Source organism: Hyla sarda, chromosome 1 (genome assembly GCF_029499605.1).
Source record: "Hyla sarda isolate aHylSar1 chromosome 1, aHylSar1.hap1, whole genome shotgun sequence".
Taxonomy (NCBI): domain Eukaryota; kingdom Metazoa; phylum Chordata; class Amphibia; order Anura; family Hylidae; genus Hyla; species Hyla sarda.
This window is the reverse complement of record NC_079189.1, coordinates 321425483-321497571: the sequence shown is the minus strand read 5'-3', so window position 1 is coordinate 321497571 and position 72089 is coordinate 321425483.

The following is a 72089-nucleotide window of genomic DNA, read 5'->3' as shown; positions in this document are numbered from 1 at the left end:
GCTGACGAACCCGAATTTGTTACGAATTTCATGAAATATTCGATTTGCAGGGAATGGGAATATCGCCGCAATTCTATCGCACGAATCGCTTCAGTAAACTCCATTTACTGCGGTCCAGGCTCCAGGGCATCTAAAATGGCAGATCCACATGTCAGTTCATGGGGCAAGGAACGCTGGGAAGGCAGGAAGGCAAGGAGGGAAGGGAAATAGGCGGGATGACCCTGAATAACATGCAGAATGCAGCATATCAGCAGCCAGTCACAGCCCTATATATTCGGCAGCCATTCTGTGGCTCGTCATATCATTCATTACACTGCATACAGATAGGATAGACATCACTGTGTGTGTGTGTGTGTGTTACACAGAAAAGCTCATTCCAACAGAGTTTTACATCCTAGTCACATCAGCATTCTGGTGGACAGAGAGCAGTGTTTTTTTCACTGAAAAGGATTTTTACTGCAGCCATTAACCTCCCAGTCACTTTCTTCAGCATTGTATTAGAGAGGGGCAGATAGCTGTGTGTTGCCTCATACATTTCAACAAGCTGCCTCAACTTCATAAATCTTAGCAGAGGAGGCAGGAATAATTTTTCAGCACAATTCTGTGTCTTTGTTCCACAACAAATCATCTGCTGGTTATACTAGTCTGTAGACGGTATAATACCCAGCAGTCCATTCCTAATAGTCTTTGACAGAGTGAAATTTTGTGTTTAGTACACAGTTTGTTTGTGCTGCAGCATTGTTGTGTTCTGCTGGTGTTGTGCAAAAATATATTTTTTTAAGCGTACTGTACTGCATTTTTCTGCCCTCATAAGTGCATACCACATACGTACAGCTAAGTAGTGTACTATTTTGTATCTGTTAATCTGGCAAGGGCCTAGATACTATGAAAGTCCAGGCAAAAGTAATCACCAGCTGGTGTTTTAGTAAATATGTTTTTTTAAGCGTACTGTACCGCATTTTTCTGCCCTCATAAGTGCATACCACATACCTATATCTAAGTGGTGTACTATTTTGTGCTTGTTAAAGGGGTATTCCGCCCCTAGACATCTTATCCCCTATCCAAAGGATAGGGGATAAGATGTCAGATCACCGGGGTCCCGCTGCTGGGGACCCCCGGGATCTCCGCTGCGGCACCCCGCCATCATTACTGCGCAGAGCGAGTTCACTCTGCACGTAATGATGGGCGGTACAGGGGCTGGAGCATCGTTACGTCATGGCTCCGCCCCTCGTGATGTCACGGCCCGCCCCTTTCAATACAAGTCTATGGGAGGGGGCTTAGCGGTCGTCACGCCCCCTCCCATAGACTTGCATTAAGGGGACGGGCCGTGATGTCATGAGGGGCGGAGCCATGACGTCACGTTGCTCCGTCCCCCGTATCGCCCGTCATTACGCACAGAGCGAACTCGCTCTGTGCTGTAATGATAGCGTGGTGCCGCAGCGGGGATCCCGGGGGTCCCCTGCAGCGGGACCCCGGTGATCTGACATCTTATCCCCTATCCTTTGGATAGGGGATAAGATGTCTAGGGGCGGAGTACCCCTTTAAGCTGTCAAGGGCCTACATACTGTGAAAGGACAGCCAAAAGTAATCACCGGCTGGTGTTTTACTCAAATAATTTTTGAAGCGTACAGTGGCGCATTTTTCTTCCCTCATAAGTGCATACCACATACCTACATCGAAGTAGTGTACTATTTTGTACCTGTTAATCTGTCAAGGGCCTACATACTGTTAAAGTCCAGGCAAAAGTAATCACCAGCTGGAGTTTTACTAAAATACGTTTTTTTTTTATCATACTGTACTGCCTTTTTCAGCCCTCATAAGTGCATACCATATACCTACATTTAAGTGGTGTACTATTTTGTGCTTGTTAATCTGTCTAGGGCCTACATACTGTGAAAGTCCAGGCAAAAGTACACACCTGCTGCTGTTCTAGACAAATACTGTTTAAAGCATAGTGAAGCGTATTGTACTCCCCTCATATACGCACACAGAGAGTATGGGACAGAGTATGGGACACAGAGAAGTACCAGGATGTGCACAGAGGAGTGGCAGAGGCCTAAATTCATTAGGCAGAGGTTGCAGCAGACTAGGGGCAAGTAGCAGCAAGAGTTGCAGAGAGAGGCCTGAGCTCCCGGTATCAGCTAGCGGTCGTGCCTCGACAGGCAACCCATCTGCCGTCATCAATTGGTTAACACGGTCATCCACTTCATCACAAGAGGACAGTAAGCAGCTACTGCCCAGCCAACAAGTGGAGGATACATCCTCCGCTAGGCAGGCAAGTAGTGATGATGAGAGTGACGTGAGAGACTGTGTTGCCAGGGTTCAGGGTCCTGAAGCAGACACTGTTGAGGAACCTGAAGAGGACATCAGTGACATGCAGACACTTGTTGATGATGATGATGAAGCCGATCACAATTGGGAGCCGGGTGCAGAAGGTGCTTCATCATCATCAGGAGAAGAGAGTTGCAGGCTGGATGTTAGGCAGCAGCTGAGCCAGCAAAGTGGTAGCATGGTTGGCAGTCAGCATGGTGGAAGAAGTGGAAATTCTGGAGCCAAATGTGGGGAGACCACCTGCTTCGCGGCAGCCTACCTTGCCGGGAGGTAGTGGAACAAGGGTTCCTGGAGACAGCGGCAGTAGCAGTCAATTAGTGCTGACTGTTGGTGGGAAAATCAGCTACTCGGCGGTGTGGCAGTTTTTCATCAAGCATCCTGAGGAGGTTCACAATATATGCAAAATATGTCGGTAGAAGGTGAGGCATGGCACCACGGCCCTGCGTCAACATATGCTTCACCACCATAAAGCGGCCTGGGAGAACCTTGGCTCCGATGTAGTGGCCCAGCCTGCTGCATCACCCAGTGGCACGCCGCTCCCTCTTTCAGCCAGCCAAGGCTCCGCCACCTCAGCTGAAGGGAGCTGTGTCATACCATCCTTCTGTCACTCCAGATGCTCCTGCTCCTCCTACTTTTAGTCAGCCATTCCGCCAACAATCTATCAGCGAAGCCGTGTCCAAGAGAAAACAGTATGCGCCCATTCATCCGATAGTGCAGAAGCTGAATGTGCTGGGGCTGCAGTCCCTGCCTTTTCAAGTGGAGGACTCTGCACCTTTCAGAGAACTGATGGCTTGTGCCGAGCCGAGGTGGAGAGTGCCAAGCCATCATTTCTTTGCGAAGAAGGCATTACCAGCCCTGCAGAATTTTGTGGAAGAGAAGGTAGTCCAGTCCTTGAGCCTGTCGGTGTGTACCAAAGTGCACGGCAGCACCGATGTCTGGAGCTGTAACTACGGTCAGGGACAATACATGTCCTTTACGACTCACTGGGTGAATGTGGTTCCTGCACAGCCACAACACCAACTTGGACCGGTCACAACGCTTCCTCCTCCATGCTCTCAGTTCGTTGGTCCTGTGACAGTGTGCGACTCTGCCTTCTCATCCTCCACCGTGTCCTCAGCCTCCACTGCCTAGACAAGTCTAGGTGTAACGCTGTTCTTCACATGGTTTGCCTTGGCGAAAAGAGTCACACAGGGGAGGAACTGCTAAAAGTAATTTGTAAAGAAATCGGAGCATGGCTTACTCCACGAAAACTGGAAATGGGAACCATGGGGACTGACAATGGGAAGAACATCTTGCATGCGCTGCGACTGGGAAGGCTGAGCCAAGAGCCCTGCATGGCACACGTGTTCAATCTGGTTGTGAAGCAGTTCCTGAAGTGTTCCCCCCATTTGCAAGACATCCTAACAATGGGAAGGAAACTTTGCATGCACTTCAGCTACTTGTACCCCGCAAAAGCACACCCTCCTTGAGCTGCAGCATCAGAGTATCCCCCAACATAGTCTGATTTGTGACGTTGCCACACGTTGGAATTTCACGATCCATATGTTGGACTGACTGTACGAACAGAGAAAAGCCATCACCGATTTCTTGATGATCCAAGCAGATAGGGGTACTCCCCTGTGTAACTTCAATGTGAACCATTTGCTCAGGCCCTTTGAGGAAGCCACATTATTAGTAAGTCGCCAGGATTACGGGATGAACAACGTCATTCCATTGCTTCATTTCTTACAACACATGTTGGAAACGATGGTTGGTCAGGGCACTGGAGACGTGGGGCCTACATCTCATGGCCACATGAGCCCTGTGAGGGCTGAACTGGAGGAGGAGGGGCACAGTGGAGCACAGTGTAGGTTTTGCCAAATGGGTGGTTTTTCTAGTAATCTGACAGGAGAGGAGGAGCAGGAGCAACCAGAGGAGCTAGAGGGTTATGAGGAAGGCGAGGCAGAGGACCCAGACACACCGTGGCAGTATGCAGTGGAGATGGAGGCAGGAAGTCCCTCCGAGTCACTTGCACAAACGATGCATGCTCACTTGCTTGCGTAGTGACAGCCGAATTGTCCCCATTCGGCCGCAAGATGATTTCTAGATCTCCACCTTATTGGACCCTCGCTACCGCCACAAAATAGGGGCCTTTTTTACACCCACTGAGAGACAAAGTGACCTACTATAGAGGCATCCTATGTAGTCAGTTGGCCGATGCACATTGGTGCCATTGTCCATCCTTTCGCATGTCTGAATAAGGGGGGCCCTCTGCGCTCACCTTCCACTGCCATGGCTGCTGGGGAGGGGTGGGATGGCAGGAGCAGTATCAGCTCCATCAGCAGCAGCCTGAGTCTACAGTCACTGATGGGTAGCTTTCTTCACCCGCATAGTGAAGCAACTCATCATCAGCAGGCCATAGTCACCCCAAAGAGAACTCATCTGTCCACGAAAAATGTGGAGAGACTGACCTTTTTGAAGATGAATCAGGCATGGATCAGCCAGGATTTCCCACCACCAATGCCTGATGCATGAGAGTAGGTTGACCATGGTGCCACACCAACATTTCACAAATATGGATAGTGCCAAACAGATTTAAGGTGCTGCTCCCCAGTTACAAACATTCCTATGCATCAGACCTTTTTTCACCCACCTTCGTCACCAGGTACTGGCTTTGCCACCCACCGCACCACTCTTTCACTGGGTTACTTTCAGGACTCCTGATGCTGCTGCCACCTCCAGTCTGTGTCATTCAGCAACTACATGGTTTAGTGATGCTGCTGGGCCTAGGACCTATATATGTTTATGGTAGCACACATCTTCAATGAAAATTTCTAAATTCATCTTTTATTATTAGAGATTGTGAGGCCCTATTGTCTCCTCACCTGCCGCCAATTCCAGGCTGTGCCATTCGGATATTATATGGTCTCTTCATGCTGCCACAAACTACAGGCTGTACCATTCAGCCACTATATTGTCTCCTCATGCTTCAGCCACCTCCAGGCTGTGCCATTCAGACACTATATGGTCTCCTCATACTGATGCCACCTCCAGGCTCTGTCACTGTGCTGTCATGTGACATGTGACTCCTTATTAGATTTGGTCCTTTGTACCCATACGCCGGGGCCCGGGACACTAACACTTGGGAGTTAAAATTTCAATTTCAAAATCCTCAATTTCAATTTCAAAATCTTACATTTCTATTTAAAAATCTTACATTTCAATGGTCTCCTCATGCTTCTGCCAACTCCAGGCTGTGCCATTCAGACACTATATCATCTCCTCATGCTTCAGCCAACTCCAGGCTGCGTCATTCAGCCAATATATGGTTTACTGATGCTGCTGGGCCTGGGTCTGGGTTTATGGTAGCACTAGCTACCCTTAATCTTCAATTTAAATGTCAAAATTCATCTTTTAATCTTAGGGATTATAAAGCCCTAGTGTCTACTCATGCAGATGCCAACTCCAAGCTGCGTCATTCATCCACTATATGGTCTCCTCATGCTGCCAACACCTCTACGCTGTGTCATTCAGCCACTATATGGTCTCCTCATGCTTCAGCCACATCCAAGCTGTGTCATTCAGCCACTATATGGTCTCCTCATTCTGCCAACACCACCACGCTGTGTCATTTTGCCACTGTATGGTGTCTTCATGCTGCCAACACCTCCATGCTGTGTCATTCAGCCACTAGATGGTCTCCTCATACTGATGCCACCTCAAGGCTCTGTCATTGTGCTGCTCTGTGGCAGTGATTCTAAAAGCAATGCCTGTAATCTGCATGTCATTCTGAATAACAGTATTATTTCACTTCCCCAACACACTCCATATGCGTGTTAGAACAAGGCAAAGTGTTCTACACCCCTATTGAAGCTCCATGTAGTCCAGAAATAGCCATTTTTAATAAAGACTTGCTGCGAATAAATTCAGTTTGAACCCCATTTTTTTGAAGAATTCGGCGAATCACCCAAATCAAATTTTTCAAAAGTTCGCTCATCTCTATGGGCAACAATAGAAAATAAATCTATACTGACCTATAACTTTTTAATTTTTCCGTATAAGTGGCAGTATGAGGGCTCATTTTTTGCGCCAGGATGTGTAATTTTTTTGATACCACATTTGCATATATAAAACATTTAATACATTATTATTATTAAAACGTTTAATTACATAGATTATAATCCTGACTCTCTTTTCCTGACTCCTGAATGTCAAAGTAAACCCAGTTATGCAGTGGTACACCTCTACTCAGTTATCTCAACTTTTTTAAGTGAATGTGTTCTATTAGAGACTGAAAAATCACCTAGCTGTAAATAAGAAAATAAATCAATATTTAGCACAACTTGACAGAACTCATTACTGACCCATTTATTGTGATAATTTTTTGCTACCCCATTAACTATTTGAACATTATGCTATAGCTGCTATTTCATATGTTATGCATATAAAATCACTTCTGAGTTAACTTGCTTTTCAGCTTGTAAAGCCAATATTGGATAAACTATAAAGTTCTTTATCAATGTCTCCAATTGAAAATGATTAATGTGTTTAATAGAGGTATAATAACCCAGTTAAAAGAACAGTTTTTTCTGCAATAAGTAATTAAGTAGATTGTCCTTCTGTGTTAAATTTTTTATTATATTTCAGTGTGGTTTTTTATTTTCAGGTAACATTATAAATACAAATCTATTTCCCCAAGGGTTTTCCATCAAGTGGTTGATTTCATGATTACCCTATGTATTAACCCCTTCCCGACCTATGACATACCTGTACGTCATGGGTGGCAAGGTGTTCCCGACCCATGACATACAGGTACGTCATGGACATTACTGCCGCTACTCGCGGCATCCCGCAGCGCCCGGAAAGATGGTGGCTATCACTGATAGCCAGCCATCTTACCGTGCGACCACGGGGGGTTTCATCCCCCACCCCCCCCAGCGATCGCTGCTATCAGCTGGTCAAATCTGACCAGCTAATAGCAGCGTTTCGCTATGAAAATACTTAGCAGCGCGGTGTGTGAGTCCCGATCACGGGGATCGGGACACACACCGCTCTGCTAAGTGTCCCTGACCCGTCCCCCGGCGTCACTTACCCGTCCGAGCGGTGTCCCGAGCGGTCCCGGCGGTCCCGGCGTCCTCCATGCGGTCCTGGCTGCGCTGCGTCCCGGAGGTGAGTTTGCAGCAGCAGGGCGGCATCTTCATTGGCAGCAGTGAGATCGCCGTAAAGCGATCTCACTGCTGCCTCTGAGAGTTTCAAAACAGCAACTCCCAGCATGCCCAGACAGCCTTTGGCTTTCTGGGCATGCTGGGAGTTGTAGTTTTGCAACATCTGGAGGTCCACAGTTTGGAGACCACTGTATAATGGTCTCCAATCTGTGCTCTTCCAGATGTTGCAAAACTACAAATCTCAGCATGCTCAGTCTGTCCAGGCATGCTGGGAGTTGTAGTTCTCTAACATCTGAAAGAGCACAGATTGGAGACCATTATACAGTGGTCTCCAAACTGTGGACCTCCAGATGTTGCAAAACTACAACTCCCAGCATGCCCAGACTGCCCAAGCATGCTGGAAGTTGTAGTTCGGCAACATCTGATCCTTCAGATATTGCCGAACTACAACTTCCAGCATGCCTTGGCAGTCTGGGCATGCTGGGAGTTGTAGTTTTGCAACAACTGGAGGCACACTAGTTGGGAAACATTGTCCGTTTCCTACCTCAGTGCCTCCAGCTGTTGCAATTGTTGCAAAACTATAACTCCCAGCATGCACTGACAGACCATGCATGCTGGGAGTTGTAGTTTTGCAACAGCTGGAGGCACACTGGTTTGGAAACACTAAGTTTGGTTGCAAAACACTTGAAAGTTTATTACTTAACTTAGTGTTTCCAAACCAGTGTTCCTCCAGCTGTTGCAAAACTACAACTCCCAGCATGCACGGACAGCCAAAGGGCATGCTCGGAGTTTGCAACAGCTGGATGTTTGCCCCCTCCCCCCAATGTGAATGTACAGGGTACACTCACATGGGCGGAGGTTTACAGTGAGTGCTGCAAGTTTGAGATGGCGCAAATTTTGCGCTGCAGCTCAAACTTCCAGCGGCAAACTTGCTGTGAACCTCTGCCCATGTGACTGTACCCTAAAAACACTACACTACACTAACACTAACCTAAAATAAAAAGTAAAAAACACTACATATGCACATACCCCTACACAGCCCCCCTCCCCCCAAAAAATGAAAAACGTCTGGTACGCTACTGTTTCCAAAGCGGAGCCTCCAGCTGTTGCAAAATAATAACTCCCAGTATTGCCGGACAGCCATTGACTGTCCAGGCATGCTGGGAGTTTTGCAACAGCTGGAGGCACCCTGTTTGGGAATCACTGGCGTAGAATACCCCTATGTCCACCCCTATGCAAATCCCTAATTCAGGCCTCAAATGCGCATGGCGCTCTCTCACTTTGGAGCCCTGTCGTATTTCAGGGCAACAGTTTTGGGACACATATGGGGTATCGCCGTACTCGGGAGAAATTGCCTTACAAATTTTGGGGGGCTTTTTCTTCTTTAACCCCTTATGAAAAGGTGAAGTTGGGGTCTACACCAGCATGTTAGTGTAAAAAAATAAATTTTTTACACTGACATGCTGGTGTTGCCCTATACTTTTCATTTTCACAAGAGGTAAAAGGGAAAAAAGACCCTCTAAATTTGTAACGCAATTTCTCCCGACTACGGAGATACCCCATATGTGGGCGCAAAGTGCTCTGGGGGCGCACAACAAGGCCCAGAAGGGAGAGTGCACCATGTACATTTGAGGCGATTTGCACAGGGGTGGCTGATTGTTACAGCAGTTCTGACAAACGCAAAACAATAAATATCCACATGTGACCCCATTTTGGAAACTACACCCCTCACGGAATGTAATAAGGGGTGCAGTGAGCATTTACACCCCACTGGTGTATGACAGATTTTTGGAACAGTGGTCTGTGAAAATGAAAAATAAAATTTTTGATTTGCACAGTCCACTGTTTCAAATATCTGTCAAACGCCAGTGGGGTGTAAATGCTCACTGCACCCCTTATTAAATTCCATGAGGGGTATAGTTTCCAAAATGGGGTCACATGTGGGGGGGTCCACTGTTCTGGCACCATAGGGGCTTCCTAAATGGGACATGCCCCCCAAAAACCCTTTCAGAAAAACTCACTCTCCAAAATCCCATTGTCGCTCCTTCCCTTCTGAGCCCTCTACTGCGCCCGCCGAACACTTTACATACGCATATGAGGTATTTCCTTACTCAAGAGAAATTGGGTTACAAATTTTAGGGTGATTTCTCTCCTTTTACCCCTTGTAAAAATTCAAAAATTGGGTCTACAAGAAAATGCGAGTGTAAAAAATGAAGATTTAGAATTTTCTCCTTCACTTTGCTGCTATTCCTGTGAAACACCTAAAGGGTTAAAACACTTACTGAATGTCATTTTGAATACTTTGGGGGGTGCAGTTTTTATAATGGGGTCATTTATGGGGGATTTCTAATATGAAGATCCTTAAAATCCACTTCCAACCTGAACTGGGCCCTGAAAAATTACGATTTTGAAAATCTTGAGAAAAATTGGAAAATTGCTGCGGAACTTTGAAGCCCTCTGGTGTCTTCCAAAAGTAAAAACTTGTCAATTTTTTAATGCAAACACAAAGTAGACATATTGTATATGTGAATCAATATGTAATTTATTTGGAATATCCATTTTCCTTTCAAGCAGAGACTTTCAAAGTTAGAAAAATGCTAAATTTTCTAAATTTTCATGAAATTTTTAGATTTTTTACCAAGAAAGGATACAAATATCAGTGAAATTTTACCGATATCATAAAGTAGAATATGTCACGAAAAAACAATCTCGGAATCAGAATGATAAGTAAAAGCATTCCAAAGTTATTAATGTTTAAAGTGACAGTGGTCAGATTTTCAAAAAATGCCCAGGTCATGAAGGTGAAAATGGGCTGGGTCATGAAGGGGTTAACATAGTGGGAAAAATATATTTTACTTGTAATAAATATGAAGAATAGTTTACTTTATTTGAATTAATTGGTTATTTAATTAAAATCATACAATAGCTTATTGTTCTCCAATGTATTCAAATAGAGTCCAAGGCACCAAAAGCAGTCATATAAAATGTTATCCTTTATGCCATTGTAATACAATAAAAAATGACATCCAGAATTGGCAATATTGTTTCCCCCATTTGACCTTTTTCAAGCCGTAAGAATACAAGTAGACCTGGGCCCAGTTTTCAAAATCATGCCACATTAGGGTTTTAGTTTCTCCTCCTGCTGGATTTATTATCTGTCTGTTTACCGTTTAGAGTATTATATTGATTTTCATGTCACTAATGTAAAAACAGACTCATTTAAAGTTGGTCAGAAAAGTGTACACACCATGCACCGGAATCAGTAAGAAAACCTTTAAAAAATGTATCAGAATTGTAGAAAATATCGATACTGCGTCTCTTTTTTTAGGTTTCTAAGCAGAACTGTCTTGGTAGGTGCAAAATTAAGCAAAAACGTACGGTATGTCAGGAAACATATGGATGTGCATGCTTGAAATGCTTAAAAACACAGCAAGGAACTGTCTGTTTTTAGGATAGTATATGGACGACAATGTCTATTATGTCTACTTGTCCTCTGATTGCTTAACCCCTTTAGGACATAGCCCATTTTGGCCTTAAAGAGTACTTGTAGTGATCTTGTTAAATGTTATAATCCTCCCAGTTCACTGCCTTCATCATGATAAACCACCCCCTGCCTATATTTTTATTCTTTTTTAGTTTTCTACCTTGATATTGCTCTGTATTTTCTACTCAGTCTCAGTCAGATTCACAGACTGGGAAGGGGCTTTCCCCAGCAAGCATTACATAATCTGAAGCCATACAGGGGAGAACTTCCTCCCTCACTCTGCTACACACAACCCAGAGCAGTTCAGTGTGTGAGATGAGCTATGATTGGCTAAGGCCACATACCACCCCCCCCCCCCTCCCCTCAGCACTCCAGACTGCATTTCCTGATTTGGACTTCTTCCAGGCCAGCAGGAGTCCAAAGTCTGTGCAAGAGATGGAGGGAAATGTGCTCTGGACTAGTAGGAAGACACCTAGGTGTAGCTTTTTTAAACACAAATAAAACACAGAAAGATTTTTTATTTACCATAAGGAGCGCAATAGCAAAAATTTGATTTAATTAGAGTGCCCATTTAAGGACACAGACAATTTTTATTTTTCATTTTCATTTTTTCCTCCTTGCCTTCTAAAAATCATAACTCTTTTTTGTGGTCAAGTTAATATACGTATGATGGTTATGAAATACCTACTAACCATACCCCTGAGGTATATCATACCCTGAGTTATATCATACTCAATACGCTGAAAAACCTGGTAACTAAAACCTAGAGCCAGAGGTGTGCCCGGATGGCCGATTAAGGTAGCCTATAAAGAAGAGGGCTACCCCAGTGAGTGAAAGATAATGAAGAGAACCTAATTTAGGGGAGGGAGGGTGGGGGAAGCAGCACGGTGCTGAGGCAGACGCCCGTGAGTCAGGGCCTCTGCCTTAAATCACGCTCAGACTCCTCCCACAAATTAGGTCAGCTCTTCCAGCTAACCTTCACTTGTGGTCAAGTTAATATACGTATGATGGTTATGAAATACCTACTAACCATACCCCTGAGGTATATCATACCCTGAGTTATATCATACTCAATACGCTGAAAAACCTGGTAACTAAAACCTAGAGCCAGAGGTGTGCCCGGATGGCCGATTAAGGTAGCCTATAAAGAAGAGGGCAAAATACCAACTGATAGGAGAATAATAAATGTTTATTACAGTACAGGTTATACGTGTGCTAACTGGCTAAAAGCTTTAGCCATCTCTTTTTTAGGATTGGGTATATATCTGTGAAAACACAAAGAACTCCACCTTCCAAGTTTCTTAATGACGTGAGCAGGGATGGAGTGTCTCGAGGCTGAAGAGGCTGCCCCCATCCTGAAAGAATGGCCAGATATTGTAGAAGGATTTAATCCGGCGGTAAGGGCTAAAATGCGTATGTGTCTATTAAAATCTTTGGCAGACAGAGGTAATACAGGGAAAGGCAGTAGCGGGGAATCAGGTGATTTGTCGTGTAGTAGAGTTAGGAGTTGTTGTAGGACCTTTACCGGACACCACGGATTATTGGAGGGGTAGATGTTGATTACCACCTGTTTAGTCTGTTGTGTTTTGGTTCTACCTAAATGTAACTTGAAACCGGATCCGTCGGTTGATAAATGTCTAATCTGTAAGGTGTCAGATTTGTAATTGGTCTTGGTAAATTCACCCGGCCTCAGAAACCCATAGTAAGCCAAATAAACAGCTGCTTTAATAACCAAGCTAGCCGAGACACCGAACGGGTTCCCGTCGAGGATTCTGCTGAAAGCCTGGAAATCGGCGGCAGATACCGGGACTCTAGATGGCGACCTGGGTTTCTCAGACTTTTGGATACCTTTTAATGCTGCTTTAATGGGGTGTGCACTTAAGATGGAAGGAAGGCTAGGGTGAGTTAGTGAGTGGAAATGTTGTATCCCTGCTAAATAACTGCGGATGGTACTGTGCGATAAGTTAAGGGAAGAGTGGCAAAAAGACACAAAAGCTAGGATGTAGTGGATGTCGTGGGGAGAAGAGGTCGGATATTTATGTGTAAATTTGAGAAAAGTATTCCAGGCAACCTTGTAAGCCCTGGCTGTGTTGCCGGCTAATGAGTTATTGATTAACTGAAAAGCCCCTGACAAATGAGTTCTTAGTCCAGAGTCAAAAGGCTGAGAGAAGGTGCTGGTGTGGCTATCTCGTCCGCCTGTGGCATGACCTGTCGGAAAACCTGTAAATTAAAACGTGAAAGAGCATCAGCGGCCGTATTCTTACTACCTTCAATATGCCTGCACTCTATGTGAAACTGTTTCATTAATGCTGTATGGACCAGCCGTCGCAAAAAAGACATAATGGTGAGTGACCTGGACCTGCCTTTTTGGATAATGTCTCGTGTGGCGATGTTATCAGTGAGAAACACTACTGTCACGATGCCGGCTGGCAGGTAGTGGATCCTCTGTGCCAGAGAGGGATGGCGAGGACCGCGCTAGTGGACCGGTTCTAAGCCACTACAGGTTTTCACCAGAGCCCGCCGCAAAGCGGGATGGTCTTGCTGCGGCGGTAGTGACCAGGTCGTATCCACTAGCAACGGCTCACCTCTCTGGCTGCTGAAGATACTGAAGATAGGCGAGGTACAAGGGAGTAGGCAGAAGCAAAGTCGGACGTAGCAGAAGGTCGGGGGCAGGCGGCAAGATTCGTAGTCAGGGGAGATAGCAGGAGATCTGGTACACTGGTTATAAACACACAAAACGCTTTCACTGGCACTAAGGCAACAAGATCCGGCAAGGGAGTGCAGGGGAAGTGAGGTATAAGTAGGGAGTGCACAGGTGGAAACTAATTAAGCTAATTGGGAAGATTGGACCAGGCACCATCATTGGTGCACTGGCCCTTTAAATCGCAGAGACCCGGCGCGCGCGCGCCCTAGGGAGCGGGGCCGCGCGCGCCGGGACAGGACCGAGGGAGAGCGAGTCAGGTACGGGGACCGGGGTGCGCATCGCGAGCGGGCGCTATCCGCATCGCGAATCGCACCCCGGCTGAAGGCGGGACCGCAGCGCACCCGGTCAGTGGATCTGACCGGGGCGCTGCAACAACGAAGATGAGGCGAGCGCTCCGGGGAGGAACGGGGACCCGGAGCGCTCGGCGTAACAGTACCCCCCCCCTTGGGTCTCCCCCTCTTCTTGGGGCCAAAGAACCTGAAGAAAAAAAACTCAATTTTTCCGAGATTAGGTCCAATGCAAATTAGGAGGGGTTCTGTGTGGAAATGTACGAGACAGTCCAATCTTTTATTGAAAAAACAATAGAAGTAGAGGGGTCTGGCGAGACTGGTCACAGGAACGTAGAACCTGTTGATGAGAGAGGCCAAAAAAAATTTTCCTGCAGATCCGGAATCCAAGAAGAGCATAGTAGAAAAGGAGAAGGTAGAGGCAGATATCCGCACAGGCACAGTAAGGCGTGGAGAAGCAGAGTTGACATCAAGAACTGTGTCACCTTTGTGCGGAGTCAGCGTACGTCTTTCCAGGCAGGGAGGACGGATAGGACAATCCTTCAGGAAGTGTTCGGTACCGGCATAGTACAGGCAAAGATTCTCCATGCGGCGTCGTGTCCTCTCTTGAGGTGTCAAGCAAGACCGGTCAACTTGCATAGCCTCCGCGGCGGGAAGCACAGGAACAGATTGCAGAGGACCAGAGGAGAGAGGAGCCGGGGAGAAAAAACGCCTCGTGCGAACAAAGTCCATATCCAGGCGGAGCTCCAGACGCCATCCGGAAGAACGCATGTCAATGCGAGTGGCTAGATGAATGAGTTCATGTAGGTCAGCAGGAGTCTCTCGTGCGGCCAGAACATCTTTAATGTTGCTGGATAGGCCTTTTTTAAAGGTCGCGCAGAGAACCTCACTATTCCAGGACAACTCGTAAGCAAGAGCACGGAACTGAATGGCGTACTCGCCAACGGAAGAAACACCCTGGGCCAGGTTCAGCAGGGCAATCTCGGCTGAAGAAGCTCGGGCAGGTTCCTCAAAGACACTTCGAATTTCCGAGAAGAAGGAGTGTACAGAGGCAGTGACGGGGTCATTGCGGTCCCAGAGCGGTGCGGCCCATGACAGGGCTTTTCCAGACAGAAGGCAGAACACGAAAGCCACCTTAGACCTTTCAGTAGGAAACTGGTCCGACATCATCTCCAAGTGCTGGGAACATTGCGAAAGAAAGCCACGGCAATACTTAGAGTCCCCATCAAATTTGTCCGGCAAGGACAGGCAGAGGCTAGGAGTGGCCACTCGCTGCGGAGGAGGTGCAGGAGCTGGCGGAGGAGATGATTGCTGAAGAAGTTGCGAATGTTGGCGCACCATGGTGGACACTTCCGACAGCTGGTGGGTTAGAAGGGCGACCTGTCGGGCGATATCAGAGGCAACTGGCAGGGGATGTTGGTGCAAAATGGTGGACACTTCCGACAGCTGGTGGGTTAGATGGGCGATCTGTCGGGCGATATCAGAGACAACTGGCAGGGGAACCTCAGCGGGATCCATGGCCGGATCTACTGTCACGATGCCGGCTGGCAGGTAGTGGATCCTCTGTGCCAGAGAGGGATGGCGAGGACCGCGCTAGTGGACCGGTTCTAAGCCACTACAGGTTTTCACCAGAGCCCGCCGCAAAGCGGGATGGTCTTGCTGCGGCGGTAGTGACCAGGTCGTATCCACTAGCAACGGCTCACCTCTCTGGCTGCTGAAGATACTGAAGATAGGCGAGGTACAAGGGAGTAGGCAGAAGCAAAGTCGGACGTAGCAGAAGGTCGGGGGCAGGCGGCAAGATTCGTAGTCAGGGGAGATAGCAGGAGATCTGGTACACTGGTTATAAACACACAAAACGCTTTCACTGGCACTAAGGCAACAAGATCCGGCAAGGGAGTGCAGGGGAAGTGAGGTATAAGTAGGGAGTGCACAGGTGGAAACTAATTAAGCTAATTGGGAAGATTGGACCAGGCACCATCATTGGTGCACTGGCCCTTTAAATCGCAGAGACCCGGCGCGCGCGCGCCCTAGGGAGCGGGGCCGCGCGCGCCGGGACAGGACCGAGGGAGAGCGAGTCAGGTACGGGGACCGGGGTGCGCATCGCGAGCGGGCGCTATCCGCATCGCGAATCGCACCCCGGCTGAAGGCGGGACCGCAGCGCACCCGGTCAGTGGATCTGACCGGGGCGCTGCAACAACGAAGATGAGGCGAGCGCTCCGGGGAGGAACGGGGACCCGGAGCGCTCGGCGTAACAACTACTGTGTGTCCTTGCCACAAGTGCCCCCATATTTGAGTTGCTGCGACTATGGGGACTATTTCAAACAAGGCCGAGGTGGCAGAGAATTCTGGCAGAGCCAGAAGTTCGGGCGGCCAAGCTTCTGAACACCAATGGTTATCATAAATGGCAGCATACCCAGCGGAGGCAGCAGCATCCGTAACAACCACAGGTGACGAAGCGTTAGCTGAAGGTATGAACATAGAAATCCCGTTCCAACCTGTAAGATACTGGTCCCACATTATTAGATCAGCTTTTGCCGCTTGTCCCAGGACTACCGGGGAATCCATCTCTGGGGCCGATGGTAACAAGGACAGTAATCGGGAAATAAAGGCCCTGCCCTGAGGAATGATCCTCATGGCGAAGTTAAGCATTCCTAACAGGCTCAGTAACTGGTGTCTATTTGTGACCGAGGACCGAGCCATACCATGGATAACTGTACGAATGCGTTCTAACTTTTCCTGTGGCAATTTGGCTATCATCCTTACTGTGTCCAATACCACCCCTAGGAAAGTAATTGATGTAGAGGGCCCTTCCACTTTCTTATCAGCTACTGGGATATTCAGGTGGCCAAACACTGATAGGAGCGTCTGTAAGTCCTTGGGTACTTCCTTTGGACTTTCTAACAAAAGGAAGTCATCTAGGTAATGAAGAACGTTGGTGCAGGACCACTGGTTAACCAAAATCCATTCAACAGCTGTGGCAAAGGTATCAAAAAGCCAAGGGCTGCTCTTAGAGCCAAAAGTGAGGCAGGTGGCAAAGTAAAACTGCCCTTCCCACTTGATACCGTGCCACTGCCACAGGTCTGGATGGATGGGCAGTAATTTGAAAGCATCGGTAATGTCCGCTTTGGATAACCAGGTGCCAGTGCCAAGGTCCAAGATCCGCTGGATAGCTGCGTCTACTGACGTGTATTTCATGGCAAATTCTTCCGATGGTATCAAGGAGTTGAGGCTAGGAATGTTACAAGAATGGGGGGCGGACAAATCATAGATCATACGAAATTTATTAGAGAACTTTCCGCAAGCAATTCCAATGGGGCTCACCCTCCACTGGTTATATGGAGCCCTAGGGAAAGGTCCGATAATGAAACCTTTAATCACCTCATTCCTTAAGAGTTCTGTGACGACCTCAGGGTTCGCCGATGCTGATTGTAAATTCCGACATTCGAAAGTTTCCTGAGGAAGACTAATCAGGCCTGTATGAAAACCTAACTCACAACCATTACACAGGAAATCCACAAGATCAGGATCTGGGTGTCCCTGGAGGTATTCTCTAAGGACTAGGGTGTTTACCAGGCCTAGTCATGCCTCTGGTCCTGTCTTCTTGGGGCATTGGCTCTTAGGGTGGGCGCGGTGACAAATGCTGCAGACATGCAACAGGCGGCACTGACTAAACCTGCAAGAGGAGTAGTTGAAATTATTGCATATCTGCGCATTTCCTAGATAGTGAACTGGCCTGCCTAGTTTGTCCAAAGAGGCACCTAACTGAGATTTGGGGGTTGTACCATTATCTGCTGTCGAGGTACTGGCTACTGAACTAGAGCACCAATTTGTGGCGTGTGAGGATGACTGGCATATGGCGCACAAAGGTGCCCTAAGGCCGGCAAAATGCCTGCAAAATAGTTCTGTATCTAGCACAGCCCAATTTGTGATTTGCTGGAATTGGCATAACGTGGCGGCGGCTTTAGCGGCAAAGGAACGATGATAGTCATAAAACGCGAAACCGCCATATTTGTACCCCAGGTCTACCAGTTTGTGTAGGTATTGGTCCAATTCAATGCGTCTATGAGGACTAGCAGCACACACCACATCTCTGTAAAGACCAAATGCCAAAACAAACTCAGGGATATTCAATTTTTTGTTTAGTCTGGGGTCCCTAGCCTTGACAACAACTGAGACCTCTCCGCAGGCGAAGGTTCTATTGTCAAGGACGTCCTGGGAAGCCACCAGGAGAGAAGCAAGGTTGACCTCTTTCCCTTCTAGGATGTCCCTCCTGATGGCTTCAGGTATGAAATGTGCCGGGATAAGGCTGACGGCTGAAGAGGACGTACCTGAAGAATTTAACCCAGACAGGGGATCAAGGACAGGTGAGACCATTCCCGAGCTGGACGGGACCGGTGGTCCTGATGGAAAAACTGGAGTGGCAGCTGCCACAGGTGGCGTGCCAACACCTGAACCTCCAGTGCTCACGGCCACGGAGTTTCCAGCTGTGGGTAAGGGATTGGTGGACTCGGAGGGTGCCGTTGCAGAGATAGCAGTAGGACGGGACTCCAGAGTGGTAAGCCTATCCTGCATCTCGTGCATCGAGGTGGATAATGAGTTAAGAAGCTTATGGATCTGTACTAAGGATACTGGATCACAATCTTCTTGACTGTGGGAGCTATTGTCCTCGTGGGAATGCAAGATCCTAAATAACTCGGCTTTCCTTGCCGTGGCAGGGAAGGGGATACCCCGACGGCGAAGTTTAGCCGTGATTCTAGGGATGGTCCAGGACCTAAGAGTCATTGCATTCCCGCCAGATGAACAACTTGCTGGTGAAAGCGGAGCGGTGGAAGGTGGGGCAGCGGCCCCGTCCATGCTTTCTGACACGTGCGACATCTCCTGAAAGACAAATACCGGAATATCAGGATTGACCTGATATGATGAAAACCCGATGCTCCCGAGAAAACCCCCCGTGAGGCACGTAGATTGATGAGTCAATCCACCTCGAGAGGTGCACTTAGGACAAGACAGGTGAACTATATGTGACACTACGTCAGATTACGAAGCGCGAGGACTGCCGCGGGCAATCAGCCTCTACTGACGATCCAAGACTATTGATAACAGAAAGAGGACCCGAGGATTGACCCGGCAATCCGCCTCGACCTGTACCAAAGTGACAGGATATATCCAAGAATCTTACCCTGCCGTGCCTATTGATGCATAACCACGTATAACTTAAAACACCTATGTGCATTGAACGCCACGGATTTATGCCCCTAACCCATGTGTAACTGCCATGTATCTCGTTCCCCCCCCCCCCCAATTATCATACTCCACAAGACGTGCGCTAGGTTTTGCTAAAAGAGAGAGCGAAAACCAGAATAGCCTAACTGTGCCCAACCGCCGTAACAATCATAACAGTACGCTACCTTAAGTTGGATCGTGACTTTCCTAATTCCGGTGAAGGAAAGAAAAAGCCTAACCTAAATATGGAAAGATTATCGTATTATAACTAGATAAAGTACCTATCCATCACTACTTTTACGACACCATAACATCTACATCCAGTCTAGATACCAATACATACTTAGAAACTTTAGCCCGATTATTTAGCTGTAAGATGTTCAGTCAGACGGGATCTGTAGAAATAACATAACAAGTGCTGCGTCAGCATAACCTGGTCTGAACACATGGAGGACTTCATGACAGGTGTGCAGAGAGAACACAGTAACCTAAACCTTTCAGTGTCTTCACAAAATATACTACTTGCAAAAGGTGCATGTACTTAAATTAATAAATCCGTGTGTAACTGAGAACCCTCCTGACAGACGGACAGTAGGAATAGTTCAGCTACCTAACGTTTGAAACAAAGTGACCTGCAACACCGGCAACCATACCCTGAAACCTGCCTATTTAGGCTCTATACTGGTGAGCCCGGAAACTGTTGCCTGTAGCAACCGCCCCTACCTATTAGCCTCCCTGAGTGTCCCGAACCCCCCCGGCGTGACCTGAGGCCCGGTTTCAAGGAGAAAGACTATGCACAAATGCCGGAGACACCAGAGACAAACGTGCTGACAGAGACCCCGGGAAAAGAAGGCCCAATCATGGACCCCCATCCTGGCTTTTTCAGCCTGCCCCGCGGTGTCCCCGTGACAGCCAGTAAGTACCCGTGGGAGGGTCCTGCTAACCCGGCGTGAAACTGGGCTGCCGGGGGCACCATGGGACGCTGCTGAAAAACCCCCCTGTACCTGCAAACACCAAACCCCCCCTGGACCAAGTATCTCCCTGACCGCAGCGGCGGCTAGTGACAGCGAGCAGCCCGAGCTGCCTGTACGACCGACCTCTGGGCTTCAGTGCGGCGCTCCGATACATGCGCCGCTCTCGGCAGCCCACGTGACTAGCGGGGAACAGCGGTGGCATCACGTGATACCCTACCCCGTGGTAACTGTGCTCGTATGCCTAGAATGAAGGCCGGATGGGTTGGTGACCCGCACCTCCGCAGGCTATGAGGAAACAATAACCAGGCATACCCGAAGGTGCCCTTACCTGACTCCCAGAAGCAAAACGTCAGGACCGGGTAAACCGCGTAGCTCTACCGGAAGCAGCACGGTGCTGAGGCAGACGCCCGTGAGTCAGGGCCTCTGCCTTAAATCACGCTCAGACTCCTCCCACAAATTAGGTCAGCTCTTCCAGCTAACCTTCACATATTTTCATCCACAGAACTTGTTTTTTGGTCCTTTGAAATTACATCAATCATTTTGCCATAAAATGTATGGCGCAACCACAAACATATTATTTGTGTGGGGAAATTGAAAAGAAAACAGCAATTTTGCTAATTTTAGAAGGTTTCATTTTCATGCTATACACTTTGTGGTAATAATTACATGTTTTCTATATTCACTGGGTCAATATGATTAAAATGATGCCCATGGTTACATGGTTTTCCATTTTTGTACTGCTTTTAAGAAATCTCAAACTTTAAAATCACTCTATTTTGACCCTCTTTTACTTTCTCATCTTTCTGTATACAGGGCTTTATGAGGGCTTATTTTTTGTGCCATGGTCTGTACTTGTTATCAGTAATACTTTTGTGTATAGCCACAGTTTTACAGTAATCTCACAACATAGCCATTTAGCCCCAAGACAAGCGCAGATCCTTCCTAAGAATGTCCATTGTTGTCTGCCATGTACGTACTAAAATCACCTCATGTGGATAACACCTTTAAACTTTTATTGGGGGAGGGGCTTTTAAATTTATTTATTTTTTACACGTTTTATGTTCCCACAGGGTACTATTTATAGCAATCAATAGATTGCAGATACTGAACAGTGCTATGCATAGGCATAGCACCGATAATGCTGTCAGATAAGAGGAGAAGACCCCGGGATGATGGGTGGAGCAGGTAAGGGGACCTCCGGCCGCCATGTTGGATGATCGGATCCCCACGGCAGCCAAATGAGACCAAAACATTGCAATTTTTTGCAAGTTTTGGATGTCATTTTTTATCTTATTGCTATGGAATAACATATAATGTTTTCTATTACTATACTTGGACATGCATTTATACATTGGGTGATATGGCAAAAGATCACATCCAACTAAGCACTTAGGCTTCTGATGGTGCTGTGGACTGAAAATAACTTCTTGCCCCAAAGCTAATATTACAGTGACATCAATAAATGTTGGTACACAGCCATGAGTCAGTAATCTTATTAGCATAATATTGTTTCCAATGGGGCTCCTCTAGTATGTCCTACCTTTGATTATTATGTCAAAGCCTTAAAGATAATAAAGTACAACACAAAGACTTACCTCTTATGCCTTTTGGATGAAATCTTGCTTTTCACTGGAAAGAAAAAAACATGAAAAACTGTCTTGTGAATTTGGCCTAGAGCTTCCTTATTGTTCCTAAATTCTCGGAAAATAATTAATAAGGAAATGTTTTGGGAGATGTGAGATTAAGACTGGGCTGAATGTTCAGAGCCCTTGTATGATACTATACCACTGACAAAGCATTTCACAATTTTCACTGTCTGATTTGTATGGGATTTAACAGAAAAAAAAACTCTTTGTATGGCTTCTTATGGATGTACAATATAGGCTTCAGGCACATCATCATAGAAAGATACAGTATAGGCTTCAGGCACATAAATTAGAGCTTATTTTGATTGCATGCTTGGTGGCACTATTGTTAACATCTGCCATCATAGTACTGAAGAAAAAAACTTGGATGTCCAGAACAGATACTCGTGCAAAAAGCTTAAAATTATTGATGCATAAAAACATCAAAGAACAGGTGAAAAAAAGCCGAAAGTAGCGCGTTTCAAGCCCTGTTTTTAAACACGAATAAATTGAAGCTTTTTGTCATGAGTGGCTGTGCTGGCCACCCAGTTTCTTTTCATAAAAAAATGTGAATCAAGTTTAATCAAAATATCTTCAAGCCTTTGAAAGTTATGCTGGAACATGCATACACACACATACATACCCAAAATTCTAGAATAGGCATAAGTATTCTGCTGCTGCCAGTGTAGCCAAAATCTTTTTTTGTGTCTACGAAATTCCTACACTCTCCTGATCAAGCAAAAGGCCTTTTAATATAATAGAGAAAGAGGCAGGTTGCCCATAGCAACCAACCACAACACAGTTTCATTTTTCAAGAGAAAATTTCTAATGGGCAACAAAGACAGATTTTATTTTGGCAGCGTTCATAAATTAGGCTAACTATGTGCTACTCTGAACACTCAAATTCTTGAGTATTTTGCTCACATGGGTTATAAAAATTCAGAATAATTTTTAAATCGACAATATGATTGGCATTTTGTTAATGTTCATTGCCTAGCAACTAGATACAGACATCCAACATCCTCTTCTAGTCTTGCTCAGACCTGCAGTCATGTGACCAGACTTCAGGCCTGACATAAAAAGTTGACTCTTTCCTCTATTGTCTGCTGCTTTTTTCTACAGTTTGTACATACCCAAATCACATGACCTATCGCAAATTGTTATTAATTTTAATTATAAGTGTAACCCCTGTGGAGTTGGCTGCATTATCTGAAATGCCCATTAGATAGCGGATGGAGACCACAAATGAACTAGTATGCTAATAATAAAGACTGGAGCTGTGATCACATGATTAGCAGCCATTTCATGAGAGATAATGCTGATTGGTGGAGATTTCTGTCACATGATTTTGACATCACACAGGTCCTCTGCCCTGAGGATTTGCTCAGACAACCACAAGCTTAGCCAGAGAAAAAGCTGTGAGAGACTGCACCACAGAGACAGCACCTAGCTGAGAGAACTTGCTTCACACAGGACCACACCAGCTGAGAGATAGACTTGCTGGCAGAGACAAGCACTGAGACCAGACATCTGGTGAATACAGTGAGAGGAGACTGCTGCTGGACTGACCTGGTTAATGGTGTTGTGAGGGTAAGCCTAAAGCCTCTTCCCTGTTCCACTATAGGACATCTGTCTCCTTACTCAAACTAAAGACTCTGAGGTCCAGTGGCGGATATTACACAGCTCAGGCTGCTTGAGTGACTCTGCGGAGAAGGACTTATAAGGGCCCCATCTCTCCTATGTGCACCAATGGCCATAAGGGCGAAGATATGGGGGTGGGCCGCATGTGTGTTAGTGGATGGGTGAGGAAAATCCACATGGCATTCCTATCTGTGTTACACTATTTTATTATACTATGTATGTTGTTCATTTGCTACTTACTATATAAAGTTAGTTCACATTAGGCTGTGTCAGTCTCATTGTACCAAGTATGTTCCCAGTGGGACCCCACATCCCTACCCCGGATGCTCCACTGGGTGGAGGCACTGCCACAGACATGCACCCCATCTCCCAGATAGCAGAGGCTCAGGATCTGCCTGTCAGGCATAGTGAGATAGCTAGGGTAAAGGACCCCAGAGACACTAGGGGGCGCTCCCAAAAACCTGCTACATAAGTTGTTATTATTGTTCCCTGTTGGGCCCTGTGTATTCTCACAACTATTAGGTGCCATCTTTACCTGGAGGGTATAAGGTATTGGTTACTGGAGCCAGGTGAATGTTTGGACTCCTACTTCAACATATATTGATCAAAATGGCCCATAGCTGATTAAAAAATACAACAAAAAAAACTGGCACATAGCTGAGGGAACTGTGTATGTATACACCCTCAACTGCCATGCAATCAATGTAAACCTAATAGAATGAGTTACAGTATGTGTTCATTCCTATGTATTTTTTTTTCATCCATTACCAAACTCCCAGCTTAGAGGACTGCATAACAGTTTATTTTACAGATGTATTCCTTTGCAATTCATTTAAAACTTTTGTTCAAAACTCAGTCTCTAGAAACAGCCAGTGGCAAAACTTTGTAGTAGAAAAACATAAAAATCTGTTACCTACATCAAAGCTGTGCCCTATTTTTATTAACCTGTGCTGACATTAAATGCAATTTTAGCAGTACTCAAAACTAATTTCTGATGAAAAGTAACTTGCTTGCTTCGGTAATGTTGCTGCATTTTATAACAAGCCATCATTTTTCAATTGCACATATAAAAATGTAAATGACATTTTAACACCGTAATCCTTACATTTCTACATATGGAAATGAGAGCATAGATTGAATCTGGCACCCAACTGCCGCACACTGTTGTGTAGTCCCCACTAATCATTTTATTTCTATGTACGTTTTCTCATTTTTGTTACCTGCATATTGGTTAATGTTGTTTGGATTTTCAGTTTATTTCCCTTGACACAGTACTGCACAAGCAGCCTTAAATGAATGTCCCTGAAAAGCACAGTTTTAAATTATTTATAAAGATGTGTATGTTCTACATTGTATTTAGAAACTTTTTTTGTATTAAAAATGTTTTTGTATTTAGAATCTTTTTCTTTTATAGATTAGTAGATCATGGTTTGAGAAGATGGTTATCTCAGAACTATTGTTAAGCAAAGTAAAAACAGCAATTGCTTACACTTGTCTGCATGGAATACATGTCAATGGAAGTTTTCATTGCTGTATGTAAAAATAATATTTGTATAATTATCACATTCTGATGTCAGAATTATAAAAATATACTAGAGATATGACATCATTTTTCTAAATAGAATGCATATCAATTAGCATGGTACTGATCACAAAATCCATGGGCCATGACAGTGGTCATTATCAGTCATAGATTTTGTGAATGGGGTATATTCCTTTAACATGTATTGACAGAAGAATGGAGTACAGGTAGACCGTATCAATTACATGGGAACACCACCTTACACTTCTAAGAGAGTTCCTGCAGTAGGTGTAAATTAGTAAGAACAAACAAAATCATTTAGCAAGAACATTAAAATTCACCTGCATTAGGCCTGCAGCCTTGTGCTTTTACATATTCATGCAACTCCTTGGTGGTTTTTGATATCTGCCAGCTAAACTAGCAGTGGGGTGTAGATTATCCTATGTCTGAGTGATATTTAAACTAGTCTGTTAAACCTCTAGTGGCAAATTAAAACTATCATGAGCCTTAAGCATTGTTCAAGCTATGAACCACCACAGATAAGAAACTGGGATGTTTTTTAAATGTTATTTGAATAAATTATTTAAAACTGAAAATCTTAATTAGCTATTAATAATTGCTCTTCATTTTTGGGGAATTTCTTCAAAACATAACTCTATGCTCTATTCAAAAACTGTCCAGCGCTATGTCACATCTTACATCATACCCCCTTTTACAGAAGCCACACTCCTTTTGGTAGCATAGGAAAAGTGCCTAAAAAGTGTCTAAGAAAACACATGTAAGACTGTTATTTTCAGGAAATTATTCCAGAATTATGTTGCATTTGCTCTAGTAAATCTGGGCCATTGATTAAAAAAGAGACATACTTGAAAAAAAAGGGCTATTAAAGGGGTACTCTGGTGGAAAACTTTTTTTTTATCAACTGGTGCCAGAAAGTTAAACAGATTTGTAAATTACTTCTATTAAAAAATCTTAATCCTTTCAGTACTCATTAGCTGCTGAATACTACAGAGGAAATTCTTTTGTTTTTGGAACACAGAGCTCTCTGCTGACATCATGACCACAGTGCTCTCTGCTGACACCTCTGTCCATTTTAAGAACTGTCCAGAGTAGGAGACATTCCTGGTCATGCACAGGACAATCAGGAAGGTACAAACAGGATGAAGCAAAAGAACAACTCCACCCACATGTATTTATAGTCACATAGTTGGTATGGTTGAAAAAAGACATACGTCCATCAAGTTAAACCAATGAATTGAAGGGAACGGGTATGGTTGGACGAAGGGGAAGGGATGTGATTTTATATTTCTGCATAAGCATTAATGTTATTTTGTTCTAGGAATGTTTTGAAGCTTACAACTGTTCCTGTTGTGACCAGTTCCTGAGGTAGACTGTTCCATGAGTTCACAGTTCTTATGGTTAAGAAGGCGTGTCGCCCCTTGAGACTAAACCTTTTGTTCTCCAGACAGGGGGAGTGCCCCCTTGATCTTTGAGGGGGTTTAACCTGGAACAGTTTTTCCCCATATTTTTTGTATGGGCCATCTATATACTTATATAGGTTGATCATATCTCCCTTAAAGGAAAACTGCCACATGTTTTCTCCTGCACTATCCACAGTGCGGGAGATGCTGATTCCAATGAGCCCTACCTTGACCGGATCCGCCCAGCCTTTCGCCCGCAATCGTAGTTTTATTATACAGTATGTGGAAATCTGTTTGTAACTGGCACAGGCGGGGCTTATGCAGCTTAACTGGCACTGACGTCAGTGCCACTTATGAATATTCATCCCCCCTCCCTCCAGCTCTCCCTCTCTTCTCCGCTCCTAACTGGAGGGAGGGGGGATGAATATTCATGAGCAGCGCTGACGTCAGTGCCAGTTAGGCTGAGCTTCCACTTGGTTTTTTTTCTGGCAGTTTTTGGAAATCTGCCACTGCAGTTTTTGAGCCAAAGTCAGAAGTGGATCCATAAGGGAGAAGAAGTATACGTTCTTCCTTTATATGTCCTATTCCTTTTGAATACATTTCTGGCTTTGGCTCAAAAACTGCAGTGGCAGTTTTCCAAAAGCTGCCAAAGAAAAAACCAAGTGGAAACTTAGCCTTAAGCTGCAGAAGCCCGTGCCAGTTACAGACAGATTTCCAGATATAATAAAACTACCATTGCGGGCGAACGGCCGGGCGGATCTGGACAAGCTAGGGCTCATTGAAATCAGCGTCTCCCGCACTAGTACATCAGTACATGTGGATAGTGCGGGAGCAAACATGTCACAGTTTTCCTTTAAACGTCTCTTCTCAAGACTAAACAAACACTAATTATTTTAATCTTTCCTCATAGCTAAGATGTTCAATGCCCCTTATTAGTTTAGTCATGCATCTCTGCACCCTTTCCAGCTCCACAACATCCTTTTTATGAACTTGTGTCCAAAGATGAACAGCATATTCCAGGTGGGGCTGTACCAATGTTTTATAAAGGGGTAGTATTATGTCCCTGTCCCTCGAGTCCATGCCTCTTCTGATACATGACAATATCCTGCTGGTCTTAGAAGCAGCTGCCTGACATTGCATGCTATTCTGTAGTCTATGATCTATAAGAACTCCCAGATCCTTCTCTACCAGTGACTCTCCCCGTTCAACCCAGATGCATACAGTGCATAAAGGAAAGGAAAGATGGAAAAATCTCCAAAAGGCATCAAATTACAGATTAGACATTCTTATAATATGTCAACAAAAGTTAGATTTTATTTCCATCATTTACACTTTCAAAATAACAGAAAACCAAAAAATGGCGTCTGCAAAAGTTTGGGCACCCTGCAGAATGTATAGCATGCACTGCCCCCTTTGCAAAGCTGAGACCTGCCAGTGTCATGGATTGTTCTCAATCATCCTCTGGGAAGACCAGGTGATGTCAATCTCAAAGGAGTTGTCTAGATATCTGAAACTGAAAATAGTTGACGCTCAAAAAGCTGGAGAAGGCTATAAGAAGATAGAAAAATGTTTTCAGATGTCAATATCCTCTGTTTGGAATGTAATTAAGAAATGGCAGTCACCAGAAACAGTGGAAGTTAAAGCAAGATCTGGAAGACCAAGAAAAATATCAGACAGAACAGCTCGCAGGATTGTGAGAAAAACAATACAAAACCCACGTTTGACTGCACAATCCCTCCAGAAAAAAGTTCTGTGGACCAATGAGGTTAAAATTGAACATTTTGGCCAGAATGAGCAAAGGTCGTTTGGAGAAGAAGGGGAACAGAATTTAATGAAAAGAACCTCTATCCAACTGTTAAGCATGGGGGTGGATCAATCATGCTTTAGGGTTGTATTGCAGCCAGTGGCACAGGGAACATCTCACGAGTAGAAGGAAAAATGGATTCAATAAAATGTCAGCAACTTTGGATGCTAACTTGATGCCATCTGTGAAAAAGCTGAAGTTAAAGAGAGGATGGCTTCTACAAATGGATAATTATCCTAAACACACCTCGAAATCCATGGGGGATTACATCCAAAGGCGTAAACTGAAGGTTTTGCCATGGCCTTCACAATCCCCTGACCTCAACATAATTGAAAATCTATGGATAGACCTTAAAAGAGCAGTGCGTGACAGACAGCCCAGAAATCTCAAAGAACTGACATGCAGACACAACTCGATGATGATGAAGCCAATCGCACTTTGGAGCTGGGTGCAGAAGGGGCTTCATCATCATCAGGAGAAGAGGGTTACAGGTTGCCGGGGGTAGACAACCTGTTTCGCGGCAGCCTACCTTCCCTGGTAGTGAAACAGGGGTTCCTGGAGTCGGCGGCAGTAGCAGTCAATCAGTGTGGACTGTTGTTGGGAAAATCAGCTACTCGGCGGTGTGGCAGTTTTTCATTAAGCATCCGGAGGAGGTTAACATGGCCACATGCAAAATATGTCGGCAGTAGGTGAAGTGTGGCCAGGGTCCCAATGTTGGCACCACGGCCCTGCGTCAACAAATGCAGTGTCACCATAAAGCAACTTTGGAGAACCGTGGCTCCGATGTGGTGGTCCAGCCTGCTGCATCACCCAGTGGCACGCCGCTCCCTGTTTCAGTCAGCCAAGGCTCTACCACTTCAGCTGAAGAAGACTGTGTGTCATACCCATCCTCTGTCACTCCAGATGCTCCTACTCCTCCGACCTCAAGCCAGCATTCCTTTGGCGAAGCCATGTCCAAGAAACAACAGTATGCGCCCACTCATTCAATGGCGCAGAAGCTGAATGTGCTCCTGTCCAAGTTGCTGGTGCTGCAGTCCCTCCCTTTTCAAGTGGTGGACTTTGCACCTTTCAGAGAACTGATGGCTTGTGCGGAGCCGAGGTGGAGAGTCCCAAGCCATCATTTCTTTGCGAAGAACACAGTACCAGCCCTGCACAATTTTGTAGGTGTACCAAAGTGCATGGCAGCGCCGACTGTGAAGCTGTCACTATGGTCAGGGACAATACATGTCCTTTATGGCCCACTGGGTGAATGTGGTTCCTGCACAGCCACAACCGCTAATTGAACATGTCACGCCGCTTCCGCCTCCACGTTCTCAGGCCGTTGGTCCTGTGACAATGTGCGACTCCGCCTCATCATCCTCCACTGTGTCCTAAGCCTCCACTCCAGCATACCATGTGTGCAGGGCACGGCGGTGTCATGCTGTTTTTCACATGGTTTGCCATGTGAACAGAGTCACACAGGGGAGAAACTGGTAAAAGTAATTCATCAAGAAATCGAATCATGGCTTACTCCACGAAAAATAGGAACCATGGTGACCAACATTGAGAAGAACATCTTGTCTGCGCTGCGACAAGGAAGCCTGAGACATGCGCCCTGCATGGTCCATGTGTTCAATCTGGTTGTGAAGCGGTTCCTGAATTGTTCCCCCATCTGCAAGACATCCTAACAATGGGAAGGAAACTTTGCATGCACTTCAGCCACTCGTACACGGCAAAGCACACCCTCCTTGAGCTGCAGCGTCAGAACGGCATCCCCCAACATTGTCTGATTTGCGACATTTCCACATGTTGAAATTCCCCCCTCCATATGTTGGACCCACTATATGAACAGAGAAAAGCCATCACCAATTTCTTGATGATGCAAGTGGATAGGGGGACTCCCCTGTGTAACTTCAATGTCAACCAGTGGCAGCTCATACGTGACACCTGCCGTTTGCTCAGGCCGTTTGAGGAGGCCACATTATTAGTCAGTCACCAGGATTATGGGATGAACGATGTCATTCCACTGATTCATCTACTACAACACAAACTATGGCTGGTCAGGGCACTGGAGACATGACGCCTACATTTCATGACCACATGAGCCCTGTGGGGGCTGAACTGGAGGAGGAGGAGGAGGGGCACAGTGGAGCACAGTTAAGGTTTCATGAGATGGGCGGTTTTTTCTAGTCATCTGACAGGAGAGGAGAAGCATGAGCAGCCAGAGGAGCTAGAGGGTTATGAGGAAGGTGAGACAGAGGACCCAGACACACCATGGCAGTATGCAGTGGAGATGGAAGCAAGGAGTCCCTCTGAGTCACTTGCACAAATGGCACGATGCATGCTTACTTGTTTGCATAGTGAGCGCCGAATTGTCACCATTCGGCAACGGGATGACTTCTGGCTCTCCACCTTACCGGACCCTCGCTATCGGCACAAAATGGGGGCCTTTATTACACCCACTGAGAGGAAGTAAAAACTGATCTACTACAGAGACATCCTACATAGTCAGTTGGCCGATGCCTATCTGCGCCATCATCCATCCTCTCGCAGGTCTGACTCAGGGGCCCTCTGTGCTCCCTTCCACTTCCATGGCTGCTGGGGAGGGGTAAGGTGGCAGGAGCAGTACCAGCTCCATCAGCAGCAGCCTGAGTCTACAGTCGTTGATGAGTAGCTTTCTTCACCCACATAGTGAAGCAACTCATCATCAGCAGATAGACCTGGAGAAGGACCTGAACCAGCAGGTGGTGGCATACCTTGACATGCCCATGCCAACACACCTTGAAGATCTGCTGGACTTCTGGGCATCAGTGTGTGCCATCAGAGCAGGGGCCAGTCACCTAACTGAAATCTTTAACCTCTCCCTCTCTTCTGGGGTCTTTCCCTCCTCCTTCAAACACTCTATCATAACCCCACTATTGAAAAAACCATCTCTGGACCCCGTCCTGTGCAGCCAACTATCGACCCGTCTCAAATCTCCCCTTTATCTCCAAACTCCTGGAACGCTTGGTCTACTTCCGCCTTATCAACTATCTCTCCGAGAACTCTCTCCTTGACCCCTTACAGTCTGGTTTCCGCTCCGTTCACTCCACAGAAACGGCCCTAACCAAAGTCACTAACGATCTTCTGATGGCCAAATCAAATGGCAATTTCTCCTTACTCATTCTCTTGGACCTATCTGCGGCTTTTGACACTGTGGATCACCAACTCCTCCTCAGTAGTCTCCGATCCATCGGTCTCAAGGACTCTGCTCTCGCCTGGTTTTCCTCCTATCTCTCTGGCCGCTCCTTTAGCGTCTCGTTTTCTGGCTCTACTTCTTCTCCTCTTCCCCTTGCTGTCGGGGTTCCCCAGGGATCGGTCCTGGGTCCTCTACTCTTTTCACTCTACACATCCCCCATTGGAAAAACAATCAGTAGATTTGGTTTCCAGTACCACCTCTATGCTGATGACACCCAACTCTATACCTCTTCCTCCAACATCACCCCTGCACTCCTACAGAATACCAGTGACTGTCTCTCTGCCGTCTCAGACATCATGTCCTCTTTATATCTGAAACTAAATTTTTCTAAAACAGAACTCCTTGTTTTTTCTCCATCAACTGATACTGTACCAAACCCTGTCATTTCCATCTCGGTATGTGGTACTACCATAACTCCCGGGCAGCAGATCTGTCTTTTACTCCTCATATTCAGTCTCGTTCACGTTCTTGTCTACTGCATCTCAAAAACATTTCCAGAATCCGCCCGTTTCTCACTACTGAAACTGCTAAAACTCTCATTATTGCTTTGATTCACTCCTGTCTCGACTACTGTAACTCTTTACTAATAGGCCTTCCTTTCTCCAAACTCTCTCCTCTCCAGTCCATCCTTAATGCCGCAGCCAGACTCATCTTCCTCTCCAGCCGCTACACCGATGCCTCCTCCCTGTGCCAGTCACTACACTGGTTATCAATTCAGTCCAGAATACAGTACAAAATCCTCAGTCTCACACACAAAGCTCGCCACAATGCTGCACCTCCCTACATCTCCTCTCTCATCTCTGTCTACCATCCTACACGTTCTCTCCGATCGGCTAATGATCTGCACTGGTTCTCTGGAATGCTATCCCTCAATCCCTCAGACTTAATAACATCATCCATAGTTTCAAACGAGGCCTAAAAACACATCTCTTCAGACAGGCCTATAACATTCTCTAATTGGCCTCAACATATCCTCAACATATCCCCACACCTCTTGTTTGAATATTTATTGTGTAATATTATGTCTCATACTTGTCTTTGTTTGTACCCCATAATTGTAAGCGCTGCAGAATCTGTAGGCACTATATAAATAAATTAAATAAATAAATAGTCACCCCAACTCGTCTGTGCACGAAAAATGGGGAGAGACTGACCTTTGTGAAGATGAATCAGGCATGGATCAGCCAGGACTTCCACCCACCAATGCCTGATGCATCAGAGTAGATTGACCATGGTGCCATACCAATACTTCACAAATATGGATAGTGCAAAACATGTTTATGGTGCTGCTCCCCAGTTACAGACATTCCTCCGCATCAGACCACAAGTAAGTATTGAGGATAGGGATGTCCCGATACCATTTTTTTTAAAGACCGAGTACGAGTACCAATACTTTAAATCTAGTACTCGCAGATACCAAGTATGAGTACTTATATTTTAAAGGGAATCTGACACCAGGGTGACACGTTTTCTGGGGTTGCTTACAGTGCTGATATGTGGGTTCCTTGTTGTGTACAATGGAGGCGGCTTTTGTAGTATTAGCCAAGATTCCTCTCTTCTCCATTGGGCAGAACAGGGAATTTGCATTGGTGGTGAGACCAATGTACACATAGTGAGCAGCTGTAGAAACCGGCACCTGCATCTACCTATAAATTCAAGTCAGTGCAGGTGACTCTTCTGTACGATTGCCTTTAATAGTAGGTAATATCCCCTTGCAGACATTAGCAGCCGCCCCCCGGCAGTCATTAGTAGCAGCCCCCCTGTAGACAGTAGCCCCCCATTGCAAACAGCAGCCCCCCTGTAGACTGCAGGCCCCCCCTTGTAGACATTAGTAGCAGCCCCCCTGTAGACCGCAGCCCCCCTTTAGACAGTGGGGCCCCATGTAAACAGCAGCAGCCCCCCCCCTTTAGACAGCAGCATCCCCCCCATTTAGACAGCAGCAGGGCCCCTTGTTTAGACAGCAGCAGGGCCCCCCCTTTTACACAGCAGCAGGGCCCCCCGTTTAGATAGCAGCAGGGCCCCCCGTTTAGACAGCAGCAGCGCCCCCCCCCCCCCGTAGACAGCAGGTCCCCCTCTTTAGACGACAGCAGGCCCCCCTGTAGACATTAGTAGCAGCCCCCTCCTTGTAGACAGCTCACCTGCGGCTGTCCTCTGTCGAGTGCTGCCGCTCCACTGCCCCATTCTCCCGTCCTCCTGTCCGCATCATGGTGTCCTATGGAGGAGCATGAGACATATACGTCACTCTGCTTCCTCCGCAGGATTACGCTGGGCACAGGGGAGGAGGTGGAGTGACGTGTGTGTCACATGCTCCTCCATGGAACACTATGATGCGGACGGGAGGATGGGAGAACGGGGCAGCGGAGCAGCGGAGCGACTGCAGGTATCGGACATGATATCGGGGACATTAAATGAGTCCCTGATACCATGCAAATGGTATTGGCCCCGATACCGATACTAGTCTAGGTATCGGGACATCCCTAATTGAGGATATTCATTACGTAAAGCTTAACTTTTAATAATATTCTTAGGAGAAAATATATGTACCCAATTTTTTTTTTAAATCAAACAAAGGAAAGGTGTGCAAAAAACACCATGTGACACATATACCACCAAGTATTGATGTGATGCAAAGACCAATAAAAGGTGGAAGGGAACAACATATGGTCCATTGTAACCGGTGGGGGTAAAAACTTCCCCTGTAAGGCCTTACTCTTGCATTATTAATTCCCTTTTTGGCAAGTGTTACTCGCCCTAAAAAGTGCGGCCCCACACAGGAACCTCTCCCTATTTACCCCTACAAACACTGCCATTTCCCAGGGTCATGCCCCCTCCCATAGACTTGTATTGAGGGGGGAGGCAGTGACGTCACGAGGGGCGGAGCCGTGACGCCACGATGCTCCGGCCCCTGTATTGCCCGTCATTACGCACAGAGCGAGTTTGCCCTGTACAGTAATGACAGAGGGGTTCTGCAGCCGAGATCCAGGAGGTCCTCAGCGGCGATCAGACATCTTATCCCCTATCCTTTGGATAGGGGATAAGATGTCTAGGGGCGGAGTACCCCTTTAACATAGAAGTCATAAACATATTCCACTGTATGCCTATACAGTGGCACATGACCGAGTGTCCTTTAAGAAGTTTACATGGGATGAATACTCCTGACATATGAAGTGCACAAATACAATTTCAGGGATTATAATTTTATGGGATATCATGAATTGGGATGTTTAATGGAAAAAGATTGGATGCTGGATTCCTAAAAAAAAAAAAAAAAATCCTAGTTTTTCATGGACGACCATAACCAGAACTGTAATAATAATAATAATAATAATAATAATAATAATAATAATAACAACGCATTATTGGTAGTATACTCTAAAAGAGTGTCCTGGCTCATACCACAGAGATTTCTGTATCTTTGAACTATATAGTTAGGCTTTCTATTGACTTTAATTGAGAACCTGGCACCACAGTGTATAGATACAGAAATCCAGCTACTGGTGATATACTTATATAAGAAGATAATCAGTGTCTTTTCATGTTATCTATGGTAAAAGATGCATATGCGCAAAGGTGTATGTCCTCTTTTAAGTAATATTCCAACTTATAGTAATAAACTCCCTATCTACAGCATGGTGGATAAGTGTCTGATCACTTAAAGGGATCAGACCGATGAGATGCACCTCAGATTTGCACTGCCGTTCCATTTATTGTCTATGGAGCTGCTGGAGATAGCCATGTACTGTACTTCGCTAAACAGTGATCACATACAGAAAAGGCAAATTGGGCCTTGAAGACATTGAAGACATTGGAGCCAACCATGGACACTGATAACTGTCACGATGCCGGCTGGCAGGTAGTGGACCCTCTGTGCCAGAGAGGGATTGGCGTGGACCGTGCTAGTGGACCGGTTCTAAGCCACTACTGGTTTTCACCAGAGCCCGCCGCAAAGCGGGATGGTCTTGCTGCGGCGGTAGTGACCAGGTCGTATCCACTAGCAACGGCTCACCTCTCTGGCTGCTGAAGATAGGCGCGGTACAAGGGAGTAGGCAGAAGCAAGGTCGGACGTAGCAGAAGGTCGGGGCAGGCAGCAAGGATCGTAGTCAGGGGCAACGGCAGAAGGTCTGGAAACACTGGCAAGGGACACACAGGGAACGCTTTCACTGGCACTAAGGCAACAAGATCCGGCAAGGGAGTGCAAGGGAAGTGAGGTAATATAGGGAGTGCACAGGTGATAACTCTAATTGGAACCACTGCGCCAATCAGCGGCGCAGTGGCCCTTTAAATCGCAGAGACCCGGCGCGCGCGCGCCCTAGGGAGCGGGGCCGCGCGCGCCGGGACAGAACAGACGGGGAGCGAGTCAGGTAGGAGAGCCGGGGTGCGCATCGCGAGCGGGCGCTACCCGCATCGCGAATCGCATCCCGGCTAGCAGCAGGATCGCAGCGCCCCGGGTCAGAGGACGTGACCGGGGCGCTGCAGCGGAGGAGGTGAAGCGAGCGCTCCGGGGAGGAGCGGGAACCCGGAGCGCTCGGCGTAACAGTACCCCCCCCCTTGGGTCTCCCCCTCTTCTTGGAGCCTGAGAACCTGAGGAGCAGACTTTTGTCAAGGATGTTGTCCTCAGGTTCCCAGGATCTCTCTTCAGGACCACAACCCTCCCAGTCTACTAAAAAAAAATTTTTTCCTCTGACCTTTTTGGCAGCCAAAATCTCCTTGACCGAGAAGACGTCCGAGGAGCCGGAAACAGGAGTGGGAGGAACAGATTTGGGAGAAAAACGGTTGAGGATGAGTGGTTTGAGAAGAGAGACGTGAAAGGCATTAGGGATACGAAGAGAAGGAGGAAGAAGAAGTTTATAAGAGACAGGATTAATTTGACACAGAATTTTGAAAGGACCAAGATAGCGTGGTCCCAACTTGTAGCTAGGGACACGGAAGCGGACATATTTAGCGGAGAGCCATACCTTGTCTCCAGGGGAAAAAACGGGGGGAGCTCTTCTTTTCTTATCCGCGAACCTCTTCATGCGTGAAGAAGCCTGTAAGAGAGAATTTTGGGTCTCTCTCCATATAATGGAAAGGTCACGAGAAATTTCATCCACAGCGGGCAGACCAGAGGGCAAGGGGGTAGGGAGGGGGGGAAGAGGGTGACGGCCGTACACCACGAAAAATGGGGATTTGGAGGAAGATTCAGAGACCCTGAAGTTATACGAGAATTCGGCCCATGGAAGGAGATCTGCCCAGTCATCCTGGCGGGAGGAAACAAAATGTCGCAAATAATCACCCAGGATCTGGTTAATTCTTTCTACTTGTCCATTGGACTGGGGATGATATGCAGAGGAAAAATTTAATTTAATCTTGAGTTGTTTACAGAGAGCTCTCCAGAATTTAGACACGAATTGGACCCCTCTATCCGAGACAATCTGCGTAGGCAACCCGTGAAGACGAAAAATGTGTACAAAAAATTGTTTAGCCAACTGAGGCGCAGAAGGAAGACCAGGAAGAGGAATGAAATGTGCCATTTTGGAGAATCGATCAACGACCACCCAAATAACGGTGTTGCCACGGGAAGGGGGTAAATCAGTAATAAAATCCATACCAATCAGAGACCAAGGCTGTTCGGGGACAGGCAGAGGATGAAGAAAACCAGCGGGCTTCTGGCGAGGAGTCTTATCCCGGGCACAGATAGTGCAGGCTCGCACAAAGTCCCCAACATCCGTCTCCAGAGTTGGCCACCAATAGAAGCGGGAGATGAGTTGCACAGATTTCTTGATGCCCGCATGACCTGCGAGATGGGAGGAGTGACCCCATTTGAGGATTCCGAGGCGTTGGCGTGGAGAAACAAAGGTCTTTCCTGGAGGAGTCTGTCTGATGGAGGCAGGAGAAGTGGAGATCAGGCAGTCAGGTGGAATGATGTGTTGCGGAGGGAGATCAACTTCTGAGGCATCCGAGGAACGAGAGAGAGCATCGGCTCTAATGTTCTTATCGGCAGGACGAAAGTGAATCTCAAAATTAAATCGGGCAAAGAACAGAGACCACCGGGCCTGGCGAGGATTCAGCCGTTGGGCCGACTGGAGGTAGGAGAGGTTCTTGTGGTCGGTGTAGATAATAACAGGAAATCTTGATCCCTCCAGCAGATGCCTCCATTCCTCAAGTGCTAATTTAATGGCTAGAAGTTCTCGATCCCCGATGGAGTAGTTCCTCTCCGCTGGAGAGAAGGTCCTAGAGAAAAAACCACAAGTGACAGCATGCCCGGAAGGATTTTTTTGTAGAAGAACAGCTCCAGCTCCTACTGAGGAGGCATCAACCTCCAATAGGAAGGGTTTGGAAGGGTCAGGTCTGGAGAGCACGGGAGCCGAAGAAAAGGCAGACTTGAGTTGTTTAAAGGAGTCTTCTGCTTGAGGAGGCCAGGACTTGGGATCAGCATTTTTCTTGGTTAAAGCCACGATAGGAGCCACAATGGTAGAAAAATGTGGAATAAATTGCCTGTAATAATTGGCGAACCCCAAAAAGCGTTGGATAGCACGGAGTCCGGAGGGGCGTGGCCAATTTAAGACGGCAGAGAGTTTGTCTGGATCCATCTGTAGTCCCTGGCCAGAGACCAAATATCCTAGAAAAGGAAGAGATTGGCATTCAAACAGACATTTCTCAATTTTGGCATAGAGTTGGTTGTCACGAAGTCTCTGAAGAACCATACGGACATGCCGGCGGTGTTCCTCTAGATTGGCAGAAAAAATTAGGATATCGTCCAGATATACCACAACACAGGAGTATAATAGATCACGAAAAATTTCATTGACAAAGTCTTGGAAGACGGCAGGGGCATTGCACAGTCCAAAGGGCATGACCAGATACTCAAAGTGTCCATCTCTGGTGTTAAATGCCGTTTTCCACTCGTCCCCCTCTCTGATGCGGATGAGGTTATAGGCGCCTCTTAAGTCCAATTTAGTGAAGATGTGGGCACCTTGGAGGCGATCAAAGAGTTCAGAGATGAGGGGTAAGGGGTAGCGGTTCTTAACCGTGATTTTATTAAGACCGCGGTAGTCAATGCAAGGACGTAGGGAGCCATCTTTTTTGGAGACAAAGAAAAATCCGGCTCCGGCAGGAGAGGAGGATTTACGGATAAAGCCCCTTTTTAGATTCTCCTGGACGTATTCGGACATGGCAAGAGTCTCTGGGGCAGAGAGAGGATAAATTCTGCCCCGGGGTGGAGTAGTACCCGGGAGGAGGTCGATAGGGCAATCATAAGGCCTGTGAGGAGGTAGAGTCTCAGCTTGTTTTTTGCAGAAAACATCCGCGAAGTCCATATAGGCCTTGGGGAGACCGGTTACTGGAGGAACCACAGAGTTACGGCAAGGGTTACTGGGAAGCGGTTTTAGACAGTTCTTGGAACAAGAGGACCCCCAACTCTTGATCTCCCCAGTGGACCAATCCAGGGTTGGGGAATGAAGTTGAAGCCAGGGAAGTCCAAGGAGAATCTCCGAGGTGCAATTGGGGAGGACCAAAAGTTCAATCCTCTCATGATGAGATCCGATGCTCATAAGAAGGGGCTCCGTGCGGAAACGTATGGTACAGTCCAATCTTTCATTATTTACACAATTGATGTAGAGGGGTCTGGCGAGACTGGTCACTGGGATGTTGAACTTGTTGACGAGAGAGGCCAAAATAAAATTTCCTGCAGAACCAGAGTCCAAGAAGGCCACTGTAGAGAAGGAGAAGGCAGAAGCAGACATCCGCACAGGCACAGTAAGACGTGGAGAAGCAGAGTAGACATCAAGGACTGTCTCACCTTTGTGCGGAGTCAGCGTACATCTTTCCAGGCGGGGAGGACGGATAGGACAATCCCTCAGGAAGTGTTCGGTACTAGCACAGTACAGGCAGAGGTTCTCCATACGGCGTCGTGTCCTCTCTTGAGGTGTCAGGCGAGACCGGTCGACCTGCATAGCCTCCACGGCGGGAGGCACAGGAACAGATTGCAGGGGACCAGAGGAGAGAGGAGCCGAGGAGACGAAACGCCTCGTGCGAACAGAGTCCATATCTTGGCGGAGTTCCTGACGCCTTTCAGAAAAACGCATGTCAATGCGAGTGGCTAGATGAATAAGTTCATGTAGATTAGCAGGAATTTCTCGTGCGGCCAGAACATCTTTAATGTTGCTGGATAGGCCTTTTTTGAAGGTCGCGCAGAGGGCCTCATTATTCCAGGACAATTCTGAAGCAAGTGTACGGAATTGTACGGCATACTCGCCAACGGAAGAATTACCCTGGACCAGGTTCAACAGGGCAGTCTCAGCAGAAGAGGCTCGGGCAGGTTCCTCAAAGACACTTCGGATTTCCGAGAAGAAGGAGTGTACTGAGGCAGTGACGGGGTCATTGCGGTCCCAGAGCGGTGTGGCCCATGACAGGGCTTTTCCGGACAGAAGACTGACTACGAAAGCCACCTTAGACCTTTCAGTGGGAAACAGGTCCGACATCATCTCCAGATGCAGGGAACATTGGGAAAGGAAGCCACGGCAAAACTTAGAGTCCCCATCAAACTTATCCGGCAAGGATAAGCGTATCCCAGGAGCGGCCACTCGCTGCGGAGGAGGTGCAGGAGCTGGCGGAGGAGATGACTGCTGAAGCTGTGGTAGCAACTGTTGTAGCATAACGGTCAGTTGAGACAGCTGTTGGCCTTGTTGCGCAATCTGTTGTGACTGCTGGGCGACCACCGTGGTGAGGTCAGCGACAACTGGCAGAGGAACTTCAGCGGGATCCATGGCCGGATCTACTGTCACGATGCCGGCTGGCAGGTAGTGGACCCTCTGTGCCAGAGAGGGATTGGCGTGGACCGTGCTAGTGGACCGGTTCTAAGCCACTACTGGTTTTCACCAGAGCCCGCCGCAAAGCGGGATGGTCTTGCTGCGGCGGTAGTGACCAGGTCGTATCCACTAGCAACGGCTCACCTCTCTGGCTGCTGAAGATAGGCGCGGTACAAGGGAGTAGGCAGAAGCAAGGTCGGACGTAGCAGAAGGTCGGGGCAGGCAGCAAGGATCGTAGTCAGGGGCAACGGCAGAAGGTCTGGAAACACTGGCAAGGGACACACAGGGAACGCTTTCACTGGCACTAAGGCAACAAGATCCGGCAAGGGAGTGCAAGGGAAGTGAGGTAATATAGGGAGTGCACAGGTGATAACTCTAATTGGAACCACTGCGCCAATCAGCGGCGCAGTGGCCCTTTAAATCGCAGAGACCCGGCGCGCGCGCGCCCTAGGGAGCGGGGCCGCGCGCGCCGGGACAGAACAGACGGGGAGCGAGTCAGGTAGGAGAGCCGGGGTGCGCATCGCGAGCGGGCGCTACCCGCATCGCGAATCGCATCCCGGCTAGCAGCAGGATCGCAGCGCCCCGGGTCAGAGGACGTGACCGGGGCGCTGCAGCGGAGGAGGTGAAGCGAGCGCTCCGGGGAGGAGCGGGAACCCGGAGCGCTCGGCGTAACAATAACATTGGTGGCTGGTCTAGGAAGAAAAGATTTTGAAAGAAAGGAAAGGATAGGGTTATTTTTTGGAGGGGGAGGAGGGGGATAAAAAAAACTATTTTATTAAAGGCCAAGAATAAAGCTAAAAGACCATGTATAAAATATATAGGTGAATATAGAAATGTTTTCTTCTGAATGCACTTCCATTACTATTTCTGTACTATATTATAAATGGCCATCTTGATGGGCAGCTCAGTATACACCTAATAATTGAATTACTGGTGCTATTCTGTATTTAGCCTAAATATGGTAATCTTTGTACCATCACAGCAGAATTTGTTCACCAACTCAGTCCTACTATGTAGATCTACTGTGCCAGCATCTTCAAATTGATGGTTTGCATTAAAAAAATAGACACCTGGCATAAATTAACCTCTTAAGGACCCAGGACGTACGGGGACGTCCCCGCACCCTGGGCCTTAAGGACCCAGGACGTCCCCGTACGTCCTGGCGTTTTCCGGTCTCTGCTGCTCGCCGGGCAGAGATCGGAACTGGATGCCTGCTGAAATCCTTCAGCAGGCATCCAGGGCAAACGCCGAGGGGGGCCATGTAGGCCCCCCATGTCGGCGATCGCCGCAAATCGCAAGGGAAATCGCCCTTGCGATCTGCGGCGATACCGGGCTGATCTGGTCTCTGGGACCCGACCGCCCGGTAATTTCGCATGATCCCGGCTGTCACAGACAGCCAGGACCATGCTGAAGTATCGGAGCGAGGTGGCAAGCCTGCCACCTCCTCCGATCCCCTGCGATCTGTCGGTTAGTGAACCGACCAATCGCAGGAGGGGGGGCGGTTACTTCCTCCCGTCCTGCCCTGCCCCTGAAAGTCCGGAGAGGACGGGAGGAAGACCGGAGGACGCGGCGGGGGACGGGGGAGTGCTGGGGACCGGCCTCGGTACTTACCTCGTCCCTGAAGACCCGGATCCCGGCGGTGAAGATGGTGGCGGCTGCGACAGGTGAGTAGATCTTCAGCCGCGGTCGGGCCCTTTACAGCAATGAACGTCGCCGTAAAGCGACATGCATTGCTGTAATAGGACCCTGTAAACTACAACTCCCAGCATGCCCAGACAGCCCTTGGCGTCTGGGCATGCTGGGAGTTGCAGTTTTGCAACATCTGGAGGTCCACAGTTTTTGGACCACTGTGCCCTTCCAGATGTTGCAAAACTACACATCCTCAGCATGCCCTTATTGTCCAGGCATGCTGGAAGTTGTAGTTCTGTAACATCTGGCCCTTCAGATGTTGCAGAACTACAACTCCCAGCATGCCTGGACAGTTTTGGCATACTGGGAGTTGTAGTTTTGCAACATCTGGAAGGGCACAGATTGGGAACCACTGTATTAGTGGTCTGCAAACTAGTCCTCCAGATGTTGCAAAACTACAACTCCAAGCATGCTGGGAGTTGTAGTTCGGCAACATCTGGCTCTAAAGATGTTGCCGAACTACTACTCCCAGCATGCCTGAGAATGTTTGGGAGTTGTGGTTTTGCAACAGCTGGAGGCACACTGGTTGGGAAACATTGTTTCCTAACTCAGTGTTTCCCAACCCGTGTGCCTCCAGCTGTTGCAAAACCACAACTCCCAAACATTCTCAGGCATGCTGGGAGTAGTAGTTTTGCAACAGCTGGAGTTCCCCCTCCTGTGAATGTACAGGGTACACTCACATGGGCAGGCGGCTTACAGTGAGTATCGGGCTGCAAGTTTGCAATGCAGCAAATTTTGCGCGGCAGCTCAAACTCGCTGTAACCCCCCCGCCCGTGCGACTGTATCCTAAAAACACTACCCTACACTACCACAAAATAAAATAAAAAGTAAAAAACACTACATATACACATACCCCTACACAGCCCCCCTCCCCAATAAAAATGAAAAACGCCTGGTACGCCACTCTTTCCAAAATGGAGCCTCCAGCTGTTGCAAAACAACAACTCCCAGTATTGCCGGACAGCCGTTGACTGTCCAGGCATGCTGGGAGTTTTGCAACAGCTGGAGGCACCCTGTTTGGGAATCACTGGTGTAGAATACCCCTATGTTCACCCCTATGCAAATCTCTAATTCTGGCCTCAAATGCGCTTGGCACTCTCACTTTGGAGCCCTGTCGTATTTCAAGGCAACAGTTTAGGGTCACATATGGGGTATCGCCGTACTCGGGAGAAATTGACTAACAAATCTTGGGGGGCTTTTTCTCCTTTCACCCCTTATGAAAAGGTGAAGTTGGGGTCTACACCAGCATGTTAGTGTAAAAAAAATAAACTTTTTACACTAACATGCTGGTGTTGCCCTATACTTTTCATTTTGACAAGAGGTAAAGGGGAAAAAAGCCCCCCAAAATTTGTAACGCAATTTCTCCCGAGTACGGAGATACCCCATATGTGGGCACAAACTGCTCTGGGGGCGCACAACAAGGCCCAGAAGGGAGAGTGCGCCATGTACATTTGAGGTGATTTGCACAGGGGTGGCTGATTGTTACAGCGGTTTTGACAAACGCAAAAAAAAAAAAAAAAACACATGTGACCCCATTTCGGAAACTACACCCCTCACGGAATGTAATGAGGGGTGCAGTGAGAATTTACACCCCACTGGTGTCTGACAGATCTTTGGAAGAGTGGGCTGTGCAAATTAAAAATGTTGTACAGCCCACTGTTCCAAAGATATGACAGACACCAGTGGGGGGTAAATGCTCACTTTACGCCTTCTTACGTTCCTCAAGGGGTCTAGTTTCCAAAATGGTATGCCATGTGGGGGTTATTTTGCTGTCCTGGCACCATAGGGGCTTCCTAAATGCGACATGCCCCCCGAGCAAAATTTGCTCTCAAAAAGCCAAATATGACTCCTTCTCTTCTGAGCATTGTAGTTCGCCCGTAGTGCACTTCAGGTCAACTTTTGGGGTACCTCCATACTCAGAAGAGATGTGGTTACAAATTTTGGGGGGTATTTTCTGCTATTAACCCTTGCAAAAATGTGAAATTTGGGGGGGAAACACACCTTTTAGTGATTTTTTTTATTTATTTTTTTACGTATGCAAAAGTCGTGAAACCCCTGTGGGGTATTAAGGCTCACTTTATTTCTTATTACGTTCCCCGAGGGGTCTAGTTTCCAAAATGGTATGCCATGTGTTTTTTTTTTTTGCTGTCCTGGCACCATAGGGGCTTCCTAAATGCGACATGCCCCCGAGCAAAATTTGCTCTCAAAAAGCCAAATATGACTCCTTCTCTTCTGAGCATTGTAGTTCACCCATAGTACACCTCAGGTCAACTTATGGGGTACCTTCATACTCAGAAGAGATGGGGTTACAATGTTTGGGGGGTATTTTCTGCTATTAACCCTTGCAAAAATGTGAAATTTGGGGGGAAACACACATTTTAGTGAAATTTTATTTTTATTTTTTTACATATGCAAAAGTCGTGAAACACCTGTGGGGTATTAAGGCTCCCTTTATTCCTTGTTACGTACCTCAAGGGGTCTAGTTTCCAAAATGGTATGCCATGTGGGGGATTTTTGCTGTTCTGGCACCATAGGGGCTTCCTAAATGCAACATGCCCCCCAAAAACCATTTCAAAAAAACGTACTCTCCAAAATCCCCTTGTCGCTCCTTCGCTTCTGAGCCCTCTACTGCGCCCGCCGAACACTTTACATAGACATATGAGGTATGTGCTTACTCGAGACAAATTGGGCTACAAATATAAGTATACATTTTCTCCTTTTTCCCCTTGTAAAAATTCAAAAATTGGGTCTACAAGAACATGCGAGTGTAAAAAATGGAGATTGTGAATTTTCTCCTTCACTTTGCTGTTATTCCTGTGAAACACCTAAAGGGTTAAAACGCGGACTGAATGTCATTTTCAATACTTTGGGGGGTGCAGTTTTTATAATGGGGTCATTTGTGGGGTATTTCTAAAATGAAGACCCTTCAAATCCATTTCAAACCTGAACTGGTCCATGAAAAATTGTGAGTTTGGAAATTTTGTGAAAAATTGGAAAATTGCTGCTGAACTTTGAAGCCCTCTGGTGTCTTCCAAAAGTAAAAACTCGTCAATTTTATGATGCAAATATAAAGTAGACATATTGTATATGTAAATTTAAAAAAAAATTCTTCGGAATATCCATTTTCCTTACAAGCAGAGAGCTTCAAAGTTAGAAAAATGCTAAATTTTCAAATTTTTCATTAAATTTGGGGATTTTTCACCAAGAAAGGATGCAAGTTACCACAAAATTTTACCACTATGTTAAAGTAGAATATGTCACGAAAAAACAATCTCGGAATCAGAATGATAACTAAAAGCATTCCAGAGTTATTAATGTTTAAAGTGACAGTGGTCAGATGTGCAAAAAAAGGCCGGGTCCTGAGGTGTAAAATGTCTGGGTCCTTAAGGGGTTAAGCAGCAAATACAATCTTCAAAAACAATTCGCTCATAAATTCAGTGGCGTGGTTTCCTCTCCTACCCTTTTCAACTGATTATAGAACTGTCCCCAAAAACTAATGATAAAACGCCTCATTTCACACAAATTGTGAATCAAATTTCAATACATTGTTCATCTTTTTTGTCTACATAGATTTACAAACTATTCATCAAGCAGGTTGGAAAATATGATCTCATTAAGTGAAGGAATTAATCTGAATACATTGTAATGGAAATGTCTATATACGGTATCTTCTCAGATTAAAAGGCGACCTTTCTGACAATTACCATGGGGACAATAGAATACCAATTATAAGCAAGCAGATCTAATAAATAAGATATGAATATGACAATGAAGCATCTTGAAAGACAAAGAAGTCAAGTGGTCAAGATTTAAGGACTAGAACAGACTATGCTAGGACAATGGAATTCTTTTTGTTTAACATTTAGTAGACCAGTTTTTGAACATTACTTGTATCTAAAGAATCAAAATAATAAATCAAGTACCCATACAATACATAAAGGTTGTAGATTTTTATGTAGTCATTGATCACACTGCTCTAATGGTCACTGCTATAAAATAAAAATCAGACTTTAAATTCAGTAACTGGTAACACTTCATTTAGCAATATTGACTAAAACTGAATATACAGTTAATGGAAGGCTATATTAAGCTTCTGGGTAAATTTTTTATTGCCCCATATTTTTTATATTACTACTTCTCATCAAAGTTCCTTTCAAATACCTAGTCTGAGATTTTCATTTAAGGTCAAGATATTATCTGCCAGGTTAAGTTTAAACTTGAACTTGGCAATTTCAAAATGTGAAATATCTTCTGCCTCAGCAATTCTGTTATAGATTTACTTCTTTGTCTAGAATTGCTTTCATGGTACATGAGCAACATTATGTTATGCTTTGCCTTATGGATGGATAGCCTGACATTCTTCTATAACGTTTGCTGGTGAAATGCAATAATAATTCTTCCTCAATTCATATGAGAATTCAAAAAATGTCTGGGACTTGGGACTAGGATGTCTGGGCTTGGAACTGTAACATTGTTTTGTAAGATAATGCATAGAAACTGTTTTTAAAATAGGTTAAACTTGGGTTGCATTTTTAAAATAAACATAACTTAAAACCATTTTATGGAGATTTTCCAAGGGCCCTTTTTAAGAAAACTGTTGGAGAAGCTACATTGCTACTGAGGAAGGGATCATTACTGAACCCTGAAACATGTTTAGCTTAGTGAACCACAACTTCCATTACCTCCATACTTTCTACTCTCTTTCCAAGATCATGCCTGTAATTGCAGTGATTAGAGCAACACTTATGACATCTACGTAACCATCAGGACTCCCTGAGTGAACGCTCCAACTTCTTCACCACGAGCATGCCACTCCTCAACAGACCATCTACAGGCCTCTGCTTCCCCGATTATCCTACACGCTCACATGTTCAGTTGGCCTGCAAAGCAGTGGCTGAGCACATGGCTGGAGTTGGAATGGAGGCAATGTGGACAGATATGATGAGCACAGATTGGTAGATGTTACCAGTTAGTTATACCAATTGGAATTCAACAGCGACCGTTGATGTATTCAAGGTCGCATTACGGACACCTACCATGGCATGCTCATTATATTTTTTTTATACATCTCCTGATCACTCATGAACAAAGTATTGAAATAAAATTATTGTATTGGCTTTTGTGGGTCACTATTTTACTAACTATACTGTCATCAGGATGATCACTCTGCCTAGGTTGAGGTTGTACCTAGGGCATAGTTTAGGGACTGTGTAGGTCCCCTGAACCCGCACCCTCCTGTTGTCCCTTCCTGTGTCTCTCCCTGAATCATAAGGGCTAGGGTCAGTGTGAGCCCAGGTTTATACTTGTGCATCATATATCCTTGCTAAAACAAGAACAAAATATGTCTGGCACTTCTGTAGGAATTACAGATGCTCCACAAGTGATCTCAGCAGCCTGGGATGGGAGTTGGCTATCATCAGCTGGAGATGCAGAACTATCATAGAACGCAGTTCACAAAGGCAGGTAAGTAGGAGATAAAAAAAAGCAGACATTTGCACTCACCACTCTGATATTTTACTTCTTTATTTGGGTAGTTTCAGGTCCAGTCATAACTGATGCAGGGGCGCGTCCAGGGGACGGAACAGTTTCACGTGGGATACACACTTTGTCAAGCCAACGCTCCGGAGTGTTGGCTTGACGAAGCGTGTATCCCACGCGAAACGGTTCTGTCCCCTGGACGCGCCCCTGCATCAGTTAAGACTGTAACTGAAACTACTAGGAATAAAGGAGTAAAAGATCAGAGTGGTGAGTGCAAATGTCTGTTTTTTTTTATCTCCTACTTACCTCATGTATCCTTGCAGTGACAAGTTTTTTGGGTTTATTATGGATTTTATCCTAGGTGGCAGATTTGGTTTGTGGTTAAAGGGGTACTCCGGCCCTAAGACATCTTATCCCCAATTCAAAGGTCCCCCGCAATGTAGCATGCAGCACCCACCTGTGAGCACTGCAGGAAACGCTTGAGGCTCCAAGTATTATGCCTCCTGACCACGGAGTGTCGTGACATCACAACTCCACCCCCGTGTGACTCCCTGCCCCCTCAATGCAAGTCTATGGTAGGTTGCATGACGTTCATTTTTGTTGTTTGTCCTAATCTGGAGTATTTTAACCCCTTAACGACCAAGGACGTATATTTACATCCTTGGCCGGCTCCTGCGATATAACGCGGGGTCACGCGGTGACCCCGCATGATATCGGGTCGGTCCCGGCATGTATCTGATGCCGGGACCCGGGGTTAATAGCGAGCGGCAGAGATCGCGGTGCTGCGCGTTATTAACCCTTTAGACGCGGTGTTCATAGTTGAACGCTGCCCGGCTGCTCAGCGGGGCTGATCGGGACCACTGCAGTGAAAATGCGGTGTCCTGATCAGCTGGGACATGAGCGGAGGTCCTCTTACCTGCCTCTGGCGTGTCCCCTCGGCGATTGATTGCTCCAAGCCTGAAATGCAGGCTTGAGCAATCGACCGCCGATAATGCTGATCACTGCAAAGCTATGGCTTTGCAGTGAACAGTGCTGGCAATCAGTGTGTGCAGTGTTATAGCTTCCTATGGGAGCAATAGCACTGCAAAAAAAAAGTGTCAAAAAAAAAAAAGTTAATAAATGTGATTTAACCCTTTCCTTAATAAAAGTTCAAATCACCCCCCTTTTCCCATAAAAAAACACTATGTAAATAAAAATAAATATAAACATATGTGGTATCACCGCGTGCGTAAATGTCCAAACTATAAAAATATATAATTAATTAAACCGCGCGGTCAATGGTGTACGCGCAAAAAAATTCCAAATTCCAAAATAACGTATTTTTGGTCACTTTTTATATCATGAAAAAATGAATAAAAAGCGATCAAAAAGTCCAATCAATACAAAAATGGTACCGCTAAAAACTTCCGATCACGACGCAAAAAAATGAGCCCTCATACTGTCTCATATGCGGAAAAATAAAAAAGTTATAGGGGTCAGAAGATGACAATTTTAAACGTATACATTTTTCTGCATGTAGTTATGATTTTTTACAGAAGTAAAACAAAATCAAACCTATATAAGTAGGGTATCATTTTAATCGTATGGATCTACAGAATAAAGATCAGGTGTCATTTTTACCGAAAAATGTACTGCGTAAAAACGGAAGCCCCCAAAATTTACAAAATGGTGTTTTTTCTTCAATTTCGTTGCACAATGAATTTTTTTTCCATTTTGCCGTAGATTTTTGGGTAAAATGACTGATGTCACTGCAAAGTAGAATTGGTGGCACAAAAAATAAGCCATCATATGGATTTTTAGGTGCAAAATTGGAAGGGTTATGATTTTTAAAAGGTGAGGAGGAAAAAACGAAAGTGCAAAAACGGAAAAACCCGTGGTCCTTAAGTGGTTAAAGTATATAATAATAAATTATACATTTTAGTCTATATTCAGTGAATAATATTCAGTGAAATATTTTAACTAATATTGAACCAACATAGAAATTGTGAATGATTTTTGAATGATTGATCCCTAATTTTTCTCTATTTAAAGCACAAGTCCACCTTTGTTACAAAATTCTAAATACTGAAGTTCGCAGCTTGGAATTTTACTTAAAGCAGACACTTTCTTACCTGTTTTTGTATGAGCAGAAGTTTGCAGTCAGATTTTAGGTTTTTCAGCCTTTAGTATCTTGCAAATCAAATGTCAAATCTCAGTAAAGTAGGACTTGCAATTTATGAACTATGTTACTATGACTGAAATGTGTGTATTAGTTGTGAAATAAGTATTCACATGCTTACCTACCATAAAAATAAAAATAAAGACAGCTACATTGTTCATTGCTTTTAGCATATACTGTGCTTGTTATTATACATGGCATGTCTGAGATTCTTTACTAAGATCTCTGTAGATGTCATTGTTAATCCGAAGACAGGTACCGTATTTGTTTCGTTCTTTCCTGCCTTCTAGATATTATTTAGCGGCATTACCTTAGGCTGCTGCCACAAAAAAAAATCCCAATACAGCTTTTGGGCACTCCACATAGGATTTTAGATGTGAGTAATGACATCTCCTGTACTTAATGAGTTGTACCCTGGAGGGATGAGAAAATGAATAAGATCTAAAGTTGCCTACAAACATATTAAAAGAAATTGAAAAGTTCACCATAAGCGTGTATGATTTAAAAGTCATGTCTATATAAAGAATGAATAAGGATATTTCATGTAGCCCTGGAATTATCCATATGAAATAAATGCATGTAAAATTCACAACATACATTTCAAAACATATGCGATGACCATTTATAACATGCTATAGATCCAACCAAAGAGTGAGGCTTCATTCACACAGCAGAGAATCTCTATGGAAAAACATATACCGCTATGGTCATTAACCGCTTAAAGATTACCTGTCATCAAACTATATTTTCTAAACTTCTCTCCTGCCCTTAAAAAAATGTCTGAGCTTTAAAAAGCTCTGTATCATACCTTTCCCCTTGCTCACATTGTGTGATCTCTCGGCAGGAGAAAGTGGGCGCTCCCCAGAAGTAGAGATGTCGCGAATTGTTCGCCGGCGAACAGTTCCCTGCAAACTTAGTATGTTCGCATCGCCGGGCGAACATATGTGAAGTTCGATTCGCCCCCTATACTTTAACATTGCGGTAAACTTTGACCCTGTGAGTCAGAGTCAGCAGACACATTACAGCCAATCAGCAGCAGTCCCTCCCTTCCAGACCCTCCTACCTCCTGCACGGACGCCATTTTACCCTCATTCAGCATGCTGCAGGCTTAGAAAGTGGAGGGACAGAGAAGCTGCTCCTGCTGTATAGGGAAAGCGATAGCTAGGTTGCTGCTAGGTGGTGTATTCAGGGTCCACTTTATTCCTAAAGCACTAGTCTAACATCTGCTTTAAGGACATCACCCAAAAAAGCCCTTTTTAGGGCTCAAATATTAGTCCGTGTGTCTTGCAACAGCTGGAGGCACCCGGGTTGGGAGGGAACCGCTGGTTAAAAGGGGTACTCCAGTGTAAAACTTAAATTCCTTCAAACAACTAACTACAGTATTAAAAGGGCTATAAGTTCAGTCCGTGTGTCTTGCAACAGCTGGAGACACCCTGGTTGGGAAGGGACCTCTGGTTAAAAGGGGTACTCGAGTGTAAAACTTAAGTTCCTTCAAGCAACTAACTACAGTATTAAAAGGGCTATAAGTTCAGTCCGTGTGTCTTGCAACTGCTGGAGGCACCCTGGTTGGGGACCTCTGCTTAAAAGGGGAACTCCGCTGGCAACCTTTTTTGCTCATTGTCACACTAGTGCAAATCACATTTGGTGTGATAGTTGTTCAAATAAAAATAAAAAATACCTTTTTTGGCTGTGAAATAAAATCAGTGCTGCCTAAAGGGGGGCTCTAACTATGTGCTGCCTAATATGGGGGAATCTATGTGCTGCCTAAAGGGGGGATCTAAATATGTGCTGCCTACAGGGGGCTCTATGTGCTGCCTAAAGGGAGGCTCTAACTATGTGCTGCCTAATATGGGGGGATCTATGTGCTGCCTAAAGGGGGGCTCTATGTGCTTCCTAAAGGGGGGCTCTAACTATGTGCTGCCTAATATGGGGGAATCTATGTGCTGCCTAAAGGGGGATCTAACTATGTGATGCCTAAAGGGGGATCTAACTATGTGCTGCCTAAAGGGGGGATCTAACTATGTGCTGCCTAATATGGGGGAATCTATGTGCTTCCTAAAGGGGGGCTCTAAATATGTGCTGCCTAATATGGGGGAATCTATGTGCTGCCTAAAGGGGGGATCTAACTATGTGATGCCTAAAGGGGAGCTCTATGTGCTGCCTAAAGGGGGCTAAAGCACGTTATTCCAAAGAATTTAGGAATAATAGGTGATTTATGCCCTTTATGGATTAAAACCAGACTCTGCATCAACTATGTAATTTTCCATGGGAGTTTTGCCATGGATCCCCCTCCGGCACACCACAGTCCAGGTATTAGTCCCCTTGAAACAACTTTTAAATCACTATTGTGGCCAGAAAGAGTCCCTGTGGGTTTTAAAATTCGTCTGCCCATTGAAGTCAATGGTGGTTCGCCCGGTTCGCGAACATTTGCGGAAGTTCGCGTTCGCAAATCGAGAATTTTATGTTCGCACCATGACTACCCAGAAGGCACAATGTCACTGAAGCTTGCGAGAACTGTGCCTCATCATGCCCCGCACACACTTCCTGAGTTTGGTCTCCTGTCAGGCTGGGAGGAGACAAAACTAACTGTTCGGGTTTGCACAGGGAACAAAACAGAGCCACCTAGTGGCCAATTTTTCAATCACATTAAAAATATATAAGGGTTGAAAATTTTAACAGCAAGCAAACAGCAAAATGTCTTATAATTACACAAGGAACAATATATTAAAAGTTTAGTTTGGTGACAGGTACTCTTTAAGTACACAGCTAGAGTTTAGCGAACTTACAGTAAATTGGCTCATAGCAAACCTCGCAGCTCGGCTGTTGATTACTTTAGTCTGCGTTAATTAGTTCAGCTTTCCAAGGGCTCTGGTTGCCTGGAAAAGTCTGGGATGGCAGTCTTAGGTCTTCTTAGTCTGTATCCACCTTTTCCAGGCAACTGGAGCCCTTGGGAAGCTGAACTTTAATTTACGCAGACTAAAGTAATCAACAGCCGAGCTGCAAGGTTTGCTATGAGCCAATTTACTGTAAGTTCACTCAACTCTATACACAGCCCATTTGGGCCTCAAAGATGCAGCCAGATTCATTTTTGAACTTCCGTTTTTTCCATCCTTGCCTTCTGAGAGCCATTTATTTTTCCATCTAAAGACCCATGAGGGCTTGTTTTTTGCGTGACCAATTATAATTTGTAATCATCATAAAATGTATAGCGTAATCAAAAGAATATTATTTTGTGGGGAAATTGAAAAGAAAAACACAATTTTGCAACTTTCGGAGGGGTTTGTATCGATGCAGTGCATTTTAAAGTAAAACTGACATGTTCTCTTTATTCTGTGGGTCAATACAATTATACCCATAGTTACATAATTTTTATATTATTGTACAATTAAAAAAGTTAACTTTTTAAATTGATCTATTCTGACCCTTATAACTTTCTAATTTTCCTGTATATGGGGCTGTATGAGGACTTTTTGCACTGTGATCTGTAGTTCTTATTGGTACCACTTTTGCTTATATGTGATTTTTTTGATTACTTTTTATTTCATTTTTTCTGGGATGTGATTTGACCAAAAAGCAACAATTTTGGATAGCTTTTTAGTCAAATCACATCTGCCATCTTGGCTCTACGGACTCACACGTTTACATGGTGGATGGTCTGATAAGTCTCACTAAGTCCCCTTAATGCTTCAGATGCTGTGATCAGTATTGATCACAGCATCTGAGGGGTTAATTAGCATGATTGTTCATGTCTGCCATTAGTGGCAGGTTCTTGATAGAAGCCAGGACCCGCTGTGCATGTACAGACCACAGCTCCTGTGGTTTGGGCGTAAAAGTATGTTGTGGTGTGTTAAGTCCCAGGGCACCAGGACATACATTTACATGCTTAGTCGTCAATAGGTTAAGGTACCATATGTATGAAGTTACTCTGCCCTGGAAACCATGGTTGGTCATCGGTTTCTGAGAGGGACATTCAGCTGTGATAAATAATCTGAAAATGGCCACCACAACTATGCAGACAATGGAAGAGATTCATTAAAACCTGTGAAGACCCATTGACAAAGGTAGATAATTCTATCTCACCTACATGTTTATTTACACCACAGTCCTTAAAGACACATATTGTAGTGATACCTAAAATTGGAAAGGATTTAACACTATGTGGAAATTATAGGTCGATCGCTTTAATCAATATAGATGTGAAATTTTTTTCTAAACTTATTGCAAATCGAATACACAACATTATCCCAAGGTTGATAGATAAAGAACAAGTTGGATTCATACCAGGTCGTGAAGCCAGGGATGTGATTAGAACAACTGTCCTAGATTCACGGTCTCTCCTCCAGAGGACCCCAACATGACTACTAAGAGTAGGTGCAGAAAAAACCTTCGATAGGGTAAATTGGGGTTTCCTGACACTTGTGGAAATGGGGATGGGGAGGAGAATCAAAAATTGAATTATGGCCCTATATTAGGAGTCAAGTGCTAGGGTTAGAGTAAACTAGTTCTTTCAGTTTTTCCATAAAAAAACGGAACCAGACAAGGTTGTCCCTTGTCCCCATACCTATATATTCTGGTAATGAAATCCTTAGCATATGCTATCAGATTTAATTAGTTAATCCCGGGATTCAAATAGGCCCGCTTAAACATAAATTAATTATATTTGCAGATAATTTATTTATATTTGTTACATCACCTGAGAAAAGTCTTCCTTCTGTTCTGCATGAATTTACAATATTCGGTAAATGAAGCAACTTTAAAGTAAATATACAGAAATCCAAAATATTAAACTTAAATACTCCACAACAAGATAGAGAACAGTTGGAAGGAAATTATGAATTTTAATGGACAGAATCTCATATTAGTTATTTGGGAGTATTAATTCCTTCGGACTTGAACAAACTATATACTTTGAATTATATACCAATGATAAATCGAATAGAGAAAGATCTGGATAAATGGACCCACTTTCCATTATCATAGTTTGGTAGAATAAATGTGATAAAAATGGATGTCTTGCCCCATTTACTATATATTTCTTCCAGGCCACTCTAGTATTGTTACCTCAATCTTTCTTTAAAAAATGTAATAAAATTATCAATAAATTTATACGGAATGGCAAGAAAGCTCTTCTAAAATTTCTCATTCCTTATAAAACCTAAAGATAAAGGGGGCCTGGGAGTCCCTGACATGTATCTATGTTATGGGACATCAATTAGCAAGTGTGTAGTGGAACCACAGGACCACAACCCAGGGAAATTATGGGTAGAAATGCTACATACCCTGCTGCCCACACTTGTTAAAACAAAAATGCCAATAATATTTGAAACTATATACAGTATGAAGCTTGGAGAAGTTTTTGAAAAAATATAAACTTGTTCATATACCAGGTCATAAACAATCTCAAGAACTTAGGATAAAACATGTAATGAGTATTGGGGGTCTGAAATCGTTTAATGAACTGATAATGGATGGAATATTTGTTAGAGGGAGTTGGGTACATTATTTTCAGTTAAGAAGTTGCATTAACTCCTTAAATAAGATACATTCTCACACATAAAATGTCTATATCTGTTAAAATACAAGAATTAAACTATAAGATACACAATGGTATCTAACTCCAGAAAAAGTAAAAAAAATGTTACCCGACTTGTTCGCCAAAATGTTAGTGATTTAGAACAATTAGATAGGGGATATGCTACATATTTGGTGGGGATGCAACGGTGTACATAATTTTTGGCTAGATGTTTTAAACTTATATAACATGGTTACATCCAGCCAGGTCTCGTCAACACCAGCATTGTCCCTAATTTCAATAACTTTAATTCCATATAAAAACGTAAGAGGAGATATATTAAGGTTCCTTATTTTTGCAGTTAGGCAAATTATAGCTAGATTTTGGAAATCAAATACACCACTAACCCTAATCATGTGGTTCGAGGCCGTAGATGACCTCCAGAGAATGGAGGAACTTAGAGCTAGAGATTAGTGTTGAGCGGCATAGGCCATATTCGAATTCGCGAATATTCGCGAATATATGGACGAATATTCGTCATATATTCGCGAATATTCGCATATTCATTATATTCCCGTTTTATTTTCGCGTATGCGAAAATCAACATATGTGGAAATTCGCATATGCGAAAATTAGCATTAGCTAATTTTCGCATATGCGAATTGTCGCACGCCAGTCTCACACAGTAGTATTAGAGCCTTCTTTACACCACACAAGCTGGAAGCAGAGAGGGGTGATCACTGTGATGTGTACTGTGAAGAAAAAAAATAATAAAAAACGAATATTCGTAATTACGAATATATAGCGCTATATTCGCGAAATTCGCGAATTCGCGAATATGCGATATTCGCGAATAATATTCGAATTGCGAATATTCGCGAGCAACACTACTAGAGATAACCTTGACTTAATGGAGGACTTCACTAAAATATGGACCAAGTGGTTTCTATTTAGGAATTCTGGGGCAGTGCTGGATTGGCTAGACCAGGAAAGTATTATATAATTTAACAGCCAGAGGAAAATACCCTTATCCTAGTGTGTCTTTTCTATTGTGAATGTCTTGTCTCCAATTTAGTAGTTTTTTTGTAGGGAATTGTATAGATGTATATTTTTATAATTTTTTTGTGTGTGCAACGATAAATAAAAATAGATTAAACTCTACAATACAGCAATGTGCAGTTCTTATGACTGTTGCTTTCCTGGAATGTAGCTTATCCGCATTCTTTTGGGTGGGCCAAACCAGCAAGTGACACTAAAGGCCTTTTTACATAGGCCGATTGGGCACTTATTTCCAAAATCATCCCGTGTAAAAAGGCCAGTGATCAGCTGACGAACAAGATGATCGGCACTCATTTGCTGCCTCTGGTCGGGCCGTTTAAAAGGGCTCTAACTTTGCTAAGGGGCTTTAAGCCTTTGATCTATAAAGTAACTTAGGAATTTTGTTAGTACTCTTTGAAAGCAACAGTTTCTTGTCATAGCTCCCAGGCACATTTCAATTACTGAGATAAGTGGCCTCTATAAGTGACTCTTACACTTATGTAATTTGACTCTCATCTTGGACAAATGTCTTCTGTTTACTTTGCACATGGAAATGTCATAAGCCAGGTTAGTTTGAATGTACAGTTATAACATTTCAGCTGACTATAGATGTGGCAATGTTAAGATATTTTGCTTTATTTAAAGATAACACAACATTTTCTATACTGCCCATAGAAACAGAAATAATTCTTTACCTGGGCCATTGTTTGACATAACCGTAAAGTGGCTTTCCATGCTACAATAATGTGCATGATTCTACATTGCAATTGCTAATTCCATGATGCCATAGAGTAGCGAAGGTCATATTTGGTACACCTGGACATTTATAGGTGTTTTTTCATGTGCAGCAAATCTATTCCTGGAGTCATCCAGTATAAGAAAAAAACTTGGATAGGGGATAAGTTTCAGATCACAGGGGATAAGTGTCAGATCACAGGGGTCCCAGCAGATCTCCTGCCCGGCTCCTCGACTCTCTGCATGAATGAAGTATGTCCACCACGAAGCTGTGGAAGACACGTCTCTTCCATGCTTCTCTATGGGAATGCCAGTGATACAGCATGCCTGCAGATAGGGGATACGTTTTTTTATACTGGACTACTTTAAAATATTTTAAACTGCTAACTGCACTTTTCAAATAAATGAACCACTAGAATAGGAAAGTTTCTGTGGTGCTCTAAATGAAAAGCTTAAAGAGTACCTCTCATGATCTTGTTAAATTTTATAATCATCCCAGTTCACTGCCCTCATCATGATAAACCACCCCCTGCTTTTATTTTTATTATTTGTTAGTTTTCTTGATATTGCTCTGTGAAAGTCATATTCACAGACTGGGAAGGGGCTGTGACATCATCTGAAGCCATATATAGCGGAGAACTTCCTCCTTTGCTCTGCTACACACAGCTCAGAGCAGTTCAGTGTGTGAGATGAGCTATGATTGGCTAAGGCTGCACACATCCCCTCAACACTCCAGACTGCATTTCCTGATTTTGGACTTCTGCCAGGCCAGCAAGAGTCCAAAGTCTGTGCAAAAGATGGGGGAAAATGTGCACTGAACAAGTAGGGAGACACCTAGTGGCAGCTTTTTGTAAACACAAAATAAAACATAGAAGATTTTTATTTTAAACAAAGTACATTAGAAAGATGATTTATTTACCATAAGGAGTGCTATAGCAAAAATTAGTTTTAATGAGAGTGCCCATTTAATTACGTTGGGGTGAATTTATCAATTGACGTGCATCTGCAAAATTGTGAACAACATGTTTTTATTTTGTGCCAAAATATAATCTAAGTTTGCACTTTTCTGAGCTGGCTTCATCATTGTAATTGTGTGATTCAAGGGAGAGTGGTTAGCAGATGCACTGGTTGGTGTGCTGGATTTATCAATTGCGTGAAAAAAATTTTTTTGCGCAAATGTACTCCAGTGACCAGCTGGTGTAGCAATGTGTGTGGACTTTTCACCCTTTTTGTACTTTCGTAGGCTTCTTGTCATTTGCACAAACTTATGAAGTGCGCAGCAACTGGGAAAACCCACAGACTTACGCGGCAGGTTTCACATTGCACAATAACTATTAATTTCTCCCAATGTGTATATTAGTAATAGTCATAATCTACCTTTATATTAAGGTTAATGCGGGTGACCCTGCTGTCAGTTTCCCTTTAACAGGAATATTTTTCATTAAAATAATGTTATGATAGCGAACTTTATTTGTGTTAAAATTTATTCACTTCATTTTCTTTTTTTATTAATTAAAATATATTTTTCTAGGGGGCTGCCATTAGGATATGATCTGTGTAGCGTATTACCTCACTACACCTACACAGGTGTAATGTGGCACATACAGGGCATATAAGAATATAGATGGCTCCCATTTTATTCACTTATGGTGTTCCGAATAGGCTGTGTACTATGCATGCACAATAAAAAAACTGGATGTCTAGCGCCAAGGTTCGTGCAAAACAGATTCTTTAATGCTTAAAATGCCATAGCAGGGGTCATAAGGTGACACGTTTCAGGTGCGTCAGCACCCTTAATCGTACATAAAATAAAATCACATTTGTCTAGGTATATATAGAGGAAATGACATGGTTCTCCCAGGTGGAAGGATGAGGTGATTGCTCACATGACCAACCTCCTGGAGTCCAGGCATTAACCCCTTACAACCACAAACTAAAATATACATAGTATAAAATACAAAAGTATTAGTTAAGACAAAAGTACACATTTAAGGGCATACATATATTGCAAGGAGTATAGAACTTATTTAATGTAGAAAAATTATTCAATTCCTAAATATGCATTCATATGTAAGCAACCTAAAGTGTGTAAAAACGCACACATGTCATGGAAACCTGTGTGAATGAGTCACAATCACTTCAAAAAGGATTTTGAGGAAAGATATGCATGGTTATATAAATGTATTAAATAGAATTTTTGATAAATTAACAAAATCTATACATAGAAAAAATATTTTTTTATATAATACAAAAATGAACACAGATGCATCTCCCACTGTTATTTAAGCCCGGTTTTTGAACTCCAAAATGCTGCTATATTAGACATAGTATGTCTACAGTGTATATAGAAAAATATTTATTTAAATATTTATTTATTTTCTGATACGGGTTTTGAGACTATTAGTAGTACACCCCACATACTGTACTTTGCACGTCACACACGTCAGGAGATACACCACGTATTTAGTATTACAGTTTATATATTGTCTAATATTATATGTCGCTCCTGTCTCGTATGACGTGATGACAGATGTGGGGGACAAAATGTTACAGCAGATGCAACGGGTATGCCCGCATCTGTAAATACCTACAGTTTTCAACCAGGTAGGTAAGATTGTATTGTGGGAGGAAAAAAGTGATGGTGAAATAGTCTGGCCGAGTGTGGGAGCACGTTTAGCCACACACCGAAAACCTGCATGCATAGTGTCTGATAGCTGAGGGTCAGATGAAATCAATGGGATGTATTTCTTTATGATGTTACAAATCTGTGGAAATTGAAGACTATATTGCGTGGAAAAAACTATTGGTTTAGAGGTGCTATTATCTGTTATTCTGGGGTGTTGGTTTTTGAGAAGACGATCTCGGTTCCTGGATCGGGCAATGTTGTCTGTACGATCCAGTGACCACTGTGGATACCCTCTATGGCTAAGGCGTTCAGATAACGCATTCATTTCAACAGAAAAATCCATATCCCTAGTGCAATTCGGTTTGGTTCGAATTGCTTCTCCAATTGGGAGGTTATGGATGACATGTGGGGGGTGACACGAACGTGCATGTAAGATGGAATTTACAGCAGTATCTTTGTGATAGGTGGTAGATATAATTTTTTGAGAATCAGTGTCACCCCTCATGTTCACATCCAAAAAAGACACGTTAGAAACACAATGATTGACTGTAAAGCGTAAGTTCAGCATATTGGAGTTCAAAAAACCTTTAAAACAGTCTAAATCTTTAGCGTCACCCCTCCATATAAATAGCAAATCATCAATATATCTGCCATACCAATATATATTGGACTTGAACACATTAGTAGATGAATATAAATACATACTTTCCCAGTATGCCATAAATATATTAGCTATGGAGGGGGAAAAACGTGCGCCCATCGGGGCCCCGGTGGTCTGCAGGAAGAACTGATCATCAAACATAAAAAAGTTATGAGTGAGTAAGTAATCCAAACGATGATCATATATTCCTGCAGACCAGCAGGGTATTCAGAATATGTGGTTTAAAACCAACTCATAGCAGTTGCTGCCTGGTTGTGGGGAATTACGGAATAAAGTGAAGTTACATCAGCTGTAATCCACGTTAGTCCCTCAGACCACTCTAAACTTTCTACTGCTGAGAGAAGATGTTTTGTATCTTGGATATATCCGGGCATAGTTGGAACGAGTGGTTGGAGGAGATTATCCAGCCAGGCAGATAGGTTCTCATTAAGGGAACCTATCCCAGCAACTATGGGTCTAACAATTTTTGTGTATCTTAGGGAGTGAGTGGAAGATAGCTGTAACAGGATGTTCAATTTTGATATAATCTGCTTCAGATTTAGATATAAATCCACTCTGCTCCCCAAGATCCACAAGTTCTCTTAGTTGCTCCTTAAAAATGGAACACGGGTTGCTGGATAACGGTCTATAAGTTGTAACATCCGACAGTAATTCTAAATAAAAATTTTTATATAGACCGGCATCCAGCAACACCACTGCTCCCCCCTTGTTAGCTTGCCGTACGACCAGATCGGACATATTAGATATGTCCTTAAGGGCCGCACGCTCCTGAAAAGAAAGATTGGAACCAGTGGTTGTTTTGGACTGAGATAGAACAGTCAGGTCACGCTCTACAGCCTCCTGAAAGAAATCAAGAGACTGTGTGCGCGACATGACTGGATAAAAATGAGGATTTTTAGTTGCAAACTTAGGGATAAATTGTTGCACAGAAAAAGAGGGTTCATGCATATGTTGTAATTCAGATAAGGCACATAATTCTGCAAATGAACAACGTAAAACACATTCGGCACCATTGCGAGAAAGCATAGAATTATCATCATGACCCTCTAATACGTTGCTATCCTGACTATTGCCCAAAAATTCTACCTCACTAGTGTCCATAGGATTGTCCATCTGAAAAAAATGTTTACGTATAGTAATCCCTCTCACGAATTTATTCACATCTAGTAAGGTAGAAAACAAATCAAAAGTCCGAGTAGGAGAAAACGATAATCCTCTTGATAATAAAGTAATATGATGTGTAGACAGTACCTTTGCAGATAGATTGTATACAGGGATCGTTAGTTTCTCTTGCGATTCCGCTGCGATTCTTACATGCACGTTCGTGTCACCCCCCACATGTCATCCATAACCTCCCAATTGGAGAAGCAATTCGAACCAGACGGAATTGCACTAGGGATATGGATTTTTCTGTTGAAATGAATGCGTTATCTGAACGCCTTCGCCATAGAGGTTATCCACAGTGGTCACTGGATCGTGCAGACAACATTGCCCGATCCAGGAACCGAGATCGTCTTCTCAAAAACCAACACCCCAGAATAACAGATAATAGCACCTCTAAACCAATAGTTTTTTCCACGCAATATAGTCTTCAATTTCCACAGATTTGTAACATCATAAAGAAATACATCCCATTGATTTCATCTGACCCTCAGCTATCAGACACTATGCATGCAGGTTTTCGGTGTGTGGCTAAACGTGCTCCCACACTCGGCCAGACTATTTCACCATCACTTTTTTCCTCCCACAATACAATCTTACCTACCTGGTTGAAAACTGTAGGTATTTACAGATGCGGGCATACCCGTTGCATCTGCTGTAACATTTTGTCCCCCACATCTGTCATCACGTCATACGAGACAGGAGCGACATACAATATTAGACAATATATAAACTGTAATACTAAATACGTGGTGTATCTCCTGACGTGTGTGACGTGCAAAGTACAGTATGTGGAGTGTACTACTAATAGTCTCAAAACCCGTATCAGGAAACATTTATCAGATATACCTCACTTTAATTCTAGGAGTGTCTCATCCGTATCACTGCACTGTGCCCAACATCACAATGGAGATTTTTCCTCTATTAGTTTATCTGCCATTGAAAAAGTTTTCTTGCCCAAACGCAGCGGTAACCACAGACAGAAATTGCTGAACCGTGAGGTGTACTGGATCATCAAATTGGGGACCAGGGCGCCTCAGGGTCTAAACAAAAGACAAGATGTTATTCTATATTATTGAATACTATTAAATATCAAATAATTATTAAATATTATATTGGAAATTTTTTGTTGAAAGTTTTTTATAGTTTTTTATAGTTTTCTGTAGTTTTTGCACTTACAATTTTGTAAGTAGCAGATATTATATCTGCATCCATATATCCATATATGGTTTCGTTATTCATCTGTTACTATTTTTGCTATACTTTTTTGCTACAATTAAAAAAATATTTTTCTATATACACTGTAGACATACTATGTCTAATATAGCAGCATTTTGGAGTTCAAAAACCGGGCTTAAATAACAGTGGGAGATGCATCTGTGTTCATTTTTGTATTATATAAAAAAATATTTTTTCTATGTATAGATTTTGTTAATTTATCAAAAATTCTATTTAATACATTTATATAACCATGCATATCTTTCCTCAAAATCCTTTTTGAAGTGATTGTGACTCATTCACACAGGTTTCCATGACATGTGTGCGTTTTTACACACTTTAGGTTGCTTACATATGAATGCATATTTAGGAATTGAATAATTTTTCTACATTAAATAAGTTCTTTACTCCTTGCAATATATGTATGCCCTTAAATGTGTACTTTTGTCTTAACTAATACTTTTGTATTTTATACTATGTATATTTTAGTTTGTGGTTGTAAGGGGTTAATGCCTGGACTCCAGGAGGTTGGTCATGTGAGCAATCACCTCATCCTTCCACCTGGGAGAACCATGTCATTTCCTCTATATATACCTAGACAAATGTGGTTTTATTTTATGTACGCTTAAGGGTGCTAATGCACCTGAAACGCGTCACCTTATGACCCCTGCTATGGTATTTTAAGCATTAAAGAATCTGTTTTGCACGAACCTTGGCGCTGGACATCCAGTTTTTTTGTTTTGCTAAGTGGTGCTGCCTCGCACAGTCCGTGTGCCTGGGGCCCTGGAGGGTGAGCTGAGAATTCTATTACATCCTCTATGCATGCACAATGTTGTCCACAATGTCCAGGTAGAAGAGGGGGAGCCAGCTGCCATTTTAAGCCACCTGTTAGCCTTCACTGTGATTACAAGCAGCAGCTGTAACTTCCAAGCCGATAACATTTTGGTCACGTGGCAATTTGATCATATGACCAAAAAAGTGCCAGCACTTTTACAATCTTTGGCACTGCAGATGTTCCTATCATGCCTTGACATCATTTGGCTGTCCAGGCATGATGGGAGTTGTAGTTGTGCAACAGAGCCACATGCACTGTTACTGTTCCCAACCTGGGGCTCTGCAGCTGCTGCAAAGCAACAACTCAAAACATTTCAATGGCTGAGCAGGCATTAGGGGACTTGTAGTTTTGTAAATTGAAGAAGTCAGGGAGGAGAAGTGAGAGATAAATTGTCTGTAAAAGTTAGCGACCCCGGGAACTTCTGGATAGCATGGAGGCCCTGTGGGTGTGGCCAATTTAATGAAGCAGATACATCTATTTGCAAGAGATAATGTATCCAGAGAAAGGCAGAGGGGACTTTTCAAAGATGCATTTTTCAAGCCTGTCACATAGTCCGTTCTCCCTTAGGGTGCATGCACACCACGTTTTTGCAATACAGTTCCCGTATCAGGTTTTTGATGAAAAACAGATTCTTCAAAACCTGACTAAACTGTATCAAAACGTGTGTACAAATTTTAACTCATATACGGTTGAAAACCATATATGGTTTTAAAAATGATGTCCGGTTGCATCCTTTTTTAAGATAAAAAGTATACGTTTTTAACTTTCCACTCCATTTTGAATAAAGTTTCACTTGTTTGATTGAAATTCCAAGAAAAAAAACCTGTGCAATATCAAAAACCGTAAGGTGAACACCGGATTGAACCGTATACACATACAATTCTATATGGTCCCCATTGACTCCCATGTTAAAAAAAAAACGTACACTGTTTAACACAGTTTTTCACCCGGACCAAAAAATGTGGTAGACTACGGTTCTGGGTACGGGTAAAAAAACGGACAAAACCGTATATGATGCAAAACGGACTAAACCGGATGATGCATTTGACGTACGGTCAATGCATACAGTTGTCTATACAGTTCCATACGGTTTTTAACTTGAAACTGGGAACTGTTTAGCAAAAACATGGTGTGCATGCACCCTTAACCACTGCAGAACCAGATGTACGTGCTTTCCGTGGGTAGTCAAGTCTGAAGAAAAGATGAGGATATGGTCCAGATAAACCACTACACACTTACAGTCATGGCCGTAAATGTTGGCACCCCTGAAATTTTTATAGAAAATGAAGTATTTCTCACAGAAAAGGATTGCAGTAAGACATGTTTTGCTATACACGTTTATTCCCTTTGTGTGTATTGGAACTAAACCAAAAAAGGGAGGAAAAAAAGCAAATTGGACATAATGTCACACCAAACTCCAAAAATGGTCTGGACAAAATTATTGCCACCCTTATCTTAATATTTGGTTGCACACCCTTTGGAAACAATAACTGAAGTCAGTTGCTTCCTATAACCATCAATAAGCTTCTTACACCTCTCAGCCGTAATGTTGGACCACTCTTCCTTTGCAAACTGCTCCAGGTCTCTCTTATTGGAAGGGTGCCTTTTCCCAACAGCAATTTTAAGATATCTCCACAGGTGTTCAATGGGATTCAGATCTGGACTCATTGCTGGCCACTTCAGAACTCTTCAGCACTTTGTTGCCATCCATTTCTGGATGCTTTTTGACGTATGTTTGGGGTCTTTGTCTTACTGGAAGACCCAAGATCTCGGACACAAACCCAGCTTTCTGACACTGGGCTGTACAGTGCGACCCCAAATCAGTTGGTAATCCTCAGATTTCATGATGCCTTGCACACATTCAAGAGGCAGAAAAACTATCCCAAAACATCATTGAACCTCCATCATATTTCACTGTAGGAACTGTGTTCTTTTCTTTGTAGGCCTCATTTCGTTTTCGGTAAACAGTAGAATGATGTGCTTTACCAAAAAGCTCTATCTCTATCTGTCCACAAGACGTTTTCCCAGAAGGATTTTGGCTTATTCAAGCTCATTTTGGCAAAATCTAGTCTTGCTTTTTTATATCTGTGTGTAAGCAGTGGGGTCCTCCTGGGTCTACTGCCATAGTTTCATTTCATTTAAGTGTCGATGGATAGTTTGTGCTGACACTGATGCTCCCTGAGCCTGCAGGACAGCTTGAATATCTTTGGGACTTGTTTGGGGCTGCTTATCCACCATCCTGCGTTAACACCTTTCATCAATTTTTCTCTTCCGTCCACGCCCAGGGAGATGAGCAACAGTGACATGGGTTGTAGACTTCTTGATATTGTTGCGAACTGTGGACAAAGGCAAATCTAGATCTCTGGAGATGAACTTATAACCTTGAGATTGTTCATATTTTTCCACAATTTTGGTTCTCAAGTTCTCAGACAGATCTCTTCTCCTCTTTCTGTTGTCCATGCTTAGTGTAGCATACACAGACACACAATGCAAAAACTAAGTGAACTTCTCTCCATTTTATCTGCTTTCAGGTGTGATTTTTATATTGCCCACACCTGTCACTTGCCCCAGGTGAGTTTAAAAGAGCATCAGATGCTTGAAACAATCTTATTTTTCCACAATTTTGAAAGGGTGGCAATAATTTTGTCCAGCCCATTTTTGGACTTTGGTCTGACATTATGTCCAATTAGCTTTTTTCCCTCCCATTTTTGGTTTAGTTCCAAGACACAAAAAGGGAATAAACATGTGTATAGCAAAACATGTGTTACTGCAATCCTTTTCTGTGAACATTTTCAGGGGGGCCAACATTTACGGCCATGACTATATATAGCAGGTCTCGGAAGATGTCATTAAAAAATTAATGAATTAAAGCAGGAGTATTACAGAGGCCGAAGGGCATAACCAAGTACTTGTAATGGCCATCACGAGTGTTAAAGGGGTATTCCAGGATTTTTTTTATTGACTATGCTACAGGGGCAGTAAAGTTAGTGTAGTTCATAATATAGTGTCTGTACCAGTGTTTCATGGTGGTCTCGCAGTTCTCGCAATGTGATCTTTGCTCAGATGTTTATTTTTAGCAGCATACAAAATGAGTGTCGTCTCAGGTTTTCCTAGGTTGCAGTGCGGCCCGAGACAATATATCACTAGTCAGGTGTTCAAAGGAGCCTTTCTGCTTCAATGGGTGGAGCAACCACTGGGTGGGAGGGAGATCATTCTGCAGGGAATTGTAAGTTTTGCAACAGCTGGAGGCACCCTGGTTAGAACGCACTGGTCTATTGATTACAGCAGAGCATGGAAGGCAGCACACCTTTGGTTCAATGGGTGGGGTGGCTGATGTGTGGGAGGCAGAAAAGTGACCTCACACTTACAAACAAGGAATTCTGGGACATGTAGTTGGAGGTAGGGAACTTCAACAGGGAAAAGCCATTTTACAAAAATAAATCAGCAATGTTATAGTGGAAGCACAAAGCCATTTGGCCCCAAGACAAGCACCTAAACATGTCCATTACTGTCTGTCAGGTAAGTACTAAAATTTCCCTATGGGGGATAACCCCTTTAAATGCTGCCTTCCACTCATCTCTCTTACATATATGAACCATGTTACATGCCTAATGATCATATATTATATTACTTGCATTGCTTGTACCAACCACAAGCCCCTTAAATACACAGTGTTTCTGGTATTATACATATGAATTTGAGAATTCATGGCTTCTGCATTGATTTGACACAGGGTGTTTTTTCTTTTGTTTCTTTTTTTATTTGATTTGGTTTAAATACTGTGGGAAAAATTGTCTGATATATTGAGTATATTTGAATTTTTTTTTCTCTTTTGTAATAGTGCTGTAACATCAAAAATGTGTTCAACATATCGAGTACATTCGAACCCCTTTTTCTATATAACATGATATAACAAATTAGTACTATTCATATACGACAATTTCTCCCATGAAATTAAGCTAAGTTATGTGCACTCAGACCGTAAACTATTAGAAGACAGAGAGCTAAAATCCTTATATGTGTTTTTAAATGTAATTTTTATCCACAAGTAGGTTCATACTATATACACGGTTCATTGCTATTTTTTTTCTTCATTGTGAAGGCAGGAGGGTATGGGATTAACCACCTAAGATGTCGTTCTGACTGGTGACCTCGCCTCATCCCCTATAAATACAAATGTCTGTTCATTGTATGACTAAGGCTGCTTACCGTGGCCGAAACGCGTCACCTGTTCTCCATGTTGGCTGATTGCTGAATAAACTTTACGCATTGCTTTGATACTCTGCTGGACTTTGCCTTCTTTGTCCAAGTTATATGCTCCTTGCAGATCCAGCTTGAAGAAAGTCTAGGCTCCTTAAATATGGTCAAATAATAAGCTACGATAGTATATGCATGGACAAAGCAACCCATCTTTCTTTGCAACAAAGGAGAACCTAGGTCTTGCAAGTGAAGTGGAAAAAATTCCTCTCTAGGTTCTCTTTAAAATACTTTTTATCATTCCAGGACAGCACAGCAGCCAGGATGTGGAACTGGACAGCGGATGCCGCAGACGAGGCGCATACGGGTTCCTCAAACAGAGAGCAAAAATCAGCCATGCATGTCTGTAAGTTATCTGGCTCAGGACCACTTCACTCCCATAGAGGATTAGCCCAGGCAAAAGCTTTTCCAGAGACCAGAGAAGCAATGAAGGCTACTTTCAAACATTCAGACTTTGAACTTGTCACAATGTAGCTCAAAATGGATCAGGTAATGATCGAGCCGTTGGTGTTACAATAGCAAGCAGCGAATTCAGCATTGCATGGCCATGAATTATTGTACAGAATGGACAAATATAGCATATAGGCAGCCAACGTATCTACTATGGTCCTTATTGAAAGAGCTGGACCTATGCAGGACTTCCTTATCCACAATCTTTATCTTTTACAAAAAGAGAATAAAAGAAGGGGATAAACAAGCATTGTGTCTAGATGTGAACATTTTGCCCCCCTCAATGGGGGACATTTATCAAGGAATTTAGACTCCTTTTTTGCTTACATACCTCGACGCCTCAGAGTTTTTCTCATCCCTAATGTAATTTCATATTTCCCCCTTGGTCCCTTTATTGGCCAGGACCGAGCAGCCAATCACGGGACCCAGCGGGAAATTTGATCTTACAGTTGGGAATACAAAAACTCTGCTGCTCCATTATATGTTAAAAGGAGCCCAGGCTGGAATCACTCTGCAGCCGCCCAGGCTCCATCTGATTCTATCCCCCTACTCTAACTTAATGAGGGGACAGGGACACTGCTTTACAACTTCCCCCCTTGCATCCCACCCACCCGGGCCACACATCTCCCGCCCGCTACAAGACTACAACTCTCAGGGAGGGCATGCGTGGAGTTGTAGTCTTGTAGCGGGCGGGAGATGTGTGGTGCGGGACACAAGGGCGTTGTAAAGCAGTGTCCCCGTCCCCTCATTAAGTTAATTAGAGTAGGGGGGATAGCATCAGATGGAGCCCGGATGGTTTCAGAGTGATGCCAGCCCGGGCTCCTTTTAACATACCTCGGCGCTGCAGAGTTTTTCTAGTCCCTACTGTAATTTCAAATTTCCCGCTGGGTCCCGTGATTGGCCGGGACCAAGCAGCTAATCACTGGACCCAGCGGGAAATGTGATCTTCCAGTAGAACTTCCAGTAGTAAATGTTAAAATGAGCCCGGGGTGGCAATACAGTAATACAGTTATATACCTAGAAGGAGAGGTATTTCTACTGGTTGTGCTAAAAAAGACATGTCATAGTATTGTCCATAAAGTAAGAGGGGAAGAATTCTATATAGTCGACAAAAGGTCCAACCCCCGTGAAGTTTCTTTCAGTTTTTTCAGTAAAATAGGACACAAAGCCAGTGCTCTGTTCAAAAGGCAAAGTCTGTGTATAACCCACAATTCTTAAAGGACAGTGAATAGTGACAAAATTCTGCTTTACTGAAATCAACATGGTATTCTAAAGAAATGGACAAAAGTCAAGCTACATTCCAAAGTATTTGCATTGTATTGTTATGCCTCATGAGTAAAGTTTACGGTTGTTTCCCAAAAGCCTGACTACATAGTAATTTTTATGGGATTTGTGTAAAGGGAACAGTTTCACTGAAAAAAAGTGTTTGTGGGGTCTACTGAGGAACAAAGAGCTGCACCATTCAAGCCATGTGACACATCAGGGACTTCTACACTCATTATTAACCCACAATACAGAATTTTAACAGACAAATAAGTATAATAGCAATAAAACAACACATTTGAGTTGCATGTGATCTTAGATTGGTGTCATTACCTAATTGTATGTTACGGTGCATTACAATTAATAACTGTTAGTAAGAAAGCACAGACGCTAATTAGTCTTCTAGAAACAAAGGATAGGAAACACCGTAATAAGTCAAAAGTAAATATAATAATTAGAAATCCTGTGAGATTGTCTAGTGAAAGCATTTCTAACTCCATATAAATAATGCTTATATAATGGAGTAAACATAGTGCTCAACCACAATGATAAACTATGGATTTTAATTCAGTCCCATATAGCTGATCTCGAGAACTATAATCTGGGGATAAGGGAATGCTTATGGAACTAATAGATTTACATGGAGGGCCTATTGAAATAAAGAATAAAAATAGGCACAATTTTTAACATCATTAAACACTATAATTACAATACAAAAATTTTCTAGAATTAACATTAAAAGCGATAGTCACATGTCACGATAGTCACATGTCACGATAGTCACGATGATCACAAGATGTGAACATAACCCAAGCCTATCAAATGTAAAGTAAATTCTAAGCTGATCTGTAATGTGAATAGAAAATAATCACTGAACTAGAATTGGGCATGAAACATTAAATAAGGTTTAATGCTACTTGGTACCCATGGGTGACTTTTACATAGAGGAGAGATTACATTAGTATAATGGGGATAATGGGGATAGAGACAGCATGAGGGCAATACTTATTATCCTGTACATCAACATGGTTCCGTTATCTGTGGTAGAGAATACTGAATGGAGGAGGGACCGGGGGGGGGTGGAGGGAAAGAGGTAGGGAAATAGTTATTTGGCAGCAGTTGGAGGCACAACTTATACTTAAAGAGGATGAGTAAGGGATGGGGGGATTGGGGCTAGGAAAGGAGACTTAAGGGCTGGGGGGTTGTAAAGGTTTAACACTACGGTTTTAGGTCCAGTCACAAAACTGGATACGGGTCAAAAATGAGCCGACCGGAGTCACCGTTTGACTCCAGTCGGCTCAATAAAGTAAATGGATTTTAGCGCCGATCCGGCTGGGGTACAGGAGCGCCTGGTTTTCCCCTATCTCAGCGGGATCCGGCAACTTTAGGCTGAAAATGAGGTGTGAATGCAGCCTAAATTAGGTTCTACACTTTTTGTCTAGTATCCACTCACCACGTCTACTTGGTCTAGAGCTATTGATCTGGGCTGACATAGGCTGCTCAGCTCGCCTATGACTTTTTTATTTGTTCTTTTTCTTCTTGTGTTATACAATCGTAATGATATGTAATGTGCTGGCTCAATTTCAATTAAAAATAATATATATATATATATATATATATATATATATATATATATATAAAACTCAATGTGTGTATGTATGTGTGTATGTTCCAGCATAACGTCCAAACGGCTAAAGATATTAACATAAAACTTGGCACACGTTACTTATATGTCAACAACAAACATAGCATAGGTGATTTAACCCATACTCACCACCATTTGCCAGTGTCTGGGTTTTTGTTTAAAGTCCCATACAAGTCTATGGGAAAGATATGTTGCTGCATAACTTCCAAACGGCTGGAGATATTGCAATAATACTTGGTCACATGTTACTTATATGTCCACTAAAATATAGGATAGTTAATTTAACCCTTAACTATCCCCATTTGTGAGGGTCGGGGTTTTTGTTTAAAGTCCCATGCAAATCAATGGGAAATGTATGTTTCCACATAACTTCCGTACGGCTGGAGATATGTCAATAATACCTGGTACACATATTATTTATATGTCAAATAAAAATATATGATAGTTAAATTAACCTTTGCCTACACCCTTATATAAAAGATGGGTTTTTGTTTGAAGTCCCATGCAAATATATGGAACTTCCAGTACCTTACTCCACAATCTCCGCTCTGCATCTCCTGGTGAATGCGTCAGTCCAGCTTGCAAGCCACACCCCATCTCACAAAGACATGCCCACATTTAAGCCCCACCCTTTTATTATCTACCCTTTTTGTGCATCGGTCTGGCTTGCAAGTCACGCCCAGTCCTACAAAGCCACGTCCACTTCTATTCTCAGCTTACAATATCTTCATCATAAATCAGTCCCACCTGAGGACAGGATATGAGGATGGGACATAAGGATGGGATATGAGGTCGGGATATGGTCGGGATATGAGGTTGGGATATGAGGACGGAATATGAGGTTGAGATATGAGGATGGAATATGAGGACGGGATAGAAGGTCGAGATATGAGGATGGGGTATGAGGTCGGGATATGAGGACAGGATATGAGGTCGAGATAGGAAGTCAGGATAGGAGGTTGAGATATCAGGTCGAGATGTGAGAACAGGATATGAGGTCGAGATAAGAGGACGGGATAGGAGGTCGGGATATGAGGATGGGATATGAGGTCAGGATATGAGGATGGGATATGAGGTTGAGATTTGAGGACAGGATATGGGGTTGGGATTTGACAACAATATATGAAGACGGGGTATGAAGTCAAAAGCTTCCTCCTTTGTTGATTTTCCTCCCCAACAAGGATTAGGAAGGAAAAACCG